The sequence below is a fragment of the Mya arenaria genome, chromosome 5, assembly GCF_026914265.1.
Source record: "Mya arenaria isolate MELC-2E11 chromosome 5, ASM2691426v1".
NCBI lineage: Eukaryota > Metazoa > Mollusca > Bivalvia > Myida > Myidae > Mya > Mya arenaria.
In genome coordinates this window covers 13940704-14009961 of record NC_069126.1, presented here as the reverse complement: position 1 = coordinate 14009961, position 69258 = coordinate 13940704, and the positions used below count along the sequence as shown (strand labels likewise).

The window sequence follows — 69258 nt, the reverse complement described above, 5'->3', positions numbered from 1 at the left end:
AAAACAATGAACTGCTTTCGTTTTTCGATTTTTAGGAGCGGCAAATCCGAAGAACAAATGATCAATTTGTTGTGGCCTAAGATATTATTTCGGAAATCTCATAGAAAAACTCTTAAGGCAACCAATAACAATAAACAACATGACATTGCAACATGAGCTAACACAGATAAATTCATATGATTCATATTTATGTGCAATATCGAGGTGGACATGTATACTTAGTATATTTTTCCGTTATCCTCATTGTGGACAAATGAAAACATTTTTAAAGTGCATAATTAAGAAATATTACACACCACTGAGGGTCATATGACATTATTAGGACCGGCAAGTCAGCCCCCCGAAGGTGTATATGGATCGAAGCGGTAGACGAAGTGGTGTATAATATTTCTTATATTATATTGAACACTTTTTACCATTTAATAATTTTAAAGCGCCTTTGATATGTTTTATTGAACACATCATACTTGCGAAAAAATGTCGTTGTGAAAATTGCAAGCAATACTCACCTGTTTTACGATTTCGGCGTTTCATATTATATGACGTCTGCGGTCCATATTATATTTTTGGCGAGGTCCGGACCGGCCAAAAAACACAATACGAATCGCTGACGTCATAAAAACTGTTGGGTTTTTTATAAAAATACATTATAAAACAGTTAGTTCAAAATAACCTCTATAACGGGTGCTTGTATGACGTTATGAGTGATGTCATTGAAAAAGTTTTACATTAAGCTCGATTCGGGCCGCAACTTTACTCGGCAGCTGCATTTTGTTTCGACGCCATTTTTTGCAGTGTTCATTCGTTTTGAAAGTGTTGTTTTTTCGAAAATTGACTTGTTTACTCGGATTATTTACACACAATACCTATTGGGTAATCAATTAATTACCTATTCAGCCCTACTTTAACCATTATTTGTTTTGATAACTAATTTAAGCCTGAAAATTTTGTAAACATGTTCTTGATAAAAAAATGTACAGCATCTTCAGCATCAGAGAAAAAATTATTTGAAATTTCTTTCTTCATTGCATACGACGTAATGGAATCATGTCCATATAAGTCGTATGTTCTGAATAAAATCGACAGATATAACTAAAGTTCGGAGGAATTAGTCGTTTTAGACATAATTTAGTGCTTTTAATAGTCAAAACAACTGCAGAAAAAAACTATTTAGTAAACACATCAGCTTGCCAGGAAAAGACAACCCAGCAGAAAATATATAAGTTATATGTGGTTTATTTCATGTTTTGGTATTTGTATGCAGCTACATTATATATTCTAAAGTTATGTTTTTGTGCAAAAGTTTGCATCGTTGACCAACTTTCGGTCAGAAACCAGGTCGCTCAGGCTTCATTGTTATGATGCGGGCCCTGAAAGCGCATATGTAAAACAAAAACCGGGCATTAACGGCACGTGAATTTACTTAATAATGCACGTTTTCTACCGATAACGCACGGGTTTTTGCGTTTTAATACACCACGATAACGGACTGAAAACACACATTTTATTCAATAATACGTATTTATAATATTCTTGACCTTGAAAGGATAGAAAATAAACATATAAATAAGGAACTATTTTATCTGTGCATTCATTGTCGTATAAAATTAGGTTACGATAGCTGTTCTAATTTACCCACCGTTGAGAACGACGAGAGAAAGAAAAAAGAGAAAATGCTCTTGAATAATCAATTTAGCAGAAATGTAGATTTAAAAAATGTAAATATAAGTATTGAAATTCGACATGTTGCATTTTATTGGGGTATGAAATGCAATGGCGCAGTTCAAAATGTTGGTGGGGCCCTTTGGACTCCACCCATTTTGAACAGCCCCATTGCATACCATACCCCAATAAATGACGTCAGCGGTCCATATTATATTTTTGGCGACGTCATAAAATCTTTTTTTTAATAAAAAAAACATTGATAAACGGATCGATGAACTTTATTTATATACACAAAGAAGGGACACATTTATGTAAGTTATAATATTATAATATACATGATATAACATTTGTTCCCATTTTTTTGGTAAAATTTGAACAATCAATTGAATCGATGTAAACGTATCGGTTCAACAAAGCTAAATGTGTTTTAAATCTGATAGGCATGGTTCATTCATAATAAAACGCAAGCTGGCGATTTTTACATTATAAACAAGGTAAAGACATTTTCTGCTAATTCGTTGTACTTGCCTGTGCAATGATACATTGTTATTGTAATTTATTAAACAAAAGTGTGAACTTGTAACCATTTTACCCGTGAGTTACACTGATCGATTCAATGCCTTGTATTGGTTATAAAACAGACTTGCCGAAAGCCGTCGGTCCGACGGACATGACCGGCAAATTTTGATCCGTTCCAACGATTTCTGAACAAAAATCGGTCCGACTGTCCGGCTACTTTTTATTCCCGGCGAACGGGTTTTCGCATTAAATCCCGGTTACCGGGTTTTTGCATGAGGGCCTTAGAAAAACGTTACACGTGTTTTCATAAGTCGCTTTCGGCACAGTGCCCGAAGAATAACCAATCGGTACGTATGTTACATACTGTCAGTCATGTTTACTGTGATAATTAACAGTTTACGAATGCTAGTTAAAAAAGAGAATATTATCAATAGATGAATGCTCTGAAAGGAAAATGAATATGAAACGAAATGTCTTTAAAAAAATTGTTTGTGAAATTGCAAAGAAATAGGAAATTACTCGTTATTGACAAAGAAAAGCAAGCAATAACCTGCGATGATGATCGAGAAACTCAAACCTCCAGAAATATTAACATTCCATCCACAGAAAGCTATGGACACTTTGCTGGTAGGCAAGTATTACTCTTTAAAAAAATAGCTCTACTTTTATAAATTTAGAAAATAATTTATTCTGTACAAAAAACTTAATCCATAATAAGCTATCGAAGTGTATTCTAAATTCACCACTGTTGCATGTTGTGAAGGGCATTTTATTTGTGAATAAAAAAATGTTGATAAAAGTTTACTTGTACATCCACTATCCATGATAAATGTTGTACTTTTAGGCAGAGACTAGATGTGCCTGCGCATAAAATCGAACAGACTACACCAGAATCATTGGCACCACAGGAGGTTGTCACCATGTCCAACACTGAAAAAGTCTCCAGCGTGAGCAGGGATTCAAGCAGGATATAATCGACCTCACCTCAGAATTTTACCTGTCTGTCTGATACTGAGATAATACAGGATCCTATAAACCATGTGATTAAAAGTCCTTACATCAGGCACCGGAAATGGAGATTGAACACTCTTCGTGACAAACAGGACTTTAACCCCGATATTGATGAGGAGTGTTGGAATATCAAGATGAACTTTTGAATTTTGCCAGACTGATTATTTTCATAAGAGACAAACTATAAAGCCTTTATTTAAAAATAAGCTGCTATTGATGAATAAAGCAATTGTTATTACTTCGTTTTTGACAAAATTTGTTCATTTTGTTTCGGTCTGACAGATTTTCTTTCGGTCTGACAGATTTTTATGTCTTGTCAGACCGAATGTTTGCCACTTTTTTCAACTTTCGGGAAGTCTGATAAAATGTTCGTTTTGGATGCGGAAGGTTCCGGGTTCGATTCCCGTTCTCTTCATACTAAGTTCTATGCCTAGCGCTAGGTGTTTAGGCGGAAGTAACCTATATGTTTACATGCACGAGTGGACACATTGTGCAGCCAAATAACTATTCACTTATTTTAAGGCGCACAGATCACGCCATAACGAGCGACACACTGCCAGAGGACTTCGCAAAATATTTATAAACTGCAACTCCATTTCTACGTCCAGGCACAATATCTCTTAATTCAGGGTTGCCTTTTTGACAATAAATAGGATAATGTGTCAGTTGAGCACCGTACAACACGCCATTACATTTCTTACTTCCCGTATCTATATGCATATGTTGTGTTGGTTATTTATCTTTTTACAGATTTTGCTACTAGCTTTCTCCCCAAGGTCTGACACCTTGTTACATTTTTAATAAAGTCATTAAATAAATCAATCCAATAACCAAAAACAATGGTGTTGTTAATTGTCATTTTTTTGTTATTAGTTCGTTCATTGTTGTTTGAATAATAATTATATCGATGTTTGATGTGATTGCTATTTTCTGTAAACAATACACCAGTGATGGCACTTAGAATAATGGTCTAAGTTCCGTAAAGCTATCTTGCCAGGACGTTTAGCCTTGTTTAATATTGCGGAATATCTTAGTTCCATAAAAGTGTGAAAATGTTTTGCCTGAAAATTTAGCCTTGGTAGAATACTAGAGTGATAATTATGTTTTATAACGAGTCTTGTTATATTGCGAAATACTTCACGTTTACAAGAATTTGAAACAATGTGGATCATCAGCCATCGCAAATCAGCTGGTGAATCTGTGATTGCAGCGTAGAAAGGTCTTGGAAACTGTTCACAGTGAACATGTGATTTTTGTCTGTAGCGATCCTTTGCAACTCTTGCGTGTCAGCTCCTGAATATTGAAATATGCACTTAGATAGCCTCATATGGAATAAATCCATTTATTTCATAACTATTACATTTCCGTCTGATATATTGCATGATTTAAACATCTCATATGAAAATCTAAAAAAGTATTACACACTCTTTTCAGATGTGCAAGCGCAATACTACTTCAGCATCACTACGACTAACATGTGAAGTCAAATGTAAATGCTATTGTGAAAAAAATATTTGTATGAAAACAATCTATAAATATTTGAAATGCTTTAGTGGAAATAAACATTAGTTACTGTATCAAGACATTTACAAATTACTTGAACAATATGCAACAAAAGACATACTATGTAAGTCGGTTGATCTGTGATATTGTATCACTTTTCGTAGCTTGCGTGTATGCAAACAGGACTCGAAGCGATTATCGACAACTATAATATTTCTTACTGGTTATGTTTTAAAACTTTTAAAACTAATATAAAGTGGCACTCGTATTTAAAATCAATACATACACATGTATATCAAACGTTAATTTTGAGTGATAAAACTTGCTTACTAAATAATGCATTTAAGGAAAATATTAGTTACTGATAACAAGATTGAAGCCGTGTATTTAATAGCTGAAAACGCACAAATATTAAATAATCGGTAGGTCCCAAAATATTAACAGTGATCAACTTTCGTCTCATAAGGTAGAAATACCGTGTTTTCTGCACCTTTCTTTCAAATTAATCACGGTTATATTTATAAGAAACATTGATTTCTACTTTAAGCCATCATTTTCGGTAAATAAAAGCAATTTCGTTAACTGTGATAAATCTTATTTGGGAATAAGAGTGCATGCTTAAGTAGCTTGATCAAATTTACAGAATTTATTAAATACATTGTGCTTAAATTTGAACTCTTTAAAAGTGTAAAGCTATATTTGTCTAAATGTTAACCATTCGATATAAGTTTTTGTTTGCACTGCGTCGTGTCCTTACGTTCATCATTCTATATATGATGATTGTGCTAAGCGAGGAGGTTAACGTTCATCATTCTATATATGAGAAGAGGTTAACGTTCATCATTCTATATATGACGATTGTGCTAAGCGAGGAGGTTAACGTTCATCATTCTATATATGGGAGGAGGTTAACGTTCATCATTCTATATATGACGAGTGTGCTAAGCGAGGAGGTTAACGTTCATCATTCTATATATGAGAGGAGGTTAACGTTCATCATTCTATATATGACGAGTGTGCTAAGCGAGGAGGTTAACGTTCATCATTCTATATATGACGATTGTGCTAAGCGAGGAGGTTAACGTTCATCATTCTATATATGAGAGGAGGTTAACGTTCATCATTCTATATATGACGAGTGTGCTAAGCGAGGAGGTTAACGTTCATCATTCTATATATGACGAGTGTGCTAAGCGAGGAGGTTAACGTTCATCATTCTATATATGAGAGGAGGTTAACGTTCATCATTCTATATATGACGAGTGTGCTAAGCGAGGAGGTTAGCGTTCATCATTCTATATATGACGATGGTGCTAAGCGAGGAGGTTAACGTTCATCATTCTATACATGAGAGGAGGTTAACGATTTACATTTTATACAAAACGACTTTGCTTTGCCTCTGCTTCCTGTCAGAACGTTCAACAATGTATATATGACGATTTCTTTTTGACATTCATCGGGTAGTTAAGGGAAGCAACATAAAGTAAACAACAATGGTTTTACAAAATGAAATAAAACAACAAAAGGCAATAAAATAATACAAAACACAGTTAAAAGGAACAGAAGTTGTGTATTGAATGAGGCAAACACTGGTAATTGAAACAGGAAAACGTAAATCCTACCTTGACCAATAAAAACGGTGATGACATCATGAATTATTGTTTTTAATTCATTGGCTTGTTTTGCTGTTTCGGCTGAATTGATCGACTTGCCATCAGTTAGGACAATGACGACATCAGTTGCATTCTTTCTGTCGCCGTTTGAAGGTGTAAATACCTGGGTCTTGGCACTGTGTAGAGCCAAATCAGTGTGAGTGTTACCTGCTTCATAGGGAATGCTCGCCAGTTTGTCGGTTGTTGACTGTTTTGTTTCCGACTGGTCGAAGTACCATTGTATCTATTTAGATACATTTATATACATGTAAACAATCCGTCATATTATCCTTTTACAAGTTATTTTTTCACGGACGGTTTCGTTTACTTTTATAATGTGTGATGACTTTTATTTCACGTATTGTTCCTTCGTAAGGGTGACACAAAATAAGCGTGTTTGTTTTAACTAGAACCACTCTGAAGTCAATAAAATCGAGTGATATTTATTTATTAATTTGCATTCTGTATATTAAAATCAATATAATTGCAATTAACAAATAGTCATAATTCAAATCAAACAAAAGGTCAATTTACTAAATAAGTAATTGTTCCATAGTGGAGTGGGTTCTTGTTGTTTGTTTGTACTTTAATTCTTATATCAGAACGATCACAAGTAGTACCGTGCAATAAGTATCGTGCGGGTAAATTTTAACAAAAAATTCAATATACGCCCTCTACAAATTCAACGGAAATGTTTACAATATGCAAGTACATTATAAAGCAAGTATAACACTCAAACCTCGCTGCGTGCTCGATGTACCCGGTTAGTGGGTAAAGTAATGATTAAATATTAATATCCATCATATATATAGAGATATGTCCAGCAAAACTTCATTAACCTCTTTTAACACCATGTACAAACTATTTTCCTTTTAAAGAAATTACGTGTGCTTACATTTGAGGTCGTACTGAAGGTCATCAATGATGTTAACGTTCCCATGGGTCCAATAGGCAAGCCCGCAAGGACGTCTTTTATAAATCCTAACGACGTATTGAAATTTGAACGTCCAACGCTCCCAGAAGAATCCAGTAGAAAAGCAACATCTCGGTAGCAGGCTATGAATAAAATGTTACATTACTAGTTTGTCGTCTACATTAACGTTCAAACATAAAATGGCATGATTTTATATTCCAAACTGATCAGTACTAGACACATAAAAAAGAGACACGTACCGCTATACGACCACACACACATAACGTAACTATGAAAACAAATGTAGGGACGCTTAACCTCACACGTTATGCCGCAAAATTCATCAATACGTGCATAATTAAACATATCAACCTAATCGAAGCGAGCTGTATAGGCCATAAAATATCAAACAAAAATAATATACAATCAAAATAAGTTAAACCACTAAGCTATATATTGCATCATATGTTCTTTGATGAACCAAATACCAAACGGGATACACAGACAATACACAGTCTAACTGGGAGAGCTCAGAGATGCTTACGTATGCGGATACTTATGATATATGATGGAATATTTTGAAAATACTGGTAATTACTGGAATGAGGTGTAGTGGTTGGACTGGGGCCGTTTGTAGAATGAGTGGATGACCGCGTGTTTATAAAGGTTGTCTGGAGTATTGGTGTTGAAGTTGGTTTCGCCGACGTCGATGTAGATGTGGTAGTCGTCTTGGTCGTCGTAGTTGTCGTGGCAACGGGCATATTACAGAGATCTATACCACAACAGTCTATAGTGACGCTCCGGTCTTGTCTGCCATGAATCTCCAAGTCTTTTTCTGTCTCCTCGTCAAACATTGCTCGTCGCTTTCCAATTACGGATGGGTCGAATCCGGAGTTTGTCTCATCGCAAGTCTGTGCCATTCATGTTCAGAAAGATAGTAGTGTTTTCAATATTTGGTTTCAACCCTGTTAACATAATCGAGGGTTAATCTATAAGTTATAAACTTTGGCCCAATCGAGCTAAAATGAATAATTGTTTACTAACTTGCTGTTTGTTTTTCATAACTAAACGCGTTGTGAAAATATTTACTAAACTTAGATAGTTGAACATTATTTCGAACTTTTCATCACACATTTTTTAAATGTTCAGTCATAGTTTTAACAACACGTGTAACTTTTATTAATTCTACAGAAAGAGAGAGAGAAAAAAGCATTTTGTATTTGTCTTTACGTTTTAATGGACAATTTGTCTTTATGGATTTTAAATCAGTTTCCATTTAACATGCATACATATAAACAACATTTAACCAAATGTCAAATGAATTCATTCTTACCGATCTGTGACCACACTGCATGATGTACTCATTGTGTCCATCGCTCGCCTTATGTTGTTTAGTCATGCAGACCTTAGTATAAAACTTTAAACTTAAGCGTTATCAGTGTATACAAGCTCAAAAACTTCGATATGAATAAAGAACAGAAAAAACTCATTGGTAAATTGTCCTAAGGACTTTCATATACGCCCAACTTTATGGGAATTTTACCTATTACATATCCTATATTGTAATCATTTAATAAGTTATGACTGGGGTGCAAATGCAGCAGTCCTTTTCAAATACAATTTTGCAGGTGCTGTATGCACCAGTCCTTTTCAAAATACATTTTGGCAGGTGCTGTATGCACCAGTCCTTTGCAAAATACATTTGGCAGGTGCTGTATGCACCAGTCCTTTGCAAAATACATTTTGGCAGGTGCTGTATGCACCAGTCCTTTTAAAAATACATTTTGGCAGGTGCTGTATACACCAGTCCTTTTTCAATCCAATGCGCTGTTAGTCTTTTGTCCCATTGGACTCTTGTTGTGAGGCGCAAATATAAAAGTCATTGCATTTCATTTATAGTTATTGTTCGATACACGAAGACATTTTATAGAGACTGAACGCCCCGAACTCGTTTGGTATGCAATATTCAGGCGCGGACTGTTAGACTGTTAGGGCAATATTTGGTATACAGTTTCGCAAAACAGCTTGGTAGTGTATATGGGATTTTAGAAGAACAAAGTATTCTGTATGCAAGGGAGGATAACACCCCTTATTTTACCTCTCCCAATGCGCATGTCAAAGTCGTACTGCAATTATCCGGACTCCTAACCGGGGTAAGGCACGAATAACAATCTAGAGGCTCTAGTAGAGCTAGAAAATACAAATGGCACAATAGTGCATCAAATTCAGCAAACTGTAATACAATGAAATACGTGTGTGTTTGCAAACGTGCAGATAATGATCAATACGATACAAAATTGGAATCGTAATAACATTTAGTGTACACATGTATCAAAATGTGAATAGTTTTGTCTATTGAATACGATCTATGTGATGATTAAATGTTCTTGGCTAAACATCAATGCATGTGTGTGCACTCAAAGTGGTACATCACATAAAGGTTTTAGTGTTCTGGGTTTATAATAGCAAGAAATGAAACTGTGTTCTTTGGAAATAAATGTTTAAGCTGTGTCAGGGTGTATCATCAGGAAGAATTGAATAAAATTTGTGACTTTTAGGGCAGTTTATAATGACCTTATACCGAAGTTGTGATTTTGACAGCTGGATCCCTTGTCTATATATATTTCAATATCCCCATACCACCAAAAACCTTTGTCATGTACCCCTTATGTGTACACTTCTAGTATATTTAATGCACAGAGTGCGTAGAAAGGCTTGTTTACAATTCCTTTCACATGCATTATTGCATAAAATGTGTGTTTTCGGTCCGTTATGGTGGTGGGTTAAACCGTAAAAACCCGGGCATTATCGGTAGAAAACGTGCATTATTCAGTAAATTCACGTGCCGCTAATGACTGGTTTTTTATATGCGCTATCAGGGTGTGCATTATAACAATGGACGCTGAGCAACCTGGTTTCTGACCGAAAGTGCGTCAACGATGCCAACATATTTCAGCATATATAGCTGTATACAAATATTAAAGAAATGAAATAAACCACATTTAACTTATATATTTTCTTCGAAGTTGTTTTTTCTTGGCAAGCTGAGTTGTGTTTACTAGATAGTACTTTCTGCAGTTGTTTTGATTATTTATTTGCTTTAAAAGCACTTAATTAAGAGTAAAACGTTCAACTCCTCCCAGCTTTAGTTATATCTGTCGATTTTATTCAGAACAAACAACTTCTATGGACATGATTCAATTATGTCGTATGCATTGAACAAAGATATTTCAAATATTTTTTCTCTGATGCTGAAGATGCTGTACAGTTTACCCAGAACATATCAACATTTTTTCCGGTTGCCAAAAACATTTAAATGTAAAAATAGGAATATATCGGTAATTAATAGGTAGTGCGTAAATAATCCAAGTAATCTAGTAAATTAAAAAAAAAAATTCCAATCGACTGAATACTGAAAAAATCGAAACAAAAATGCACCTGTTATGGAGGTTATTTTGAACTAACTGATTTTGCATTTTTTGTGGCATTTTACAGCTTTTTTAAACATACAACTTAATCATGGTGTGTAGTTTATGCACTCGAGCTGTAAACCATTTTGCGGGCCTTTGCAGATGGTAACGTCCGAAAAATAGGTGTATTAACCCTACAGTAAAATATATTTTAAGTGTCTCCAAACTGTTACTGTGCCTGTCATTTCCTAAGAATAAATAATGTAAAGTAACGATTTTCTAATACGTTTAGTTACTTCCATAACAGTGACTGGCAAACATATATGTACTAGGATATAGGAACATTGCCTTCATCTTGCAATATATATTGCTAGTGTTAAGTTAATTGTATGAAACCCGATATTGGCTGAAGACGTTTTGACTATTTGTGGTAGGTAAAGCAAGACAGGGTTTATAAGACCACGCATTTCTATTTTGTGCGTAATTATCTATAATTATATATTCCCCTCGGCTTCTTTTCAGTACTTGTTTTAAGATTATTCGGCTTGCTTTCAAATTCTTATTAACGTTGCAATCTTATGAACGTTTTTTAAATAAAGTGGGTTTTTATTTCGCTTTATTTTAAACCGCATGGCACCAAAGGTCCTATTTGAAAAACCCGGGGCATTGAAAATTTTAGCAGATCTGACGATACCTGATTTCGATTGACGATAAAATGACTGTGTGAAGAACTTTGACACGGTTTACAAAATAGCCGAATGTCGGATCTAGTAGTGAAATAAGAAAACAAAGTTCAAAATAGAATTCACTTACGGCAATTCCCACAAAAGCGTTTGCACGTGGTGTTTGCAAAGGTTGGGTCATTACATAGATATCTGTGAGACTGAGCCAGAAGGGTACAAAATGCAGGGTCCCAGTCTTGACAACATCCGACCAGGGCAATGGTGCCAAAGAAGGTCACGACTAAGAGGGTTATGAATGTAAGTACATTGTAAGAAAGCCTTTATCAATTGAAATTCGTCGAACAGTTGTTAAATATTTAATTTCAAGACCAATAGTTGGTTCATCCGAAGGCCTAGATAGAGCATTTTACAAACGTCAAGCCACGACTAGGGATGGAAATAATGACAAATTATATCTAAAATACACTGATAACGCACTTTAACCAATGCTTTTACTTGTTTCTAGTTTAATATAATCATCATTTAAACCAAAGGCTAGCTTCCTTACACATTTCTTCAACTTGCTGAATAACATTTTGTATTATATAACGACTCGTGACAAATCATATATTTGAAGAACTTTATTTATACCAATATGTCAACATCAGTCATTCAATGATGTCAATTTAATAACATCTACTTGTTTACTAACTATACATTTATCACTCATTTAGGATTATTTACAATAAAATAATTAAAAGCTGAACATTTATATTTTCAATGTGGAGAGAATGTTTAAAATGTTTAAAATGGACAAGTGTCTGAATTCTTTTTTTTTTTATTTGAAAGAAAATATCTACATACAGAATAGTATCCTGTGCGACATGTTTACATATCCTTTACGCCTTGTATGTAATTTGGAACTAGAAGACCGCATTATATCTATTATCAGCCAAAGGTCATGATAAGCAAGCAATTTAGACTTTCAGTTCACGATTTACATTGAACTGAAGTGGCAGCCTAGGAAGTAGAACATATCTAGTGTACTTTTATACTTGAAATGATTTTAAATTATCGCCGGGAAACAAATACATATTCATTAATTTATGAAATACTTTTTTATCAGCACCTTGGCTTGTGGTTCTTTTTGTCATCCAAAGTGACTTACGTGTATAGACTTGAACACATTGCTCCGAGTACACTTGTTTATTCTTTTAGACGCGCTATAAAGTTATAGAGAATAATTGTTTGTTTCAGTGTAAGATTGTAAATCGTAACATGTTTCACCGAATGAGCACCAACAGCTATCTTTAACTAGTGGCATAGTTCACTTATAAGTGTATAGGTATCAGTAATATCCGTAATATTCACTTAAGTGTTAACTAGTTAAAATAAATTGCTCATCTTTTCACTGAAACCAAAACAATATTTTTTTATTATATGTCTGAACATGGTGTTAAAATGCATTGGATTACATTTTATGAGACAAAACCCCCACAAGGTATAAACCCGCGGTTAGGTCATTTCGGAAACGACGTCGTTGAAATTGTGACCCAGCCTTGTGTGCGCTGAAGTTTGATTTGAATAGCAGAACGGTCTTAAATGTATCACAGTGAAAAATGTCAATTTGATATTTTCACTGTTTGAATCAGTGCATTACCATTTTATTTCACCGAGAAATTTCTATGAACCACCGGAAAGCATTTACAGTGTGCGTATACCACGTGACGAATTACGTCATATATGCTACGTCAGAAGGCAAGAATTTGCTTAAAATAAAGACTTAAATCAAAGATAACTTTTCTTTTACTACACCATTTTAAATAAAACAAAGGGCAGTCTATGCCGCTTAAAGAGCCCCGCCTTCATGTTATTACAGAAGTTTGATATGGTGATTGGTTTCATCAAACACTTCGACAAACATGTTTCCAAAATAATGTTTTGACAGTGCTCCTCAGACGGCCGTATTGTGAAAAGGTTTGTCGAAGTGTTTTAAGAAACTAAACTCTCAATCAAACTCTGGTAAAAGACCGAAGGCGGGGCGTAGACTGCGCTAAGTTTCATCTAAAATGGTAAAGAAATAGTGAAGTTATCTTTGTTTAAAGTCTTCATCCGAAGAAAAATATTGCCTTCCGACGTGATTTACTAAACTGAAATAAATGCAGAGCACTGATTGCCAGTTACTAGTATTAGAATAAAATCAATTATGAAATAGTAGTTTAATCCTTATGACTTTCATCATTGAAGCCTTGGCAAAATAAGTAACATATGACATACTGTTTACATTTATACATCAAAGTAAGAAGAATTGGTGGCTATATAAATACAAGATATGTATATGAAATACAAATAAATGAAAGTAAAATGTAATAACATTTCATATTGACTTATCTTTTACATTAAAACATGGAAACAATGCCTAATGAATGTTCATAAACAATGACACAGTGCAGTGATTGCCCACTCCGCAATGGCAAACTTAGTCAGAGTAAGCGCTCTTTGACTTTCTGGGCTAGCGCGCCTTGACTGTCTGTACGTAGCTTGGTCATATTGTTAACCTGCAATCAAGCAATCCTGGTTCGATCCCCGGCTACGGCGACTAATTTTTCAATGCGAGTTTTCTATGTGTTCTTCAAGGGGCGCGCCTCCTTCTCATGCGTCTATATATAAACGTACTGAAAATATGACGTTGTATTCGGGATTCGAATCCGTGTTGCTTGTCAATCACTAGACCAATGCAGCAGTGTCATTTTCACTTCTAAACTGGACTTATACAGTATAGGACAGAATACTTTTAGGAAGTCTATGGCACTGGCACCGGATTTTCAAACTCAATCATTTTTTAAAAAATCAAAAAAAATCTTTAGGAGTCCAAAACATTGATAATGAGTTACTTATGTATTTTGTAGTAAATGAGTTTTCATATTTATTCTAGAACTAGAAACGAAGAGTTTTGTCTGTTTATATTCCGCATAGTAAAAAATAAAAAAGAAGTGTGTCGATTAAGTGTAAATGTTAAGTCTTAGATATGAAAGTTGGCATTCCGGTGATGTGAACACTTCGGGTAAATTTACATTTTTGTGTTGCTTTAATTAAAACATTTCAATGAATCCTTATTAATCTTATAATTAATTGCATTTATAATATTGTATCATTTCTGTTTGTTTTGTTATGTTTTGGGCCATTTTTTTATTTCTAAAATGCATATTTATCTATGTTATACATAATAACCATAATACACTCAATTGTTAAATTCAAACAACTTACTACGAACACGTCATATCCTTTTCTGGTTATGTATATATATATAAGAGAACATAAACGAACATTTACATAAAATAAATGAGTGCTGTGTAAACCGTACCCTCAAACACAGTGGTTTCACCCTATATATTATCTATTGACAAGGAATAGAATACGGTTTGCACAATTCTGACACGGGTTCACAAAGCAAAAATACGAATGTAAAAGTAACTCTATCAACCAAAATGCAAATATAACACGATGTAATTCATTGAAATAACATAAAACATTCACTTTGCATGTGCATTTCTAATCATTGAACTTTACACAAAAGATTATACACCGAATTTTCACAAAGCACTTTTAATTTGTCATAATCGCCATTTTACGTGGCGGCAGTCATCAGCCAATGAAAGTGCTTGATGTGCTCAGAAATCAAAATGGCCAAAAAGTCCCGAAACAAATCTTGGTGGGTGACTTTCGCCAATTGAAGTGGTGAATTTCATTCATAAACAAAGTTTAAAGTGGTTGGAGTTAAACTTATAAATCTTCATTGAACTGGATATGTATTTGCGTACAACCTTGCACACAACATGATTTTTGTAAGGTAAATTCCGATTTTGGAGTTTGCGAACGCGTGTCCAAATGCAACAATATTTATTTTGTTGATGGATAACTCAATACTGTGTTGATTTTGGTTTTTCAAAAGTCTTTGTTTTATATATTTGTCATTTTATTTATAAAAACAACTTCACTTTAAATGTTATACATTGTTTTTTCTTTTTTTTTTTGGAACACAAAATGTGTGTTCAACCCCTTGTCAACAGAATATTTATAGGGTAAAAATATCGAGGGAAACCGCTGTGCCCTTTACCACAACACGAGCAATGGCTTATGAAAGATAAACAGATATTAATAACTTAGTCCTTTTTTGCGTTTCTCTGCTTTACCTCTACCGACCACCTTATGTTAACAGCGATTATCATAGACCGTTTGAAGAAAATGAAGTTTTAAATTTGATAAAATGTCTTTAATAGCATTTAATAGGAATGATAATAAAGTAAAATGAATCATATAAAACAAATATAGCAATTTTCAGCATCGATGCTAATTTTTGGAAAATCAAGATTAATAGTTTTGAGTCTTGAGTCTCCAAATCAGTCTCAAACCTATTGAATATGAAGCCAGTTGAGTATGCATTAGGCCAAAAAAAAATGTTTGTTTAGGGTAACATTCCCGAAATTTCTAGGTAGGGTAGGTAGGGATATTTTTTTTTTCAAAATCTGTCGTAAGTTCAGAGTGTTTTCTTGCACATGGCAGTCTTTTCTACATTACTGTCATTGCCTGACTTTGTTTTATCATATAAACAATAATTCCGCCCTTCGTAACTCTCTATTCGCTAACGAATATTTTTTTTGCTCAGAAACTGAAAAAAAATAGTTAAGGTCTGCGCATTTTTATAGGTAGGGTCGGGTTACCCGAAACAGACATATCTTTTTTTTAGGCCTTAACTGTTTTTGTCAGTGAAACATGTTTTACTATATAGTGACGAAAGTATAAGTTATGTGTAACCCCTGTGTTGCATTGCTTCCCTTTGTTTTGATAAAGCCGATACGTTTTACACGCAGATATACTTCAAAATGACTAGTGGATAATACAGATGTTTCTTTAATCTCTTTGGTTAAAAATAAATAGCAGACTAGCAATAATACGGTGTTTCGGTCAAATCAAACGTCTCATTGATTGATTCCGTCATTATTCGAGGCGCTTATAAAAAAAATTCAAATCTAGTGGAATACAATAAGGAATGCAAATTGGTAAAATGGAAAATTCTGTACATTTTGTAGTGTTGTTTGTCAGTCGGGATATGTTTAGTGTCTAATGACTTTTTTCAATCAGAGTTTTTGTTAAGAAATTAGTCAGTTTGTAAACCGAAGTTACCTTATTTAACACATTTAGAAGAAGAAACCCTGCATATTTTGGTGAAACCGCTAGGAGAAAGAAACAATATAATACAATAGACACTATTATGATCAGCCTAGTATCAAAACTTGTTCAAAATGACCACATTTAGAGGCATATTTTTTACATGATTATGTAATGGAAACTAGAAGGACAAAGACAAAAAACAAATAAGTCATGGGTCATTTTTGTTTCAATTTAAATATGTCTTCCGCACTGATTTACGTATTCGACCACTTCTTCGTCTTCCTCTTGGCGTTTCTGATAGTCGTGTTCAGTTTGTTGGTCCACATCGCCAACTTTCGTAGTTTTCCTTCCAGTTGAAGCTTCGAGTGCGTGTTTGTCCAGTTCAACGTGCACCAACTCATTCTCCGTCTACGAAACAAAGAAATTATATCTCAGGGTAAGTTTCACTAATAAATATTTTTCAGGTTTCAATTATGTAAATGAACCTAAAGTTTCTAACAAAACTGCCCAAACCAACTCATTCATGATCATTGGAACACCGTTGAAGGGTGATAAAACAAATTAATAAACACATAAAAACAAGCACCACTCTGTTAATACTAAGTTGACACTAGCTTATATAAACTGTATTGTGACGTTCTATTTTTACTTCATTATACTTCAATTCTCATTTTCACTAACCGTTCCAATGCGATTACCAAAAAATGGACTGATACTGTAGTGTAAATAAAAATGTGTGTGTTTGGTCTTGCGACCTTGTGTGTGTCTCGTTTATTGTCTGTTGGACTATTATCTGATCTCTAAATATGACCATACAGTCAAACCCTGTTGGCTCGAACTCCCAGGGACCGGCAAAATTACCTCGAGCCTCGAAAAGTTCGAGCCAAGCGGCATTGTTGACCATCCGTATAAAGAAATCGGTCCTTTACAACTAGTTCGAGCCAACGAGGAATTCGAGCCAAGCGAGTTCGAACCAACTTGGTTCGACTGTAGTTAAATCTGTAATGATTGGCAACTTGGCCTCTCTCTCTCTCTCTCTCTCTCTCTCTCTCTCTCTCTCTCTAGTTTCCAGGTACATTAACTAATCAAACCAGATTCAAATCATTGTTAAACGTCCTACACAAGACCCTTACCTCAAATACATGTTAAAGCCTTATAAGGTAGGCCAATATCAAATATATCACATGGACACATTTTTTAAATCAAATGATTTTGCTACATAATTCATATGCAAAGATATGATATCTGGTTCTAAAATGAAGGTCTGAGGTCAATGCAATTATAAAAAAAAAAAACATATTAGTGACATATTTTTTGTTGTTTTTATGCCCCCACAAAGTGGCGGCATATAGGGTTGCCCTTGTCCGTACGTACGTCTGTCTGTCTGTACGTACGTACGTCCCGAAGATTGTTTCCGATCTAATTCTTGAAAACCGTTTGTCCAATCCTCACCAAACTTTAAACACATGTTTGTGACCATAATATCTTGATCAAGTTCGATATTCATGGAAATCGCTTTAGTCATTTAGGAGTTACGGCCCTTTTTTGCCAAAAATACTTCAAAAATATATGTTTCCAATCTAATTCTTGAAAAGTATGTGTCCAATCCTCACCAAACTTTACATACATGATTGTGACCATAATATCTTGATCAAGTTCGATAGCCATGGAAATCGCTTTTGTCATTTAGGAGTTACGGCCCTTTATTTGCAAAAAAAGACTTGAAAAATGTGACAAAAAATCGAAGTGGGGGCATCCGTGTCCTATGGACACATTTCTAGTTTATTAATAAAACACTTAAATCTGCAGTGATAAGTCCGGTTGCCTAATATACAGCCAAGATCCTGCGTAAAGGGACCAGAGTCAAAGCCGAGCAAATAACATAAAACGACACATAATGCTACAACATAACAAACATTACAGACCTATTAACACAAAGGCGAACCCCGTTGGCTCGAACTCCCAGGGACCGACAAAATACCTCTGAGCCTCGGAAAACTCGAGCCAAGCGGGAATGTTCTCATTCAGTATAAAGAAAGCGGTCCTTTACATCTAGCTCAAGCAAACGTGGAATTCGAGCAAAGAGAGTTGGAGGCAACGTGGTTGGACTGTTTATGCTTTGGTAAATGTTAGGGTTAGCGCCTTGGCAAGGTCAGGGAAAAGTAAGAGCTTACTGAGGGTTTTAACTAGTTCGTGAGCGCTCAACTTAACACTTGATTAATGTACACGCATGAATACATATTTACCTTGTAGTCAACTGTTTTCGATCTGTTTTTCTTCACATTGGCGTATTCAACTACAATGTCTTCGTGTGCTGAAACAACAAATTAAGTTTAATTGCATCAACTAATATTTTCAGTTTAAATACACCAATTAATAAACAAGTTTAAATACATTAACTAACGAACATGTTTAAAGACGTCAACAAATAAGTCAAGTTTAGATACATTAACTAAATAATTAAGTTTTAAATACATCAACTAAATAATTAAGTCTAAATACATCATCTAATTAAAGTAGTTTAAAACTTACTTACAATCTTATTTACGTATTACCATACTCTAAGAACTATGGATTGTTATATCAGATATATTTAATCGCTTTAGAAAGCTTTGTTTGTGTACTTCCTATATTCATTGTACATTGTATGTTATATGTCATGAATATTTTATGATGTTGTTTGCAATAAACGTATCGTATCGTATCGTATCGTAAATGCATCAACTAAGTTAATCAACTTTAGATGCAACAACTAACAATTTATGTAAAAATGCATCAACGAATGAGTAAATTTTCAGTTAAGTTTAAATGCAACAACTAACAAGTTAAGTTTAAAAGCAACCACTAACAAGTTAAGTTTAAATGCAACCACTAACAAGTTAAGTTTAAATGCAACAACTAACAAGTTAAGTTTAAATGCAACCACTAACAAGTTAAGTTGAAATGCAACCACTAACAAGTTAAGTTTAAAAGCAACCACTAACAAGTTAAGTTTAAATGCAACCACTAACAAGTTAAGTTTAAATGCAACCACTAACAAGTTAAGTTTAAAAGCAACAACTAACAAGTTAAGTTTAAATGCAACAACAAACAAGTTAAGTTTAAATGCAACAACGAACAAGTTAAGTTTAAATGCAACAACTAACAAAGTAAGTTTAAATGCACAACAAACAAGTTAAGTTTAAATGCAACAAATAACAAGTTAAGTTTAAATGCAACAACTAACAAAGTAAGTTTAAATGCAACAACAAACAAGTTAAGTTTAAATTCAACAACAAACAAGTTAAGTTTAAATGCAACCACTAACAAGTTAAGTTTAAATGCAACAACTAACAAGTTAAGTTTAAATGCAACAACTAACAAAGTAAGTTTAAATGCAACAACAAACAAGTTAAGTTTAAATGCATCAACTAACAAGTTAAGTTTAAATGCAACAACTAACAAGTTAAGTTTAAATGCAACAACTAACAAGTTAAGTTTATATGCAACAACTAACAAAGTAAGTTTAAATGCAACAACAAACAAGTTAAGTTTAAAAGCAACAACTAACAAGTTAAGTTTAGATGCAACAACTAACAAAGTAAGTTTAGATGCAACAACCAATTAGTTGAGTTTAAATACTTCAACAGGATGTTCCAAGTGTTTATATCAAACGTTAAATCAGCGAAATTATAGCATTATAACTTTCAATTGTTTGGTTTGTATAAAATTTCAATTATTAAAGGCATTTGCCATAGGGTGGATGAGTGTATCTTATGAATGCATCTTGTATTTTATCTCAAGAATGCAGATCAAACTCAACTTTTTAAGATCTCAGTTTTGAATTAATTTCGATACAAATAGTATTTTAAAGGTTTAAACTTCAAATTCAATTTTAAAATCATTTGCATAATTAAAGAAAGCTCTTACCGTTTTCTGGTGGACAGCTGTTAAAACAGAAGAATGAAATAAATGTGTGCCCATGTTTGTCAACATGGGTGATACTGTGTGTCATTGCTTTACGTGTAATAACAGTACTATAGATAAATTTTATGTATTTCAAAAGAGAACACTATTCAGAAGATATATGTAATATTATATTAAGTACAATACCAAACCTATTATTTGCCAGTTCATTACTCAATGTATAAATTGTAACTTACTCTTCTCGTGCTACAATCTGCCTCTGTCCTACAAAATAACCATTTTAACCATTACTGGTATAATGTCATGATTATTTCTCTTTAAAGCTGCACTCTCACAGATTGAAGGTTTTGACATTTTTTTTATGTTTTGTCTTGAAAAGAGCAAATTTTTGGGTAATTATCTGCAAACCAGTGATATAATACTGCTGACAAAAGATCAGATCGCTGATTTTCATAGTTCCGTTCGAAAAATAATGTATTATGAACGGTTTAAGAGAAATGCATAAAACATCAAATTTTAAACTTAAATATATAAATCTGCGATCTAAATTTTTGTCAGCAGTCTTATATAACTGGTTTTCATGCATTTTCGCAAAAAAAATGGCTCGTTCCAAAACAAAATTTAAAAAAGTTGTCAAAACGTTCAATTTGTGAAAGTGCAGCTTTAAATACATGCTTGAAATACACTTCTACACAACAGTCTAAGTGAACCTCGGAGCAATGCTTAATATTAAAGGATCATATTCGTGCATAGTTGGTGCTGAATAGATTTGGTTTGAAAGAGAAATGAAGCGATCCTCCTGCTATATCCTCGGGTCGAAACTGTTTACACATAATGTTTCTTTTTTTATTGTTGTTGCAAATGTAAAATACCGACAATTATGCAATGCGACTGTAAATTTGCATCTATAGTTTTATCTAAGGTATACATAAATCTATAAATCTGTCGCGTAGACAAAGAAATATGATAAAGACCGAGGAATCTGGAACTTCAAGCAAAAACCGTTACATGTTTATTGGCCACTTACGTTTATGTTGTCGATACAAAATAACAAGTACAACTACTACAGCAACACAAGCTACAACTATCATAATGATAAGAGCACTGCGATAAACTGCCTCCTCTGGACTCTTGTTCTGATCAGTGGCATCGGTTTGAGCATCTGAATCATCTGAAGCACCTGAAATATATGTATCAGTTATTATTTAAATTGTCAAATATATTCTGGAAGAGAAATCCGTCGGGAGCAAAAAAAGTGTATCAAAATATGAAAACAGCCATTCACGGTTTCATTTTAACTGTATTCTGGTAATACTGAGTGCGACCCTAGTTGAAGTAATGATAAGTGCGACCCTAGCGGTAGTAATGATAAGTGCGACCCTAGCGGTAGTAATGATAAGTGCGACCATATCAATAGCAATGATAAGTGCGACCAAGTGGTAGTAATGATAAGAGCGACCCTAGTGGAAATTATGATATGTGCGACCCTAGTGGTAATGATGGTAATTACGACCCTAGTGGTAATGATGGTAAGTGCGACGCTAGTGGAAGTGATGATTTTTGCGTCCCTAGTGGTTATGATGATAAGTGCGACCCTAGTGGAAGTAATGATAAGTGCGACCCTACCGGAAATAATAACAAGTGCGATCCTAGTGGTAGTAATAACAAGTGCAACCCTAGTGGTATTAATGATAAGTGTGACCCTATCGATAGGAATTAAAAGTGCGCCCCTATCGGTAGTAATGATAAGAGCGACCCTAGTGGTAATGGTGATAAATGTGACCCTATCGTTAGTAATGATAAGTGCGATCCTAGTGGTAGTAATGATAAGTTCGACATTAGAAGTAGTAATGATAAGTGCGGCCCTAGTGGTAGTAATGATAAGTGCGACCCTAGTGGTAGTAATGATAAGAGCGACCATAGTGGTAGTAATGCTAAGAGCGACCCTAGTGGTAATGGTGATAAATGCGACCCTATCGTTAGCAATGATAAGAGCGACCCTAGTGGTAGTAATGATAAGTTTGACTTTAGAGGTAGTAATGATAAGTGCGGCCCTAGTGGTAGTAGAGATAAGAGCGACCATAGTGGTAGTAATGATAAGTTCGACCTTAGTGGTAGTAATGATAAGTGCGACCCTAGCGGTAGTAATGATAAGAGCGACCCTAGTGGTAGTAATGATAACTTAAACCTTAGTGGTAGTAATGATAAGTGCGACCCTAGTGGTAGTAATGTTAAGTTCGGCCTTAGTGGTAGAAATGGTAAAAGCGACCCTAGTATTAAGAATAATCAATGCGACCCTAGTTACAGAAATGATAAGTGCGACCCTATCGAAAATAATGTTAAGTGCGACCCTAATGGTAGTAATGAAAACTGCTACCCTAGGGGAAGTAATGATAAATAAGAAACTATCGATAGTAATGATAAGTGCGACTCTAGTGGTAGTAATTACAAGTGCGACCCTAGTGGCAGTAATGACAAGTGCAGCCCTAGCGGTAGTAATGATAAGTGCGACCTTACTGGTAGAAATGATAAAAGCGAACCTAGTGGTAGTAATGATAAGTGCGACCCTATCAATAGTTATGTTAAGTGCGACCCTAGTGGAAGTAATGAAAAGTGCTACCCTAGGGGAAGTAAATATAAATGCAAAACTATCGGTAGTAATGATAAGTGCGACCATAGCGGTAGCAATGATAAGTGCGACCCTAGTGGTAGTAATGAAAAGTGCGACACTAGCGTTAGAAATGATAAGTGCGACCCTATCGGTAGTAATGATAAGAGCGACCCTAGTGGTAATGGTGATAAATGCGACCCTATCGTTAGTAATGATAAATGCGATCCTAGTGGTTATAATGATAAGTTCGACCTTAGAGGTAGTAATGATAAGTGCGACCCTAGTGAAAGTAATGATAAGAGCGACCCTAGTGGCAGAAATGATAAGTGCGATCCAAGCGGTATTAATGGTAAGTGCGACCCTAGTGCTAGTATTGGTAAGTGTGACTCTAGCGGTTGTAATGATAAATGCGGCCCTACAGGTAGTAATGATAAGTGCACTCCTAGCGGTAGTAATGGCAAATGCGACCCTAATGGTAGCAATGACAAATGTGACCATAACGGTAGTAATGATAAGCGGTAGTAATTATAAGCGTCACCCTAGTGGTAGTAATGACAAGTGCGACCCTAGTGGTAGTAATGATAAGAGCGACCCTGGTGGTAGTAATGACAAGTGCGACCCTAGTGGTAGTAATGATAAGTTCGACCCTAGTGGTAGTAATGATAAGTGCGACCCTAGTGAAAGTAGTGATGAGGTCGACCTTAGTGGTAGTAATGATAAGTGTGACCCTAGTGGTAGTAATGATAAGTGCGACCCTCTTGAAAGTAGTGATAAGGTCGACCTTAGTGGTAGTAATGATAAGTGCGACCCTAGTGGTAGTAATGATAAGTGCGACCCTAGTGGTAGTAATGATAAGTGCGACCCTATTGGTAATAATGATAAGTGCGACCCTTGTGGTAGTAATGATAAGTGTCACCCTAGTGGTATTAATGATAAGTGCGGCCCTAGTGGTAATAATGACAAGTGCAGCCCTAGTGGTAGTAATGATAAGTGTGACCCTAGTGGTAGCAATGATAAGTGCGGCCCTAGTGAAAGTAGTGATAAGGTCGACCTTAGTGGTAGTAATGATATGTGCGACCCTAGTGGTAGTAATGATAAGTGTCACCCTAGTGGTATTAATGATAAGTACGGCCCTAGTGGTAATAATGACAAGTGCAGCCCTAGTGGTAGTAATGATAAGTGTGACCCTAGTGGTAGTAATGATAAGAGCGACCCTAGTGAAAGTAGTGATAAGGTCGACCTTAGTGGTAGTGATGATAAGTGCGACCCTAGTGGTAGTAATAATAAGTGTCACCCTAGTGGTATTAATGATAAGTGCGGCCCTAGTGGTAATAATGACAAGTGCAGCCCTAGTGGTAGTAATGATAATTGTGACCCTAGTGGTAGTTATGATAAGTGCGGCCCTAGCGGTAGTAATGATAAGTGCGGCCCTAGCGGTGTTAATGATTAGTGCGACCCTAGCGGTAGTAATGACAAGTGCTACTCTAACGATATAAATGATAAGTGCGACTCTAGCGGTATTAATAATTATTGAGACCCTAGTGGTAGTAATGATAAATAAGACCCTAGCACCGGCTGTATTGCCGGTATAAGAAATGTCCTTCTCCAAATACTTTTGAAATAACAGTTGTTTTTGCCACAAAAATCCAGTCAGCAGTTTTCTGAAAGAAGACCTACTCAACTAAAAATCCGGTTGTCCGGTTAGCGCAGTGGTTAGGGCACTCGCTTCTCACCGAGGCGACCCGGGTTTGATTCCCGGCCTGGGCGCATGTGAGTTTGGTCAGTGGTCACCAAGCCGGACAAGTGGGTTTTCGCCGGGTACTCCGGTTTCCCCCACAAAACAAGACCGCACTCTCGCGCAACATCGTGCCAAAGAGAGTGACCTAGTATAAACTACCATAGCTTTCTTCACAATCGTTGTAAAATGTTTAATGTTTAAACTAACTAAAATTTTCAAAAAATACTATTATAGAAAATACAATATCAAAGCAGTTATAAATGAAATGCAATTTACAAGGACAAGTCCTGTAACCTAACATGAAGTAGCATCCTTTGTGAAGGCATACGGACCAGATGCTGGCATACAACAACGGGAAACAAACTATTTTCTTTGATTCTGCTTGCAGTTTTTCTCGTTTAAAGCTGCACTCTCACAGATTGGAACCAGCCAATTTATGCGAAAATACATGAAAACCACTGATTTATGACTGTTAAAAAAATCAGATCGCAGATTTTCATATGCATATTCAAAAAAAATTGTTTTATGCATTTTTTCTTAAACCGTCTGTAACGATTTCAGCCACAAAACATTAATTTTCGAACTGAATCATAAAAGTTTGTGCTACAAACCTTACATCATCACACGAAATACGCGGACTAAACACGGAAATGCAAATTAAGTAGTAATAATAAAGAAGTTAAAAAACAACGTCGCCAAACATAAATAATGTTTTGTGGTATTAAAATTATACATACAATAGATATTAAGCAATCGCTCGGGTGATCTGCCTGTGAAGAAAGAATTGTTGTATTGACATCTAATGTATTTGCCATTCCATTCTCTCTTCACAAAATGCAGCGTTGCCTTTCGGCCGTCATGGGAATGCGTTAGACCTTGGTCTACAGTAACGTTGTTCACCGTGAATGCAATCTCTGGTGCCGGCCTGCCTCCAGTCACCTTGCAAGTTATGTTGACAGGTGAGCCTTCGCGTAAATCTTGTGTATGGTAAATTTCTATAGCACTTGCCTTATCTACAATGGTTTGTTAATACTGCACATGAATCAACACAGACAGTAACAGGACAGACGAATCAATAAACGTTATGTATTCATAAACTGTAAAACCATTAAACTTTGCTTTTTAATAAAAATATATATCTTATTTAAAAATAAATCATTGTTAAATCCAGAAAAATCTTGCAACGCTAGCTTTTGATGGTATGAACAGTTTGTTAAGAATTGTACAAATAATAATAATGTTGCATTACCAACAACGTAAAGTTGATATTCTTCACTAAATAACGGATCTTTCACCGCTGCAGTCAACACAGAACATCTGACGCTTGTCAAGTGATCACCGTCATAAGCAATGCAGTCAATGGCTGAAAACATTCCTGTTTCTGATTCTTCTGTTTTGCATGTTCGTCCATTAACCAAAACTTCCACGGTCAGGTCAGTTCCAGTCATGTTACAATAAACGGGGATGGTGTGGCCACTCTTAACCACAATGTACAAACCTCCAACCTGTAGAGTTGTAACGGGTCCTATTGCAGGTTTTGTTTGGGCTGCTGAATAAAAAAACAAAAACAAGAAGCTTGAAAAAGTATTTATATTTGAGATCAGATATGAACATTATATATGCGTTTTTATTGAAAAACATTAAAGGAGCCGACACGGTTTTGATATAAGTGATATACAACCGAACGAAGTTTTATAAGTTTTGTAGGTTTTGTATGGAAAGCCAGGTCCCGCAGGACGCCGTCCGCATTTCCGCACTTCCGCACTTCCGCGTTTCCGCGTTTCCGCATTTCCGCAGTTCCGCAAGTCCGCACTTAGCTAGCCCGAAGTTACTAAACTCTAAAACAGTTAACCGTGCCGCAGTTACAAGATCCGCACATATCAAACTCGCTAGTTGCGCCGCACTTATGAATCCCGCAGTTAGCAATACCGCTGTTCGCTAACTGCGGACTTGCGGCATTGCAACGCCATAGGTCGCGCAAGTCCGAACTTAGCAAATCGCGCAGTTACAGTGTATTTGTTTCCGCAAGTCCGCAGTTAGCAAACGCCATATACCATCGCGCAACTAGAGCTACAATTTTCCGATATTCATAAGCAGTTTAACATCAGCGGTACTTGGTTCCCGCAGTTACTAAAAATAATAACGGAAACATAACCAGTGATTGATTTGAGCATGCGCAAAAAGTTCTTTTGTTTCAATCCTATGGCAGACCGGTAATTGAACTAATTGTTTAATTAATATTATATGGCCTATACTATTGGTCCATGATAATGTAAATATTGTCCGGGTGGTATAAATCCAGGATATAAATTGCTTCTCAGGAAATGTTTACTCCGGCGATGATGTTTAATTTGATTTATTAATTTTCAGACAGTTTTGCACAGGATGTGGGAAGATCGTTGACAAAGAATGGTCATTTTGTGGGTTTTGTGGTTGCCGGAAAGCTGACCAGGTCCAGGAGGCGAAGAAGCCCGGTAAGGCAGACATATGATTATAACGTTTCAGTGTATAGTTAAAACGTATGAACTGAGAATTTTTTAACAGGTCCTTGTTATAAACATTTATAAACTAGCCGCTAGAGGGCCTAAACTAGACAAAATAATGCACCATTCATTTGTAACTACGCCCCCCCCACCAGGGGGGAATAGCTGGGACTTTGACTTTCGGTCCAGCCAAGCCCGGGCAAAATCTTCGCCCTGCAGGGACGATCAGCTGGTAAAACCCCCGCCAAATGCCCCAGCACCAAAGGAACCCTAGATAATGCCAATTTCCGACTATATTTGGCGTGAAGACAAAACCACCACAGTCACCCGGCACTGCGGGGCCACCTGGAAGGTAAAAACATGGCCCATTTCCCCGGCTATCCCCGGTACCCCCGGACCTGGGGGAGGTCGGCCATGGTTACAATTGGCGGTGCTGTTACAAATTAATTCTTTGTTAAAAATTATAATTTTTATAGATCCAAGGGTATAGTTGCCTCTTTTAGAACTTTGATAAAAATCAACTATTAGTGGAAAAACTTCCTCTTTGGAATCATTATAAGTATTTTGTTAAAATCACACCTGGGGATGTGAAAGGATTAAGCTATAATGGAGCCACTATAGGGCGCGGGTAGACCTTGAGGAAACTTAAACAACTACAACCACAATGTTTTGCTACAAATACTTGCTTTTCTGAAAAGTATACTAGAAATCAAACACACACATGCACATGGTTAAAAGCTGCATTCTCACGGATTGAAAGTTTTGACACCTTTTTTTATTTTTTGTCTTGGAAGGAGCCAATTTAGGCAAAAATTCATGTTAATCAGTTGAAGACTTTCCACAAAAATCAGATTGCAGATGTACATATTTTAGTTTAAAAAAAAGATGTTTTATGCATTTGTCTTTAACAGTTATAACCGTTATTAATGCTTTTAGCCAAAAAACATTAGTTTTTGTACATAAAAATGAAAATTTGTGATCTGATCTTTTGTCAGCAGTCTTATACAAAAGGTTTGCTAATATTGATGCAAAAATGGCTCATTCCAAGACAATGAAGAAATGTCAAAAAGCTAAATCTGTGCGAGTTCAGCTTTATTAATGATTATTATTGCAATCACTGATCCTGCATGCATTTTGATGAATCAGCTTAATAATAAGCTTGCTTATATTGACACAGCACTGCGCTCTTAAAACCTTAAATGATTATTAATCTTTTTATCATAGCAAAGTATGAATGCCAGTTATGGAATGCATTATGACTAAGTCAAACACCTTGCAGCATTGGTCTCCAATTGCATACATAAGCAATATTAAATAAAAAAATATGTGTATTTTTCATGCAATGTTTTTTTAAATACTGATATGATAAAACTTTTGGTGTGAACATTGGAAAAGTTTGAAGCATAGTTAAAAATGTTTCAAACAAAAATCTAATCCTTTGGAACATGGAATTTGTTTCTGAAATCTATACCGGTACAGTCCGAAAGATACACATTGTAAACAAATGGACCAATCAAAACTTTCCTTGTTATAAGAGAGAGAGTGTCAAAAGATGTCGTCCTTGAGTTTTATTGAAGAGCATAACCTGGCAAAAATGGTGCTGGTAAATATCTTAATATTTTTTGTTCCTGTTTGATGTATGATAATCAAGAATGGCTTTGAAAGAGCAAGGTTTGAATTTTTAAGCCAAAAAGTTTTGACAGGCAAATTTTTATTATGACTGACCAAAAATATGAGGCTGTCTGAATGATTGACACTTTTTCTTCACTTTCATCATGTCTGTGTTATATTGTTATTATCTGCTTATTTTCAGATGCTTCCACTGTAGAGCAAAGCCTGGAAAGATTAAAGGACAGATTTGGGAAAAGGAAAGCAGCCATGAAGGTGGTAAGTAAGGATATTGTTTTGTTTCATTGTTCAATAAATATTTAACTTATTAGCTGGATAATAGGATCATGCATTAGTATTCTATATAGTAGACTAGTTCTTGTAGATCTATGGAAATGAGCATTAGAAGTAGCTTGAAGATCTGCAAAGTCATTTATGATTAGTACTGTACTGTACAAGATCATGGTTAGGCCTAAAAAAAATGTTTGGTTAGGGTTACATCCTTTTAAAAAGGTAGGGTAGGTAGGCATTTTTTAATTAGGCTTAATATGAGAATGTCATTTTCATCATTGGAGAATGGTGTTAAAATTATCATCTGTATAAGCAATTAAGGTTTTCAACTACAAAGTGAAGGCAATTTTTTTTTTAGTTTTTCATTTTTTTTCAAACTGACTATAAAAAAAGGTAGGGTCGCGGCCTATTCCGTAGGTAGTTTCGGGTAATCCGAAACAAATGGGTTTTTTTAACCTTGCAGGAAATTCCTTCTTGAAAATGTTTTTCCTAACATCTGTTAACAATCCTAAAAGTTTACAGACAGACAGACAGACAGACAGACAGACAACAGCTTTAATACCTGGGTATGCCAGTGATTCATAAATGCAGAAGTTTGCATGTTGAAATACTGAAATAGCATATAGTAATAATACAGGTTTGGTCCCAAATATGGAAATGAATGATAAAACTTATGACTGTAGTCAGATTTTACTGTTTTGAGATTGTAATTTTTAGCTCTACTGGCCAAAGGCCAGAAGAGCTTATGCGATGGTAATGTGTACTTAGTATGTGCGTGCATGCGTCTGTAAACAATTGCTTGTGAACACGATACAGTCTTCAGTTTTGATTGTATCTCGATGAAACTTGTACAGTATCTACATATCTATTAGAGCTCGGTCCCTTTCGAAAACCATCCAGATCCGCCCATGCATGCCTAGATTATGGCCCTTGATAATATAAAAAAATGCTAATATGTAAACACTAGCTTGTGAACACGATACAGTCTTCATTTTTGATTGTATCTCGATGAAACTTGTACAGTATCTACATATCCATTAGAGCTCAGTTCCTTTCGAAATCCAGCCATATCCGACCATGCATGCCTAGATTATGGGCCTTGAAAGTATTTAAAAATCAGTTTGTCTGTAAACAATTGCTTGTGAACATGATAGAGTCTTCAGTTTTGATTGTATCTCGATGAAACTTGTACAGTATTTAGATATCCATTAGATTCCTTTTGAAAACCAGCCAGATCTTCCCATGCATGCCTGGATTATGGGTCTTGAAAGTATAAAAAATGCTATTTTAAGCTAAGTCTATTTTTAGCCAAGTCTACATGAGTGAAGTCTATTTTTAGCCAAGTTTACATGTAAAGTCACAATTGCTTGTGAAGGTTTGTTCAAAGTATGCCCCTGGGGTCATTACTGCCCCCCACACCCACGGAGATTGTCCTGCAAGGGATAAGTGCGGCAAATGCAAATGCTTTATTAAGTGGACCACTACCATGGTTGTTCAAATTATGCCCCTTGGGTCAAAACTGGCACTGCCCCGGGGGTCACAAGTTTTCTAGAGACTTATTTAAGAGATATTTTAAAAATCTTCTTGTTTCAAATCACAAGGCCCATTCCTTTGATATTTGTTGTGGAGCATCATATGATGCAATTGAAAACATTTGAAATAATGCCCCTTGGGCAAAAGCTGGCCCCGCCCCTTTTGACTTACTTATTAATTTTTAAAGCTACAGTTATGACATTTTGACCATGTGAACAGTTTTGCAAACAAGCATTAATGTTGTCCTCGGATGTCCTTGACTTTGACCTTTGACCGACTTTTTATTTTTAAAGCTACAGAAATGAAATTTTGACGATGAGTACAGTTTTGAAAGCAAATATTTTTTACCCTCAGATTACCTTTACTTGGCACATATTAAAATAGTTCATGCAACTAATCTGCTTACAACACTTCCTGTCCTCAGATGTTGAACGTGCAGCGTTTTCAGCTAACCCAAACACTAAAAGTGAACTATATATTTGTTGCCTATTACTCAAACGTACATGCTCTGGATTGAAAATGACCACAAGAGCCATGCAAGTAGAGCAAAGGCCCTTTTGGGCCTGTTGTTGTACTTTAAATTCTTAAGGCTTATAGCAAAGAAGAGTACTTCATGATATTTTGTATCTGTCTCTCCATTGGCCGGAAATGAATGTTTGATTTTTGTCTAGGTTATTGTGTGAAATAAGGCCATACTGAATTATTTGTATTGAGTATTTACAGATAAATTATCGTTGAGTTTTAAATGTGACTTAAAAAAATAGATACACAGCAGCTTGAAGTTGATATAGAAAACATAATCCTAAACTGCATGATTATTAAGTTTTCTCCCTTAACCTGATATATTTCCATTATGGGTTTTTGCTTGCACCATATCAGATAGATGGTAATGGTAAGAATTGTAGTATCTACGGGCCTAACATTAATATACAGAAATTTTATTTTTCTTCCAAAATTAAGGCAACATTCTGGATAGTTGGACATGGATTCAGACTAAATTAATGTATAAATAGATGGAAATGGTGGAAAGCTAAGTGCCCAATGCCCATCAACCATTCACTTTCACTGCATATTTATGTAGTTATCCCCTGAACTGGATATCATGTATCATTTACTTTCCACAAGCACATGATTGTGTTTTCTCTTTTTATCTAGATCATGATTGTTTTTAAGCATTCTTCATTTGAAGTGATGCTCTTGTTTGGTAAGAAATAGATAAAAAAAAAAAGGAATATCCATTATACTATTTGGGGAACATACCCTTAATAAATTTATATGTGAAACACATGGCTTTTTTCTGGCCTTTTGTGGAAAAAGACCCTTGAAATTTTGGAAATTTTGGAAATTTTGCATCGTGAAAATGCTGAAATTGGGAAATTTTACAATAAAAAGAAAAAGCTGTCTAGTCTCCTGCGAATTAGGAAATGATTTAATATTAGTTTATTTTCCCTTTCCTTTAAAAGACCCCAAAAAATATCAATCCTTGGGTTGTAAATATCTATTGTAATAAATCATTACAGATATTTCATACTGATAATATTTCATACTGATCTCTGAATGTGATGATTTAATGATTTCCGAGTTTAATCATAAATTATTTTTTTACATCACACAATTTATTAGGATGTTGAAAATGAACCAGTGCAGGAAAAAAAAAATATATATTTTTTTTAATTTTTGATTGGGATTTTAATCTGAACATTGGGAAAAATATCTTATATTTTGCCTTGGGAATGGGTCCGATAGTCGGAACCGTGGTTACTTAAGAAAAAGCCATGAAACATTTTTTTTTTCTTTTTTGTATTTATCACATCATTAAGTACAAATCAACCACCATTTGAATTGAAAACTTATAGATGCAGAATGTGCAGTTCGTGTTTGGGGATAAAAACAGGGTGACCAGAAACTCTTTCAACAAACAATTGGCTGAAGGTGAGTCTTGAATTGGATCCAAAATCCCTCACAATTTGTAATTGTAATTGTAAGTTGTTGTTGTGGTCCAAGAGGTAATGTATAGTTGCGTATTCATAACCATTCCAGAAATAATTTTTAATGGCATCCTCAATTCCTGAAAATATAAAAAAAAAATCATAATAAATCTCTGAGTTTGTACATTCGGTACATAGAAAGTTTGAAAGTGTATCCCGAAAAGGCGAAATCCTTTTTTTTTTAAATGATGTTTTTTGTGTAGTTTACACAGTTACCAAGGGTAGATGCAGAATTTGAAGTTAGAGGCGGGATGCCTTAGGGGCATTATCTTGACTTCTGCCCTTCCTCACAATCAAACTTTATTTGGTTGACAGTATTGGCAGGGGTACTCCCCCCCCCCCTACACACAACAAAAAATGAACTCTTGGACAGATGAAAGATAAACATGAAGCAAACAAATCAGAGAGAATTGAAAAGGATTTTGGAAATAAATAATTATTTTTGTCTATTAAGTCAATGGAATAAATGCACCAGTCAATTGTAACCACAGCCCCCCAGCGGGGACTTTGACTTTCGGTCCAGCCAACCCCGGCTAAAATCCGAACAGATGGTAAAATCCCCGCCATATGCCCCAGCACTCCAGGTAAGGTCCATTCCCCGCTATATTTCAAGCAAAGACAAAACCACTGCATTTACCAGGCACTGCGGGGCCACCTGAAAGGTAAATACACGGACTATTTCCCCGGCTATCCCCGGACCTGGGGGGGGGGGCGTGGTTACAATTGACTGGTGCATAATGTTTACAAATTTCAAATAAATGGATGCTTTGTGCAAATAATGTCAACTTGATAACTAGTGCTGGCTTCCATATTAAACTTTAAAAGTCGCTATTTTATTTTTTTGACATTTACTTTTTGATGAAGTTCTTTAGCTATATACCTGGTAGGCAAATTTTATATGATTGGGAACTTTAATATTCACAAAATAACACTTTGTAAAGTTATTTATTTATAATGTTTACCTGGTGGCGGCATACTTATTCCTTCTTGTGACAACCTGGGACGATAAACAAATCTACAGTGATCTTATCCTCACACGATGCTTCTGCTAATATCTCTTTTGTTTATGTTCAAAATGCGCATGCGCAGTGAGACACATCCGTTAGATTGCCGCCAAAGCAACAACTTCGAGTTTTGTTCAACGCGCCGCATCTCGTTACTGCGGGTTTACAACAATGATGACAAATGCAGTGTTTTAAGCGCGGAGACTCTGTTTTCATAATTGTGAGTAAGTCTGCTAAGTGCGGACTTGCGGGATTGTTTCATCCAGATCCGTTACACTCTGTAACTGCGAGTTTTGCTAAGTGCGGACTTGCGGGACCTATGGCGTTGCAATCCCGCAAGTCCGCACTTAGCAAACAGCGGTATTGCTAACTGCGGGATTCGTAAGTGCGGTGCAACTAGCAAGTTTGCTATGTGCGGGATTGCGGAACTTGTAACTGCGGCACGGTAAACTGTTTTAGTAACTGCGGGCTTGCTAAGTGCGGACTTGCGGAACTGCGGAAACGCGGAGGTGCGAACCTGCGGGAAATTGCTATGAAAATACCATCGGGACTTATGGCTTTCCATAGTTTTGAGTTTAAAAGTCGTTTGCCATTTTTTTTTCTTTTTAACACCTTTTATCGAATAAATCTCTTTCATTGTACTTTCATACATGTAATTCTAATCTTGTACAATGTATACATACCTGGATGACGTAGTTCACAAAAACAATTCCTACTTCGAAACAGTACAATATTTTACTGATTTCAAGTAGTGCGTCTTTATCATTCAAGATACAGGAACATATATGACAATTTGTTTATGCATTTTTGTGTGAACGGTTGTTAACGGTGATCATATATAAAACATGTTAGGTGGGTTAACATTAAAAGTCGCCAGGAATAACGGAATTGATAGCAACCGGAAAGAATGATGTTGAATATTAAAAATAAACCGAACTGATCACAATTTTATAAGCATTCAGTCCACTTTCAGTGCGAAATCACTGTATGATGTCGTGCATGTAATTTGTTTAAGAAAGGCTCATTTTTTAATAATCTAAGAACGAACAAAAATAAAATACCTTTCAAATGAAGAATGATTGGTGGAGTGGAGTAATAAATACTAACACGAACACGAAACTGCGTTCCGTTCCAACTTCTTTCCAAGGCATAAAGTGTAATTTCATAACACCCTCCGCTGTTTGTCGTCTCGTATCTATCAGTTTGCATATTGATCCAAGATTTGTTGGTCATATATTGTAAAATTGGACTATAATTGCTCCAGCGATAATGAAAAAATCTCAATATAATATCTCTTCCAGCAATGGCAGGTTGAACTATTTCCAAGTTTCCCGCATATCGATGACCAGATGGCTGACCTTAACATATACGTACAAATATATTTAAGATGACCATATTGCTGACCGAAACATACATATACAGGTATATCATTAGATTACCACATTGCTGGCCGAAACATGCATGTACAGATATATCATTAGATTACCACATTGCTGGCCGAAACATATATGTACAGGTATATCATTGGATTACCACATTGCTGGCCGAAACATGCATGTGCAGGTATATCATTAGATTACCACATTGCTGGCCGAAACATGCATGTACAGGTATATCATTAGATTACCACATTGCTGGCCGAAACATGCATGTACAGGTATATCATTAGATTACCACATTGCTGGCCGAAACATGCATGTACAGGTATATTATTAGATGACCATATTGCTGGCCGAAACATACCTATACAGGTATTTCATAAGATGACCATATTGCTGACCCAAACATACATGTACAGGTATATCATTAGATTACCATATTGCTGACCCAAACATACATGTACAGGTATATCATTAGATTACCATATTGCTGACCGAAACATGCCTGTACAGGTATATCATAAGATGACCATATTGCTGACCCAAACATGCCTGTACAGGTATATCATAAGATGACCATATTGCTGACCCAAACATACATGTACAGGTATATCATAAGATGACCATATTGCTGACTCAAACATACATGTACAGGTATATCATTAGATTACCATATTGCTGACCCAAACATACATGTACAGGTATATCATTAGATTACCATATTGCTGACTCAAACATACATGTACAGGTATATCATTAGATTACCATATTGCTGACCCAAACATACATGTACAGGTATATCATTAGATTACCATATTGCTGACTCAAACATACATGTACAGGTATATCATAAGATGACCATATTGCTGACCCAAACATGCATGTACAGGTATATCATAAGATGACCATATTGCTGACCCAAACATGCCTGTACAGGTATATCATAAGATGACCATATTGCTGACCCAAACATACATGTACAGGTATATCATAAGATGACCATATTGCTGACTCAAACATACATGTACAGGTATATCATTAGATGACCATATTGCTGACCCAAACATACATGTACAGGTATATCATTAGATTACCATATTGCTGACTCAAACATACATGTACAGGTATATCATTAGATTACCATATTGCTGACCCAAACATACATGTACAGGTATATCATTAGATTACCATATTGCTGACCCAAACATACATGTACAGGTATATCATTAGATTACCATATTGCTGACCCAAACATACATGTACAGGTATATCATTAGATTACCATATTGCTGACCGAAACATGCATGTACAGGTATATCATTAGATTACCATATTGCTGACTCAAACATACATGTACAGGTATATCATTAGATTACCATATTGCTGACCCAAACATACATGTACAGGTATATCATTAGATTACCATATTGCTGACTCAAACATACATGTACAGGTATATCATTAGATTACCATATTGCTGACCCAAACATACATGTACAGGTATATCATTAGATTACCATATTGCTGACCCAAACATACATGTACAGGTATATCATTAGATTACCATATTGCTGACCCAAACATACATGTACAGGTATATCATTAGATTACCATATTGCTGACCCAAACATACATGTACAGGTATATCATTAGATTACCATATTGCTGACCCAAACATACATGTACAGGTATATCATTAGATTACCATATTGCTGACCGAAACATGCATGTGAGGGTATATCATTAGATGACCATATTGCTGACCCAAACATGCATGTAAAGGTTTATCATTAGATGACCACATTGCTGACCGAAACATGCATGTATAGGTTAAGCATTAACTGAGCATATTGCTTACTTAAACAAGCACGTACAAATATATCTTTCGCTGAAAATATGACTGACCCAAACATAGTTGTACAGGCATATCATAATTACCTTTAAATAACAAGAAAACTTAAAATCAGGCAAAACTTTCGCATTAATTATAACCTGATACTTCAAACTATGGCGTTCTAATTTTTGATATGATATAACAAATGTTGTAACCTTATATTTGTGTCATATTTACAATAACAACATCTACCTACGTACATTTCACAGCCACACAAATACACCATATCACACAAATAAGCGAAACACTTTTACTTCCATCCATTAATATTGTTTTTGGATTAGTATACTTGCTCACTCTAACAATAATCTTTGAATATGTTAGTTACTATTAAATAGGATGTAACTTAATGGATCCGTCATTAACATTGCGATTTTGATATTATATGAAGTGCTTTTATTTCCGTTTTCTGTTGGAAAGAAAGATTAAAAAAAATCTAGCATCCGATTATTAAACGGAAATTTAAGTTTGTTTCAAAACAATTCACGTCATACATATAAGTGTTTATGCAATCATTTAGATTTGACTAATACGAAATTTATAATTCATACAGTTCAAGGTTTGTGTGACTATAATATGAAGCCAACGTAAGAAAACACTTAGCAATCAAATCTAAGAACTTTAATGTGAAGTGCTGGAAATTTTCCAATCGGTGCACCTCGGTCAATGTCTCCCGAGGCTCGTCGTTTGGTGGAAATGACCGAGGTGTTCCGATCTGAAAGGTAAGCCACTGATCAGTTGGAAACGGGACGTGGTGTAGTGCTATATAGGTGTTAACTAAATTTATAAGATAATTATAATATATTTTCAGTAAAAGGTTATTTTTATTCCTAAGAAATAATAAACCTTCTCTAAATGGTTTAGAACAATTTGTCTACATGAATCACATTAACACACTTTGCAGCTGTATTAAGACACTTATTTTGATTGATTTTGGATATAAAAAATAATGAAAGGTAAACATTTTTAAAGGAGGCAGAGTCAAAAAATAGGGGACTGATACACTTCCACTTCTTGATTTTGTTTCGTTTTGAAAGTTCAAAGTCATCGAAAAGGCAGCGTTATTTTATGCTAGATCGTTGGGAGGAGTGACCCCATGGATGAATCTGAAGAAAAAAATAATTAGGTTAAGGGTCACTAAATGTATTTCAGGCCATATGACAACAAAGCTGGAGGTCATTCCTTTCAAATGACTGTGAATGTAATTGTTGACCACTTTCCCTGTTCACAATGATTTGAGTTTTCCACAATTGGATAAAGCCGTTGTACAATACATAAGGGTTGAATTGTGGCAAACACGGTATTTCATTGTTTTAATCCTTTATTAATTTAATCAAGGGGACATAAACGGATGATTGTATATAACTTTTTATATAGTATATAAGACACGGTATTTCATTGTTTTAATCCTTTATTAATTTAATCAAAGGGACATAAACGGATGATTGAGTATAAGTTTCTATATAGTATATATGACACGGTATTTCATTGTTTTAATCCTTTATTAATTTAATCAAGGGGACCATGATAAACGAACGATTGAGTATAAGTTTTTATATAGTATATGGTTACGATGAATTTCATAACTAAAGTATCAGGTATGATATATCTTCTGAATGCTTGTCTCTGACCTATGATGGCGCATGATGATTGTAAAATATTGGTTTTGTGTACGCAAATGCCTGTTTAATACTGTTTGATGGCTGGAGCGAGAAAGAGGAACATGCAAAAATGAAACAAAGTTGTAACGCACTATAAAACTGGATAGTTGTTAGTAAGAATTTGCCTGCATAGACCTCATATCGGCACAGTCACCAAGCATTTAATTTTGTCGCATTGCACGGTTTTTCAAAACAGAAAATAGGGATAAAACGATGATCGAGTATTGTCGAAAATCGATTATTTGTGTCCGAGGTCGGCGATAATCGATTTTATCATTCCATAATCGATTATCGCTAATGTACGGCAAAGGGAAGTAACCGTGTTGTGTATGTACTGATTTTCTTTAAAACGGGAAACGGTACGGACTTATACGGGGTTATACGGCAATTTATTCTCAATTGTTTTAGCATTAAGTTATCTCCTAAAAACATTTAACTAAATTAAATTGTAACCTGGAATGTATAACAAAACAGCATATTAAACATAACTGATTGTAATATGTTTATTCATTTAAAGACATGTATGTACAAACCAATATAGTTTTGAATATATTTGTAATATATTCACTTGTTCCGTTTCGATTATATAATCGATGATTGATCGAAATGGCTCGTCCGATTATTTTCGATGATCGATTATGACTTTGGTCCGATTTTCAATCCATAGAAATTAGTGCAGTTTGATATTGTCCGATTTAAAAATGTCCGAAATACTCATCAAGATTATGTAAACATATCACCACGTGGTATTTACACCGTGTCCATGTACAAGGACAAGTACACGTAGTGTCTTACAACCACTCTTTTAATACCGTTCACCTTGCACAAGCCTTTCTTTACCTGTATTAAGGGAGGTTGCAGGAAATGACGTTATGTGGGGTGCAACTACAGTCCAAATAATTGTACGTTGACGGATTTTTTTTAGATTTTTGATATGGCAAATCCTTCACGTACAAATTGTTTAGTATCAAAAGTGGGTAGTTGTTCCGATCAGGATTCCGGGTTAAAGCATATAGCGTCTATAAAATATCATAAAAACAAGAAATATTACCAGATAATGTTATTTTATATTAGTTTCGTACACAAAAAAATAAATATCCAACTTATAATAATGAGTTTGACGGCTTTTTTTTCATTTCATTCTGTCAAAACATAACGATATATACATGAAGGGCACCTGCAAGGCTTTAGGGCACAGTTTTAAATCGCTCGGAACATTTCGGCCATGGCCGAGTTGTTACGATTGTATAACGAGGTCTATCTCGAAGCTTTGTCGGAGGAGGCCGAGCTATTACGATTGTATCGAGTTGTTCCCCTTCGCATAATTGTTGTCTGTGTCAGTCAACTTTCGTTTCATTGGAAAGGTAAACAACTTGTTTTAATGCACTAAATGCTTGTTTAGTGCAAAATAACATTTCACTTACATGGTAAAATATGAATATAGCTCTTTATGATCAATTTCAACCATAAAATACTTCACTTAAAACAATTTCAATATTTTTAAAACACCCCCGTTTTTTGCACATTCCCGTTTAGACGTTAGGGATTGGAAGAATCCCGTATAACACGTCTATTATTTTAGACTAGGTGCAACTAGTGGACACAAATTAAGATGAGAGTCCAATTTCTGTAAAATAAAAATAAAACGAACAAGTTGTGGTTTGAATGTGAAAGGGGATAGCTGGTGTCCTCCCACAATAAAGGTTCGGCTGTAGTGCCTGTTTTACGTGCATCACATGTTTCATGTGTGCTGGATACTCAATATTTTAAAATATTACCAATAGTGACCAGTAAACGAAACTGCGATTTGTTATAATTCTATGAAAAATTGACAACTTCAAGAAAAAATAGACAGGCATATACATATTGAGGATAACAAAACAAACAATAACCGCCGCAATGCGACGAAACCAGGTTTTCAATGATTAACAGAAAAATTTCAGCCATCATTGTGAGATTAGTTTCAACTGTATTTATTTTTCTAATTTTAGTAACTCTTATCTTGACCTTGACCCCAGAGGTCCCAAATACAATACAATGAAAGGTCTCCATAAACTCTTCCTAAATACCAAGTTTAGTCACAATATGTCAACCCTAACTGAAGTAATTCAGTTTCAACCGTTTTTACATTCATAGTAACAGTGACCTTGACCTTGACCCCAGGGTTTAAAACGCAATTAGATGAAAGTTATCGATTAATTATTCCTAAATACCAAGTTTAGTCACGATATGTCAACCCTAACTGAATTAATTCAGTTCAACCTTTTTTACATTCATAGTAACAGTGACCTTGACCTTGACCCCAGGGTTTAAAACGCAATCCTATGAAAGGTGTCGATTAATTATTCCTAAATACTAAGTTTAGTCACGATATGTTAACCCTAACTGAAGTAATTCGGTTTCAGCCGTTTTTACATTCATAGTATAAACAGTGACCTTGACCTTGACCCCAGGGTTAAAAACGCAATCCCATAAAAGATATCGATAAATTATTCCTAAACACTAAATTAAGTCAAGATATGTCAACCCTAACTAAATGATTTAGTTTCAACTGTTGTTTTTTTCTCTATTTTAGTAACAGTGACCTTGACCTTGACGCCCAGAGGCCCCATACGCAATCCCATTCTAGAATTATTGAACAAACTAGCCTAGTTAATTACAACTAAACAAACAAACTTAAACTAAAAATAGCTGTACAATAGTTCAAGTTTGAAGGGCTTGCTGAATTGAGATTTTTTGTGATAAAAAAATTTACCAAAAATTACAATGTTTAGGTTAAACCCCTCAAATGTAACTACAACCCTCATGGTTGTAATTTTTGTCGAACATATCGTATGGTAGCAGCTCCTTATGAAGCCTACATAAATACTCATCTAACTACGCGTCAGGCGACACATTAGATAAGGGGTTACTTTTGTCGGCGTCGACGTTTAAAAGTCGAAAGTATGTTTATATACGTTTTAAATAATATCTTTTAAAAGAAAGGTACTTTTAACAACATTTTGTCATAATTATATTTTGGCCATTGATAACTTTTATAATGTATTTCTAATATTTATTTGTCATAAAAACAAAGTATTATTATTTCCCTTTATACAAAAATAGCTTTACCTCTCCATAGCATGTGTGAAGATTTATTAAAAACTGCACAACTGTTTCGACAACTTTTTTTAGTTTTTGTCTTGGAACGAGCCAATTTTGAAAAAAGAAATCCATTGAAACCAGTTATATAAGACTGCTGACATAAATAGATCGCAGATTTTTATATTTAAGTTCAAATCTTGATGTTTTATGCTTTTTTCTTAAACCGTTAGCCATAAAACATTAATTTTCGAACGGAAATATGAAAATCTGCGATCTGATCTTTTGTCAGCAATCTTATATCATTGGTTTGCAGATATTAAATCAAAATTTTGCTCTTTCCAAAACAAAAAATAAAAAAGTTGTAAAAATGGTAAATCTGTGAGAATGCAGCTAATAGTAGAATCTAGAAGCGTACTGTAGATGATTCGTTCAGTAAAATGATGACGTTTAATTCAGAAACAGGCTAATGTTAACTATTGTTCACAGGGGCAGATCCAGGAATTGAAGTTATTTTTACTTAGAGGGGGCCGTTCGAAGAGGGGTTTGGGGGCACTTCCCAAATAAGAAAGTTGTAACCGTTTCTAGTCCGAAATGGTGCAATTTAAGAGTATTTGATTACTGATTTGCTCCGATATTGATATGTAGTGTACATGTATGATTTGAGGGTGAGCTCGGAGGTGGAGGCTTATTAGCAGACTTCGTAGTGCTTTACGGAATTCATTCGTATATGTTCGGCCTTATCCATGCGTCTTGTTTGTCCATCTAGTTGTGTTTCACTGGCACCGGATTTTTAAACTCAGTCATTTTTTTTTAAATTTAGAAAATCTTATAACGCTAAACTAAACAATATCGAAAATGTGATACAATATGATGAAAAATATTTATTTTAAATAAACATGCACTTTGTACTGTATAGTACAAAGTGCATATTTAGAAATAAAACATTTTTCAATATTTTTTTCACATTTTCGGTATTATAATAGTTAGTTTAGAATTATAATTAAAAAAAAATGACTGAGTTTGAAAATCCGGTGCCAGTGTTGTGTTTCACTTAAGTATTCCTTCAGCAAGCGTCTTGCGGAAAAGTCTCCAGCCAATACAAATGCTTGTTTACTCCTCAAAATAATTTAAGGAACACAAAATAAAATATCAATTATAATTTCATCAATTTAACTGTTACAAACAAAACAATCATTATATGAACTACATGATACTATTATCTGTAGTTAACAATTGTAAAAGTACGTAATAGCAAAAAACAATGGTAAACACATGTGAGATCAAAAGGTGTGGTCACTACTGAAATTTGAATGTTTGCATATCGGTTGGTGGGGCATAAAATTTTACAACCAGCAATGTTACATGTCGAAAGTCAACCCACCAAGTAAATTTAATATCGCGTGTGACCACCTCTAGGGTCAATCACAGCCCTATACATGGAATTGAAGCTGCGAATCAGTTTCCTGATTACAGGATAGATGAGGAATTCTTGCCAACTCCTCAATGAGCGCTTGTTCTTGGTCCTCCCGGGTCTGTGGTTGAGCTGGACGCACACTGATCCGTCGTTGGAGTATGTCCCATACATGCTCTATTGGATTAAGATCAGGAGAGCGGGCAGGCCAGTCTATACGCTCTATTCCTTCGCGTTCAATGTAGTCATTGACAACACGATCCCGGTGCTGACGGGCGTTATCGTCCATAAGTCCTGACCCACAGCACAAGCATATGGTCGCACCAATACATCAAGGATCTCATCTCAATAGCGAACACCGGTCAAAGAACCGTTTTGGATGACGTACTAGTCAGTAGAACCATCATAGGAGACCCCACCCCAAACAAGAACTGACGGGCCACCGAACCTATCGTGTTCCTGGATGCAACAGTCCTTGAATCGCACATTTTTCTGCCGCCACACACGTCTCCTGCCGTCATTGAAGGCAACACAAAATTTTGACTCATCAGTAAACAGGACTGACCGGAGTCTAGCTAGTGGAATGTTATGGTGGTCTTGAGAAAAAGCCAACCTTAACCTCCTGTGACCTTGTTTCAATGGAGGGTGGACAGCTGGCCTCCGAGCACAAATATTGGCAGCGTGAAGTCTGTTTCTTACAGTTTGTTCACCAATTCGAATCCCACACGGAAGTTTGCATTCAACGTTTAAGCGGATTCGAACCTCCTACGTTTAGCCATATTAGCCATATCAACAATATCACGGTCACAACGGTCCGTTGTTTTCCTCGGACGAACTCTTCCTGCTCGTTCAACAACAGAGCCAGTATCCAGGTTCCTCTGCCACACACGATCGACCACAGTATGGCTAACGTTAAACTGACGTCCAACGTGACGTTGAGTCTGACAGCATTCCAACCATTCGTTCCATATCACCAAGCGGTAAATTTCTCCTTAAATAGAGGCATAATTGCCGTATAATAACTGTTCAAGTCTAAAACTATCCAAACTTTACACAAAAATGTGTCTAATCAGTAACACTACAAAACCGACTGTTTGAAAGAATGGTAAGAAACACTCAATATCGCAGGGTGACCCAAACAGAATAAAAATCCTCAATTTACCCGTGCAGTTACGCACGATTAACTGTGTCCTACATGTATCCAATACGCCCATGTATACTTGTACTTAAGTGGATAAATTATCAATACGTGTACTGTTTCAAAACATTATCCCCCGCCGTTGTTTTTAGTATATTTTGTTTTTCTCGCAACCTGACTGGTACGTCGAATCTGACCAAAATTGTACACAACCACTGGTCATGAGTAGGAATATTGGAAATACAAGTTGTTTGATCGGTATTCTAAATATTCTTGGATATTTGAACATATTATAAAAGGATATTTGTCAAAGTAATTCATATTGAGTGTAGTGTAGGTAATATATATATATTGTGGTGACGTCATAACATTGTTTTACTGCTTTTGAAAAGAAAACACATCCTATAAATATATTATCACATTTGTGTCCATTGTTTGTTTTTTAAAATTATTAAAACTGTTGCACATAATGATAATGCTTGGTAGAGTGCGCTAAGTATCAATCTGTGCAACTTGTTTAACACTTGCATTTAACATTTATATCTTATCCTCTATTTAGCATTGTCATAATATGAACCCGAAACTTCATGATGGAATACTAGCACAAATTGCAATTGGTTCGAGTTCTTGGATCAAATTCAGTTATTTGTACCAAGTAATAAGGTAATCCAGCAATGCAAAAGAAAGTTATAGCGCGGACGTGAGCATGTGTACTCTGACCTTTAAATGTCTCATGTGACCTTCAGCTTTGAGGTATGGAACCAGATCAAGGTCACTGCAAATCGTCTCAATGAGGACAACATTTGTACCAAGAAATATGGCAATCCATCAATGCATAAGTAAGTTATAGCGAGGACACAAGCATGTGTACTATGATCTTTAAATGTCTCGTGTGACCTTGACCTTTGAGGTATGGACCCGGATCAAAGTCACTGCACATCGTCTCAATGAGGAAAACATTTGTACCAAGTAATATTGTTATCCAGCAATGCATAAGTAAGTTATAGCGCGGACACGAGCAAATGTACTATGACCTTTAAATGTCTCGTGTGACCTTGACCTTTGAGATATGGAACCGGGTCAAGGTCACTGCACATCGTCTCAATACGGACAACATTTGTACCAAGTAATATGTTAATCCATCAATGCATACGTAATTTATAGCGCAGACACGAGTATGTGCACTCTGACCTTTAAATGTCATATGTGATCTTGACCTTTGAGGTATGGACCCGGGTCAAGGTCACTGCACATCTTCTCAATAAGGACATACATTTGTACCAAGTAATATGGTAATCCATTAACGCATAAGTAAGTTATATCGCGGACACAAGCATGTGTACTCTGACCTTTAAATGTCAGATGTGATCTTGACCTTTGAGGTATGGACCCGGGTCAAGGTCACTGAACATCATCTCAATAAGGACAACATTTGTACCAAGTAATATGGTAATCCATCAATGCATAAGTAAGTTATAGCCCGGACACGAAATGTTAAAGACAGATGAACAGGCGGACAGACAGACAGACTGACAGACGGACGAAGTGCATTCCTATAATCCCCTTCCCACTCCGTGGCGGGGATTAATTATGTATAAAATAGTGGTCCTTAAATAATTTTGAGGGGCATATTATCAATAGCGGATCAATGTCTTAGCGGCGCTCTGAATGGTGTGACCTTCTGTCTACCTGTCCTTTTAGAAAACTTATTAAAATTATAGAATCAAGCGGCATATTGAACATGTTTCATTTTATGAGTTTACATACCCTGACTGGTTGAGAATTGGTTGTAGCTTCGACAGAAGCCTTCAAAGACTCTTTTCTAACTACCGCGACAGGCGACACATTAGATAAGGGATTACTTTGTCGTCGTCAACTGTAATATAAACATTTACAATTATAAACTATTTAGTCATATCCTTAATTTAAGTTAAATCCTTAACGCACTTACTTACATAGTTATATTTTGGGTAATGTAAACTGTTTGATGCAGTTCTATTTTTAAATGTACACAAAAATCTTTAAAAAAATGGGTCGGAGACCTGGTTCGAACACGTGTCGCGAAAATTGCAATCTCGTGTTGTATCCAATGTGCTACGAACGCTTACTTCAATCGAGTGGTATATTTAAGCTATACACCTAACTTGGTAATATCACGTGATAACATCGACTAGCCAATCACGCATAACAATGGTATATGATTATATCTATATAAACAACAACATGACTTTACTTATGTAATACGCAAACATATTTCAAAGGTTTTGTTATTGCATCCATTACATCCATAACTTAAAAGGGTTGATTTTTTACATAATGAGTGCACCGTTTTGAATCATTTCACTCATCAAAGAGTTTTTCTTATATCATGAAAAAAGAAATAAGTAGTTAATAATGACGTCATATACAAATACAATGGATCCAACCAGCAAAACATGCAATCACTATTTCTTTTATTCAATATTTTAATGATTTATCGTACATTAAAACGTAGTTTTGGCTACAGTATATCTTGTCTTCCATTTAAATGTACTTATCACTGCATCAATTAAATTGATCCATCTTTTGTCAACATTTGGTGAAACATATAAGGGTTGACTTCGTCTCTTACAGAAGGACAATGGACAATTTGGACGTACCACCATGACGGCCAACCTAAAACATAAATTTAACATCTTAAATCGAACAGATGGATGGATAGATATTCATTGCATAAAAGAAATATTATTTGGAATAAAAGTTCAGTGTTAAATGCATTATCGTCAACGTTGAGAGAGTAATTCAAACTACTTATTAAATCAATTAAGCATGTTATGAGAATAATTCACGTTAACAACAGCAAATATAAAATTCACGTTAACAACAGCCTCTCTTGAAATATCGATTATCATTAAAAGAACTAAAATAAATTTTACAAACAATTCGTTTAATGAATGAAATAAGTAAAATCAACATTTAACACATGTTTAAGTTCTGAAATGTTTCTAATTACTAAGGAATGCATACAAAACAAAGACTCACGGCGCACACAGCGTTGCATCGTTCTACAAAATCCTGTAGATTCGAAATTTTGGCCAAGGATTCCATCGTTGAAATACAAGTAAATCTAATATAGTTCACACTTTTAGAAGCAGAAAATAGTATAGTCTTTTATAGGCTAAGAAATATTTTCCCATCTTTTCTCTCAAAAAGGTTATTTAGAAATAACTGTCACTTTCTTGCTTGTTTACATCGGTTTTGAACCGTGGTGACACATGTGAGAACCCCGTTGAAGTCACGTGATTCCTCACCCTGTAAGTGTTCGCCTCTCCCCGAGAGGTTGTAGGTCCGGATATCAACACTGGAACGTTTCTGTGACCTCTCAAAAGGTTTCAACTAAAAACAACGGTCTCGAGTGAAATACTAAAACATATAGTTGTCTTCAAAATAAAACTTCGATAATTTTAAATTGGACAATAATAAACTACATTTTTTATATTTCTCTGATAACCTTTAAGGCCACACTTAATTATGTTTGGGGCCACGGATCTTTGAAAAAAACGAAGATAGCGAGCGAAAATATGAAGAAACTTTTTCATAAAAACCGAAGGGAGAGAAGAGCGGAAAAAAAAATCATCATTGATATAAAAAAGAAATTGTTTTCAACATATTTCCCTTTAATCCGTTTGAACACAATCTTGAACTAAATCTCTACTGGACAATGGATTTATTTTCTAATTACTCAATCATTTTGAGTGAGCACAGAAATAGATTAACTAAATTTATAAGAAAATTATGATATATTTTCAGTAAAACGTTATTTTTATTCATAAGAAATAATAATCCTTCTCTTTGGAAATGGTTTAGAACAATGTGTCTACCTGAATCACATTAACACACTTTTCCGCTGTATTTAGACACTTATTTTGATTGATTTTGGATATTTCAAAAAAAAAATGAAAGGTAAACATTTTTAAATTAGGCAGAGTAAAAAATAGGGGTTGATATACATTTCCACTTCTTGATTAAGTTTCGTTATGAAACCAAGTGCGTAGCTTCCTATACGCGAGTACGCGGCTAAATCAACATTATTCTGACAAAATAATCAGCCAAAGTTGCAGTATGCTACAACTGTCCATTTTCCAGTACTAAATAAAGCACCTCAGAACGTCAAGAATGCACCAGATTGCACTATGGTTTTCAAAATTTTCAGGGTGGCATGCACAATTATGAATACACATGAATGGAGGGCTAGCTACACCGCCAGTGTCTCGCCGTAATGGCAAGGGAAATATTTTTCGGTCTATCCATAGCAGTGTTCCTTTTAAAACTGATCGCTATTTGATTGCTAATTCATCGCTATTTCATCGATATTTGATCGCATTCAAGGTTTATAGGTATATGGACAAACTTGAACGTTACGATTGGGAGATTACGATACGTCAACCTTTCGAAGGTTTACGTTTAAACTTTTTGCTACTGAGCATGTTTCTGTAGCTTTTTGCATATATATTACTATAAACTTACGTGTTATATACACTTTAATCGAGTTGCTCCTCTTTAAATCATCCATTATAACATTACCATAAGATGCATAAGTGATAAACGAATTTAACTTGTATGAATTTACTGATGTAAATCATATTTGTTTAGAAAATGCATTCACAATTTTTGACCAATTTACCTGTCCAATATTGATCAGTAAACGAAGCTGCGATTTGTTAGAATTTTATGAAAAAATGACAACTTCAAAAACAAATAGACAGGCATATATATTTTAATGATAACAATACAAACAAGAAACGCCGCAATGCAACGAAACCAGGTTTTCAATGATTGACAGAAAAACTTCAGCCATCATTGTGAGATAAGTTTCAACTGTATGTGTTTCTAATTTTAGTAACTCTTATTTTGACCTTGACCCCAGAGGTCCCAAATACAATTCAAAGGTATCCATAAACTCTTCCTAAATACCAAGTTTAGTCACGATATGTAAACCCTTACTGAAGTTATTCGGTTTCAACCGTTTTTATATTCATAGTAACAGTGACCTTGACCTTGACCCCAGGGTTATATACGCAATCCCATGAATGGTATCGATTAATTATTCCTGAACACTAAGTTAAGTCAAGATATGTCAACCCTTACTAAAATGATTTAGTTTTTTTTTATATTTTACGTAACAATGACCATGACCTTGACGCCCAGATGACCCAAACGCAATCCCATTCTAATATAATTGAACTAGCCTAGTTAATTACACCTTAACAAACACACTTAAACTAAAAATAGCTGTACAATACTTGACATTAAAGTCTGAAGGGCTTGCTGAATTGAGATTCTTTGGGATAAAAAGTTTTACCAAAAATTACAAAATATAGGTTAAACCCCTCAAATGTAACTACAACCCTCATGGTTGTATTTTTTTGTCGATCATATCGTATGGTAGCAGCTCCTTATGAAGCCTACATAAATACTCATCTAACTACGCGTCAGGCGACACATTACATAAGGGGTTACTTTTGTCGTCGTCGACAGTTCAAAGGCGAAAGTATGTATATATACGTTTTAATTATATCTTTTAAAAGAAAATATCTTGTAACAAACATTTTGTCATAATTATATTTTGGCCTTGATAACTTTTATAATGTATTTCTAATATTTATTTGTCATAAAAACAAACTTTTATTATTTCCCTTTATAAAAAATAGCTCTAGCTCTCGATAGCATGTGTAAAGATTTATTTAAAGCTGCATTCTCACAGACTTTTTGACAACTTTTTTATTTCTTGTCTTGGAACGAGCCAATTTTTGAAAAAAAAAATCCATGGAAACCAGTTATATAAGACTGCTGACAAAAAAATAGATCGCAGATTTTTATATTTAAGTTAATTTTTTTATGTTTTATGCATTTTTCTTAAACGGTAAGTAACGGTTTAAGCTATAAAACATTAATTATCCATGCGTCTTGTTTGTCCATCTAGTTGTGTTTCACTGGCACCGGATTTTTCACTCAATCCTTTTTTTAAAAATTAGGAAAAAACTCTAAACTAAACAATATAATACCGAAAATGTGATAAAATATTGAAAAATATGTTTTTAATAAATATGCACTTTGTATATACAGTACAAAGGGCATATTTATGATTAAAATGGTTTTCAATATGTTTTCACATTTTCGGTATTATAATTTTGAGTTTAGAATAATAAGATTTTTTTTTAAATGGCTGAGTTTGAAAATCCGGTGCCAGTGTTGTGTTTCACTTAATAATTCCTTCAGCAAGCGTCTTGCGGAAAAGTCTCCAGCCAATACTTGTATACTCCTCAAAATAATTTAAGGACCACAAAATTAAAGCGGGCTTTAATTTCACCAATTTAATTAATACAAACAGAACAATTTATTATATGAACTACCTGATATCTGTAGTTAACAATTGTAAAAGTACGTAATAGCGAAAAACAATAGTAAACACATGTGAGATCAAAAGGTGTGGTCACTACTGTAATTTGAAGGTTTGAATATCGGTGGGTGGGGCATAAAATTTTACAAACAGCAATGTTACATGTTGAAAGTCACACCCCAAGTAAAGTTAATATCAAGTGTGAACACCTCTAGCGACAATCACACCCCTACACCTGGAATTTGAATCAGTTTCCTGATTGCAAGATGAGGAATTCTTGCCCACTCCTCAATGAGCGCTTGTGCTAGGTCCTCCCTGGTCTGTGGATGAGCTGGCCGCGCACTGATCCGTCGTTGGAGTATGTCCCATAAATGCCCTATTGGATTAAGATCAGGAGAGCGGGCAGGCCAGTCCATACGTTCAATTCCCTCGCGTTCAATGTAGTCATTGACAACACGAGCCCGGTTCGGACGGGCGTTATCGTCCATAAGCACAAAGTCCTGGCCCACAGCACCAGCACAAGGTCGCACAAATACATCAAGGATCTCATCTCGATAGCGAACACCGGTCAAAAACCGTTTTGGATGACGTACAAGTCAGTAGAACCATCATAGGAGACCCCACCCCAAACCGTTGAAGTACTGACGGGCCACCGAACCTATCGTGTTCCTGGATGCAACAGTCCTTGAATCTTTCTGCCGCCACACACGTCTCCTGCCGTTATTGAAAGCAACATAAAACTTCAACTCATCAGTAAATAGGACTGACCGGAGTCTAGCTAGTGGAATGTTATGGTGGTCTTGAGAAAAAGCCCACCTTAACCTCCTTTGGCCTGCTTTCAATGGAGGACGGACAGTTGGTCTCCGAGCACGAATATTGGAAGCATGAAGTCTGTTTCTTACAGTTTGTTCACAGATTCGAATCCCAGATGCCACACGGAAGTTTGCATTCAACGTTTTAGCGGATTCGAACCTCCCATGTTTAGCCATATTAACAATACATCGGTCATCACGGTCCGTTGTTTTCCTCGGACGACCTCTTTCTGCTCGTTCAACAACAGAGCCAGTATCCAGGTTCCTCTGCCTCACACGACCGACCACAGTATGGCTAACGTTAAGCTGACGTCCAACGTGACGTTGAGTCTAACCGGCCAACAGCATTCCAACCATTCGTTCCATATCACCAAGCGGTAAATGTCTCCTTAGAGGCATAATTGCAGTATAATAACTGTTGAAGTCTAAAACTATCCAAACTTTACACAAAAATGTGTTTAATCAGTAACACTACAAAACCGACTGTTTTAAAGAATGGTAAGAAACACTCAATATCGCAGGGTGACCTAAACAAAATAAAAATCCTCAATTTACCCGTGCAGTTACGCACAATTAACTGTGTCCTACATGTATCCAACACACCCATGTATACTTGTACGTAAGTGGATAAATTATTAATACGTGTACTGTTTCAAAACAAGGCAGTCCAAAGGACGGCTATATCCCCCGCCGTTGTTTTTAGTATATTTTGTTTTTCTCGAAACCTGACTGGTAGGTCGCATCTGACCAAAATTGTACACAACCATTGGTCAAGAATGGGATTATAGGAAATACAAGTTGTTTGATCGGTAACCTAAATATTCTTGGATATTTGAACATATTATAAAAGGACATTTGTTAAAGTTATTGATATTGTGTGTAGTGTAGGTACGATCAATGTCAAGGTTATTTTGGCTAAAAAAAGAATGAAAATGAGTCCTTGATTTATAACATCGATGAAATAGCAAGCCTTAAGTATTTTCGATAAAGTGATACATATATATATATATATATATATATATATATATATATATATATATATATATATATATATATATATATATATATTGTGGTGACGTCATAACCTTGTTTTACTGCTTTTGAAGAAAAAACACATATCATAAATATATTATCACATTCGTGTCCATTGCTTTCTTAATATCAAACTTGTTGCACATAATGATAATGATTGGTAGAGTGCGCTAAGTATCATTCTGTGCAACTTGTTTAGCACTTTCATTTAACATTTATATCTTATCCTCTATTTAGCATTGTCATAATATGGACCCGAAACTTCATGATGGATTACTGGCACAAATTGCAATTGGTTATAGTTCTTTGATCAAATTCAATTATTGTTGCTAAATGTACATGAAATGTATAAGGTCAATAAATCCAGTAAGAATTGACATATCTACACTGCTAAATATAAAAAGCCCGGACACAAGCATGTGTACTACGACCTTTAAATGTCAGATGTGACCTTGACCTTTGAGGTATGGACCCGGCATCAAGGCAAAAGTAAGTTCTAGTGCGGACATGAGCATGTGTACTCTAACCTTTAAATGTCTCATGTGACCTTGACATTTGAGGTATGGAACCAGGTCAAGGTCACTGCACATCGTCTCAATGAGGACAACACTATTGTAATCCATCAATGCATAAGTAAGTTATAGCGCGGACACGAGCATGAGTATTATGACCTTTAAATGTCTCGTATGACCTTGACCTTTTAGGTATGGACCCGGGTCAAGGTCACTGCATATCGTCACAATAAGGAAAACATTTGTACCAAGTAATATGGTAATCCCTCAATGCATAAATAAGTTATAGTGCGGACACGATCATGTGTACTCTGACCTTTAAATGTCGCGTCTGACCTTGACCTTTGAGGTATGGACCCGGGTCAAAGTCACTGCACATCGTCTAAATGAGGACAGCATTTGTACGAAGTAATATGGTAATCCATCAATGCATAAGTAAGTTTTAGCCCGGACACGAAATGTTACAGCCAGACGGACGGACGGACAGACGGACGGACGGACGAAGTGCATTCCTATAATCCCCTTCCCACTCCGTGGCGGGGGATTAATAATGGTATAAAATAGTGGTCCTTAAACTATTTTGAGTGGTATATTATCGGATCAATGTCTTAGAGGCGCTCTGAATGGTATGACATTCTGTCTACCAGTCCTTTTAGAAAACTAGTTAAAATTATAGAATCAAGCGTCATATTGACCATGTTTCATTTAGTGAATGAAAATACCCTGGCTGAATGCGAATTGGTTGTAGCTTCAAGAGAAGCCTTCAAAGACTCTTTTCTAACTACCGCGACAGGCGACACATTAGATAAGGGATTACTTTGTCGTCGTCAACTGCATCGTAAACATTTACATTTATAAACTATTTAGTCATATCCTTAATTTAAAATAAATCCTTAACACACTTACTTACATAGTTATATTTTGGGTAATGTAAACTGTTTGAGGCAGTTCTTATTTTAAATGTACACAAAAATCTTATTATAATTACTTCCCTTTTTATAAGTACAGCATTACTTCCCTTAACAAAATTTAAAGTCATTCAGTGAAATGTTATCAATTCGTTTAGAGACAGGCAAAGGATTCGTTCTCGATCTATTTATTACGCGCAAATTTTTGGATCTACTTATTTGAGGTGGAAGAAAAAAAATTCCAGCATGGCCAAATAGTTGGTTTATTTCATGCTTTTCGATGAAATATAGGGTACGTTTAATCACCACTCATTTTTCTATGACACTCGTGAAATAAAATACGATCTTACTCTGAAATAAACAAATATCCTCTATTCACTTATCTGGGTTGGGAGAAATATTGGATCTGTCACTAATTCGTCATATAAAACTGAACGAGGATATTTCAGGAAACCTTTTCTCCAGTAAGCGAGCATGCGAGCCATCCAAATTCTTTTATCATTTTCAGGGTTTTTGGCCATGGGATGGAAACGGTCTTTTATATTCCACAATCATTTATTTAACCATCTTTGATCCAACAGGCTTCAACACTTAACAATCTTTTATAACACCCCTAGTTTAATATTTAAGATATGTTGTGTTCATAGTGTTGTTTGTGGAGTTTTGTTTTGTTGTTTCTGGTTATTTGTCTTCTGTTATGTGCTGTTGACCCTGTGCCATTGAACGGGGTTTATGTTTAGAATATCGACTACTGGGCGTGTTTCAGTTGCTTCTCTTGACCAAAACATGTATCAGCTTACAGTAAAGCCTTCAAAAACACTTATCTAACTAGCGCTTTCAAGCAGGCGACACATTAGATAAGGGATCATGTTGTCGTCGTCATCCGGTCAAAATAACTGTCGATTTATAAACAAATTAAAGATATCTTACAAAATGGTAAAAATCATTTGAACACTTTAAGAAGGATTGTTATTCTGCATAAACTTTACTAATTGATTTAATTTACATTTCTAAATTTCAAAATATCCAATTATTATTACGTCCCTTTGATATTTCTTATTTCTTCCTTTGCAGTCTTCATCGTCTTATACAAACATGTAGTCGATGTGTATAATGTCAAATTTATTAAAAACTCATCAGTACACTACATTTGTAATTTCGAGATAAAATAGCCATTATATGTATTACTTCAAACGCGCCAACATGTATCATATTTAGTCAAGGAAGTAGTCTCATTTCCCATGGTTTCAAGCAGAATTAAATGCAATTTTCCCGTTAAGACGGGTTTCTACTTCTGTATATCTAGCTGTTACCTGTTTTCGCGTCATCTTGGAAGCGACACTATCACTATCAATATTTTGACATCCTCATTCATAGCAATCTTCACAGAATTTAGGTTTCGAAATCTCATCATTGGCCTCTTTCCCATTTTACTCTTTGCAAGTCACACCGAAGATGCAACGGAGTCAATAATACAATGTACAGTAAAAATCAGCAAGGACAAGTTTTACAAGGACAAGCGAAGCATTAAATAAAAACATAAACCCGGTTTATGAGCACAGGGTAAGGTTCCAAGCTACCGTCAGCGAAACAAGACTTCACACGGGGTTTAAAGAAGCCATAATGGAGAAATACATGCAGGGGCAGACATTTTGGGCTTGAGCCTTATTTTTTATAAACTCCTAGGTTCTGTGTGGACGAATAGTAATATCAACTGTTGTGTTGACGTTTTTGTTAATTACCTGCTTTATTCTAAGCCTTCAGAGAAACATGTCCGACTACGCTTTAGTCAGGCGACACATCGGATAAGGTATTACTTTTGGCGACGTAAAAGAACAGGATAAAAATTATACACAATCTTTAAAATACTTATATCTAGAATACTTCATCAGGCAATTGATTGAACATATAAAACATTTCAAAGGACAAGTTAAGTGTCTTATTTAGAAGGCAACATGAATATGTTAATTCCCTTCAGTTCTATAAAACTGTCTCTATTCCCGCCTTAGTCTTTTTTGACTGAACTTCTTGTATATAATGATCAAGCATTAAAGCCCATTAAAAGTTATGGAGTTTGAAATTATGTTATTTATTACAAGTTTACAAATAAACTCGGCCATGAAAAGGTCTGTTTTGCAATGTTCCAAAAAAGCATTTTTCAATTGTTTGTTTCTCTTTAGTTTTTACTTTTTCTACACTCAAATCCCTGCCAAATGATATTAAACAAGAGATGTTTGTCAAACATTATGCCCCCCCCCCCCCCCACCTGAGCGCCATGTTGTCAGGATTATATGGACAATTGAATGAAATATGCATGGACCGAAATGACAGCTGATTGGTTGCTGTTTTAAGATTATGACCATTAAAGTGTGAGGATAAAGTGTGTGATGACCGTCATGACCTTTGACTCTATGAGCTCAAAATCCAGAGTCATCAGCTGGTCACCAGAAACCTAAATGTCAAATTTGAGGGCCATGGGTGCAGGCATTGTCAAGTTATCACAAGACAAGTTTTTTTCGTTCAAGGTCACTTTGACCTTGACCTTTGACCCGATGACCCCTTTAATCATAAGGGGTCATCTACAAGTCAGATGCAACTCCAAGTCAAGTTTGAAGGCCATGGGTTCAGGCATTGTTGAGTTATCACTCGGACAACCTTTTACCATTCAAGATCACTGTGACCTTGACCTTTGGCTCTATGAATCCTAAAATCAATAAGGGTGATCTACTGGTCAGGCTTAACATCCATGTCAAGTTTAATGATCATAGGGTCAGGCATTGTTGAGATATCAGTGGGGAAAGATTTGTTAACTTTTTTGCGTTAAAGGTTACTGTGACATTGACCTTGGCCTGATGACCCCCAAAGTCGATAGGGGTCATCTACTGGGCAGGCCCAACCTTCATGTCAAGTTTGATGACCATAGGTCCAAGAATTGTCGAGTTTGCTTTCAAGGTCACTGTGACCTTGACCTTTGACCCCTAAAATCAATAGGGGTCATCTACTGGTCAGGCCCAACCTCCAAAACAAGTTTGAGGGCAATGGGTGCAGGCATTGTTGAGTTATCACTTGGACAACCTTTTATCATTCAAAGTCACTGTGACCTTGACCTTTGGCCCAATGACCCCTTAAATTAATAGGGATAATCTTCTGGCCAGACTCAACCTCCAAATCAAGTTTGAGGGCCATGGGTGCAGCCATTGTCAAGTTATCACTCGGATAACCTTTTACCATTCCAGGTCACTGTGACCTTGACCTTTGGCCCAATGACCCCTTAAATCAATAGGGACCATCTTCTGGCCAGGCCCAACCTCCCAGTCAAGTTTGAGGGCCATTGGTGCAGGCATTGTCGAGTTATCACTCGGACAACCTTTTACCATTCCAGGTCACTGTGACTTTGACCTTTGGCAAGATGACCCCTAAAAACCATAGGGGTCATCTCCTGGTCAGGCCAATTCTCCAAGTCAAGTTTGAGGGCCATGGGTGCAGGCATTGTTGAGTTATCAATCGGACAACCTTTTACCATTCAACGTCACTGTGACCTTGACCTTTGGCCCAATGACCCCCAAAAACAATAGGGGTCATCTACTGGTCAGGCCCAACCTCCAAGTCAAGTTTGTGGGCCATGGGTGCAGGCATTGTTGAGTTATACTTGAACAACCTTTTACCATTCAAGGTCACTGTGACCTTGACCTTTGACCCATTGAGCCCAAAAAACAATAGGGGTCAGCTACTGGTCAGGCCCAACCTCCAAGTCAAGTTTGAGGGCCATGGGTGCAGGCATTGTCACGTTATCACTCGGACAACCTTTTACCATTCAAGGTCACTGTGACCTTGACCTTTGGCCTGATGACCCCCAAAAACAATAAGGGTCATCTACTGGTCAGGTCCAACCTCCATGTCAAGTTTGAGGACCATGGGTGCAGGCATTGTTGAGTTATCACTCGGACAAGCTTTAAAATTATTTTACCATTAAAGGTCACTGTGACCTTGACCTTTGACCCGATGACCCCAAAAATCAATAGGGGTCATATACTGGTCAGGCCCAACCTTCATGTGAAGTTTGATGACCATACGTCCAGTAATTGTTGAGTTATCACTCGGACAAGCTTTGGTCTACCGACGGACCGACCGACCGACATACCGACATGCCTGTGCAAAACAATATACCCCTCTTCTTCGACGGGGGGGGGGGGGGGGGATAATAATAAATATCAAATTAAACGATAATTGTTAAGAACTTTGTTAAAATTAACAATGTTGTTAACGTCAGCGTTGTTAACGTCAGCGTTGTTAATGTCAGCGTTGTTAACAACAACGTTGTTAACGTCAGCGTTGTTAACGTCAGCATTGTTAACTTTACCATATTAACTGTTTGTTAATCTTTATATATAGTAGCACATTCTATATTTCAAACATCAACTCTGATCTTAACTAATTCAACTTTTAGACATTTGTTTAAAATTATCAATTTAAATGCAACATCACATATTTTAGTGATATATCCTTGAGAAGAAAGGAATATGTAGGCAACACATTCACAACTGTTTGTATTGTTGAATAACAATACATTTTACTCAAGGTTATATTTACTTATGGTGTTCATGCGGTGAAATATATTGCAATCTTACACTCAATGTATATTCTCTTTATTTCACGCCTACATTCATCATTATCTAATTATTTATATTTAATTGGAAAAATATGTCAAATTCTAGCCAAATGACGTCATACCGGAAATGACGTCATTGATATTTATCCAAGTTCTTTGTGCAGTATCATTTTGTTTTACAGTGAAACAGGCTAAAATGAGTAAAAAGGGGAATTACATTTCAATAAATGCAGCATTATTTATCAATAAACCACAGAATATCATGTAATAAAATGTTTTCAACCATTATATTAAGTGTAACAAACTAATTAACATGGATTGTATTGTTATGATAGAGCTACTGGCTCTCCCCTCCATTAACTCTCATCTTTCCAGGACTTGCAGCTTTTCATCTATGGCACTGAAAGTAAGAAATACACAATAAGGTCAATTATATTTGTACTTGTAAATGGCCCATTCTTAAAGTATCATGTACATTCCTGGTTTAGATACAATGAACTTAATGCAGTTGTTGCTAGACATTGTGTGTATGTATTTCTTTAGACCTTGCGATCAAGGATAACCCGTGAAAGTGCAAGCACTTATTTCCAACGGGGTCCTTTGTTTTTGCTGAAGGGACAGCACGCTGAAGAGACAGTGGTGGGATACAAGGAAGTCCGGGTGCGAGACCCTAGCTCTTTTTCGAAGAGACCCCTTGGTTCTTTTACGTGCTCGGTGTAAAGCACCGATACACGGGGTACAACTTTCCTGGGTTAAACCAGTACTGAGTACACCACTTTTCTAAGCACTAACCTTTAAATGCCAAGCACCAGGCAAGGGAGCGACTTGTACCAACTTTTAACGTCTTTTGGTATGACGCGGCCAGGGATCGAACCCACGACCTCCCGCTCCGTAGGCGGACGCTTATCCACTAGGCCACGGAGACGGTACAAGCCCCATTTAAATTACATGAACAATCCTGGTTCAGATACTTACTGGAGTTGTTGCTCATACACTGCCCGCTGTTTACGTAATATGATCAACAGCTGGTCCTCAGAAAACTCCCCATCTGAATCTAAACCTGAAATAAAAAATTGCATTGTAATAATGTTTACTAATACTATTTGCATGAACCATTACAAGATGAATTTGGTTTTATAGTAATTTTGAAGTAATCTGGAAATATCATGCTAAATATTTTTAAGGTCCATGGTACATTCTAGGTTCTAGAAAAGTTATAAGCATTACTAATGCCATTAGCATCACATTTCTCACACTTGAAGTATCTGTCTATATGTATGTATTATATTGTATTGTATGGTACCTTGTTCTTCTTGCAAATTATCATGCGCTGGTTGGTGTGTGTTCCGGGGTTGCTTGGAGACAGTTGGCGGGAGGCTGTCCACGCTTGATAGCACTGTGCTCATCGATGTACTAAACAGGTGCTCCTTCACGACCTTATGGAGGAATAAATTATTATATAATTCACTGTTTTCAAAATAAATGGAACTATTATTCAAATGTTAGAAAAGTGATGAAAGTTACGTATACATCGTGTACCACTACTAGTACTAGTATGCATTATATATATATAATTATATATACATACAAGGTCAGACTGTCAAGTATTATAGAGTTCATATTGAATTCTTAATTTTTTAAGTGCAAGGGTCTAAACTGTTCCTCTTACCATTCCAATGGCTGCGCCAATTTCTTTCTTCTCCCTCACAGGACTGCTGGAATGTTTTGGTTTGATCACGTTCTCATTTTTCTCTTCTCTACTTTGCCTTACAGTTCTTGTTTCCTTCTCTGATCTTTTATCTCCTCCATCCCTTTTATCATCTAAACATTTTTCTTGCTTTCCATGTCTTGTACTACTTGCTTTACCACTATTTTCTACACTTTCTCTTTCCCTATGTTTTCCATGCCTTTGATCACTTTCATGATCTGACCTCTTGGAATGGGAACTTCTATCAGATCGTCTTGAACTAGAGCTTCTAGCACTATCACATTTCTCTATGTCTCTATCTGTATCACCATCTTTATCCATCCTATTCCTTCTTCTCTCAGACCTAACACTCTCTGTATCACTCTCACCTTTCATAATATCTTGAACAATCTTTTCAAGATCACCATGTTTATTCTTTGGTCTGTCACCAGCATTACCACCACTTGTTTCCCCTTCATAACTTCTTGTACCATTTGATTCAACATCTGGTTTTTCAGCCCTTAGATATTGTTTATATTGAGCTTTATCAACATTTTCATCACCTTTATCACATATATTATCTCCCTTTATAAAATCAGCTTCAGAGTGTCCTCCCTTGAATTTCTGACTAGTTTTCTGCTTGCCCTCACTTTCAGACTGGAACATCTTGTTTTCCTCATATTGGCCTCTATGAGGACAGGGTAGGAGGTCACACATGAGGTGAAAGTGGGGGTCCACATCTGATAATGGGTCACTTTGGGGTCGACAGGGTTTCAGGGAGGGGCTAGCTATCTGGGGCTGGACCCTAGATTCTTCATAAGTGTGGGTATCTATATGTAATGGCTGCAAAAATGGACGCAACGGTGTGAATTAATCTCATTTTATCTTACTTTAGCCAAATGTGAAAAAATATTCATAGCTTATGTGACATGCAAATCAAATGCAGATCAAAATGAATTAAATTCCACAAGACTGAACTGATGGTTAAGAAAGTTTCTTTATTAGGCTTATAAATAAAGTACCCTAAGCATTTAAGAAGGAAAAAAATAACTTGGTCATGTCAATTTTCTATAATATCATCTGGCTACATAATATCATTTCCTTCTGACAAGAAATATTGAGGCCATTAGTATAGTCAACCATATTGATCAGAACTAACCTGTGAATTAGTTGGTGCTGGTGTAAACTGAACACTGTTTGATTGACGATGGCTGGAGGGCTTTCCCGCTAGACGATGTTTAAACTCCTCCAGTTTCGCTTCAATATTCCTCTGAAACCGTTGAGTACAGAAAATTAAATGGCATCATTTTCTAGGATTATTATTCCAGGGGGAAGGCTTTTTTAAAAATATACCACACCCCTACATAAGCAAATTTACCTTTTCGGGGTCCAAATTAGCGAAAAAAGAAACCCACCTATATACTATTTAAATAACTGCCTTCCCCCCATGGGTAATATGTTTTACTTGAAAAGCCCTTATCATGAAATCCATGTTTTATTTACAAACAGTTCACTAGTACATATATTTTTGAAAGTAAAAAAACAACACACCTGTTGGTCAGATTTGGGCAGGAAGTCAAACTGCTGCGGGGGGTCAATGGGTGTGGCCTTCTGTGCTGTCTCTATCCGTCGTCTCAATCTCCATTGGTATAGGGGGTCATCCTCTGTCAGGGGGCGCTGACCGGGCATAGTGGGGACAACTCTGGCCTGTGGGGCAGGAAGCTCTGAGTCTGTTGACAGAATGGTGTATAAGTAAATGTTTTTAACATAAAAAGAGGGTTTATCTTTGGGCACTAGCCAAGCATTGTAGAGACTATTCTGGCATGCAAAAGGGACTCACTGTCTCATACATAAATAAACTTGGGTCAAAATAGCCAGAAACCAGTCAACATTAACGTTAACGTTGGTAGTAAAGGTACCGTACATTTTCCATTTGAAAACCAAACTTCAGTTCTGGTTGTACTATAAAATGCAACAAAAACAAAGATTTGTTGGTGCTAAATAGTGAAAATGATGAAAACATTGTGACAAGGTAAAATTTGTTGTGACACATAGAATGTTTACCTACAAAATATCCTTAGAAGAAATATTTGTTTGCGTTGTCGGAGAGAAAAGAAATGTATTTGCAATATTTGACTGCCTTTGGCTTCCGTAACTGACAGAAACCTCATATGACTGAATGCAGACCGAAAGCTAAAATATAACGCCCAGCAGAGAAGGTACATCAATGCTTCCACAAAGAAAAAATGTCAAACAACTGTGGCCTCACCCAGATATCTGGCAAACTTGGGTCTGTATGAATATTCCTCCAGCCCCGATACATCACTGCTAATGTTGCTACCCAGACCTTCTGTGGAGACGGCAGGCTCAGTAGACGCCGTACTACTAAGGCTGTAAATTAAACAAAAATCAAAATAGTAAAAAAAACGTATTATGTTTATGAAACAAGTCCATGTGTGCATTTTAGATTCTGGTGGGGATCATATCTACGACCCTTTGATGGTGCAAGGGGTTAAAGGTTTCCACAAGCAGACATGATTGTTTCGCTATTAAAACTGGCTTTAAAGCATAAGATGGGATATTCCAACAGTATATTGTACCCCAGTAAAATCCTATTCAGCTGATCAGTCTCCTAATACAATTATTACAATGTCTTTACAATGGGTTCATGCAGGAACTGCAACATATCCCAAGTATGAAATTAAGCTGGTAGAATTTTTGATGTAACTGCCCCCTGTGGTTACACTTTATGCCCAGATAATTGACAACATTTGGTCTGTGGGAGTGCTCCTCTAGCCTGTAGAGGCTGTTAGACTAAACAGTGATCTAATTATGCACTAGCCTGAAGGTTTTAACCCAGTATAGAGCTTTCGAGCTTGAAGAAATTTTCAATATTTCTATAATTTATTTTCTGTCTGACTTGTTAAACTTTTTGTGTTTTAAGTAAGAACATTGATATTTAGGCTATTGCATGAAAATAATAATTTCTAATACTGACTTATAAAGGCTGCAACAAATAGTTTGCTCAACATGCACATTGTATGACAAAAGGAAGTTTATAACCATTAATTCCCTTTGTCAGCATGATAATACTGGAGATTAAGCTTGAAATGATGGTTCCTATGTATTAGCCAGGGGTTTTCATGAAGCAGAACAATTGAATCCATGATAAAACTTTCTTGCAAGTGACCCCATTTCAAACTTACTGTACATTCCTGGGACTCAATTTTTTTTTTAATTGAGTGTTATCGTTATATATAGACAGCATAAAAGACAACTATACAGGTCATCTCAAGCTGATAACTCCTCCAGAAAACCCTGCTAACATGTATTCAAAGTTACCCTGACTAGCATACCTTTTCTCCAGCAGCCTGTCAGCCCTGTCCTGCAGCTCCTGGGTTTTCTTCAAGCCCGGGGACTCCATTATGCCAGGAGGCTGTGACAGGCAGAATCAAATCTTAATAATGAAATTTGAAAATAGTGCTTACTGTAGATGTACTTATATATACTAGTATATACATAAAATCATTGCATTAACTTTTCCGACAATTTATACAATAAACTGTTCTAAATAAAATATAAAAGCCTATTCAGTACTTTTATTTTATTGCAGTCCAAATAATTGTACGTTGACAGATTTTTTTTACAATTTTTTATATGGCAAATCGTTCCTTTCGTTAGGGATTGGAAGAATCCCGTATAACACGTCTATTATTTTAGACTAGATTTTAGTGTAGATATAGGATCTTCCTTGAGGTACCACCGCATACAAAACATTATGAAACAAGTTTAGGAAAGCTATAAAGCCAGCCTTTGGCCTTGGTAATGAGCTTCATAAAATGCGAAACTAAATGGCAACTCATGTAAGAATCTTTTTATCGCATGTCACATTTGTTGTCAAAAATGAAGAATTTATTGCTTTTTCTGTGAAAATTGACCCTGAATGAGTAGGGCAAATTGATATCAATGCCAAGTTATATTACACAAGTGAAAAACAACAATATATGTAAAATTGTATATGTATTATACTTGAAACAAGGCCAAAAAAACAAAAATGGTTTGGTTAGGGTTACGTCCTTTTCAAAAACAGATAAGGTAGGTGGACATTTTTTTTTTTAAATATTTTTTTATCAGGCTTTACATAAGAAAGTTATTTCCATAATTGAAGAATGGTGTTGAAGTAATCTTCAGTATAAAGCTTTAAAAAATTTAAACTACATATTAAAACACATATACACCAAATGTATTTTTTGTTTAAGGCCCAACCCACTTCATTAGATAAAGGATTTGATGACCCTATGATAATACACTTGCCTTTCTCACTTTCAAGTACTCATATTTGTTGAGATTTTCCTTAGTCAGCTGTGATGTCCCTGGATTTTCCGATTCTGAGTCACTCTGTTTCCATGGTGACTGCTCGTGGTCATGTGATTCACTGACAGACTGGTCCTCATTTACAGGGGTTTCACCTTGAGATAACCACCAGAAATCTTTTGAACCAGTCTGGGTTTTTTTCTGCCTATCTTCTCTGCTCATTGGGGCACTGTTTCGAAACCGCTCCACATACCTGGATATAGAATAGTTCAGATGATCAATTTTAATAAAAATTTGATCAAAATGATTGTAACGTTTATTGCTATTCAAATGTTTACCAGTCAAGCACATCTTAGCTTTTTTGGCACCACCTCCAGGGATAATCATTGACTTCACTTCTATTCCTGCTAATGGGATCACAGCAAACAAGTAGGTTGGGTGGTTGAATGCCATTGTATAAAGTCTCAATGCAATACATCAAGTAGTTGCTGAGATATTATCCTATGTGTGCTAACATGCAAGACATTAACCAAAATTTGTAAGTTGCATAATAAAGGGGCAAGAATTATTGAAATATGAAAGATATAGTTATCTTACTTGATTTAATAAGAAGGTTAAATGGTTCGGAGCCTTAGTGTAAAGTTTCAATGCAACACATGATGCATTCGCTGAGGTATTGACTTAAACATGCAAAACCTAGCTTTATTGGCACCACCTCCAAAGGTAATAATTGACTTCACTTCAATCCCTGCTAAAAGCATCATAGCAAACATATTATTTTAGAAGTATTAAATTATGAAGTGTTAAAGTTTTATTCCTTAAAACTCTAAGATGTCTCATCATCAATACTTATTCATCGTTATATCTATTATTGAAAAAATCTATCCTAAGAGACATTTCAGACTTATAAACTACAATCAACCCATAAAACAGGAAAATAGTTATGAACAGCATTGCTTTAATTGTGCTATTGGCATATTCAAAGGCAGCTAACACTTACTGCATGTTTTCCATTAAAAAGTGTGGATATAAAATCCATAATATTGCATATAATTAGATACATTGTTTATAACTTAGAAACAAACATGTAAAATTGCAAGCGTACATGTAAAACTGTTCATTACATTTCCATTCCATTTGGCATAAAGCACCTTTAGACTTCAAAATGAAACATGAATTTTTGTGCCTTTTTTCTGAGATGTCGTTGTTTACATGAGATATCTTAATTTGTCTTTTACCTTAAAAATATTTGAACAATATAACTTACTTTTGTAAGATAGATTCTCCACCATCAGCCTTGGTGTTGGCACTTTTCTGTGCAACTCCTGCCTTTTTGTTGTCAGGTAGCTGTGAGGTCTTGAAAGGTCTGGTCGGTTTCTTTGATCCACTGATTGGTATCCTGCTTTTAACTAGAGAAATATTTTGAATAGCAATTATACTATTTTTGCATGTATGACATTTTTGAATAACTAAATAATGACAATTTAATAAATTTCATTAATATTTTTTTTAAATATGATAATGTATATCTATATAAAGAAAACTCTTTGGAAAACTTTCAAAATAATCAAACTTAACAAACTTAACATTTTGTCACTGAAAATGAAACTTTACAAGTAGCTACATTGTGTAGTATTTCTATAAACGATGAAAGGATAACCTGAATTTAAACTTTTCATTTATTAGTCTAGTACCTTGTTCTAACTAATCCTTCATGACTTCTTCATTTTATTATACATCCTAACCTCCTTTTTACACGTAAACATTCAAAATTAATTCAGTACAATAAAATAATTCATCATTTTCACTAATATTACAATTTACTATCAATTCAGTTACACAATGAACCCAGGTATACATTTTTGTGTAATTTCTCCTCATAATATAGTTTTATTAATACGTACAAATCTTAGATGTTCTATGGCCATTCCATGAAAATTTCATGGACTTTCAAGTGCATAAAAACAGTTTAACAACTTTGAATGGTTCAAAACCAGTCACTTAACTTTCAAATCAGAACAAATTAAATTAAACACAAACATGACAATACCTGGCCCTCTTGGTGCACCAGTGACCTGACTACCAGTTCCCGGCATTCTCAGCCTCTCATGACTACTGCTTGCCTGTAACCTCCTTTTCTCCTCACTGGTTCCTGGGTGTGAACTTTGGGGTCTAGTAAACCTCTCAACTATAGACTGGTACCCTTCCAACTCACTCTCATCCAAACCAGTCAAACTGAAATTGTTTATATTTATCATTCAATCTTAGATAATTTATGAGCAGTTAGTATTAGAGATTAAACAATGATCGTTTATAATCAGAGTTAATTATCAGATATTCGGTAATTTGTTTGCTCATGAAATCAATGATTATCAATTAGCATTTACAAAAATCAAATATTACTTATAATACAAAAACAAAACAATTTATTTCACGAAAAATCTATATAATTGCATGTCAAAAAGCAAACTTTAGTATTTCAGTACGGTAAAACAAAAATAAGTAATAATAAAGTCTCCATGTATGACATTTAAAGGAGCTCTCTCACGTATTCTGATATTTAATTTGGCCATAAGCATTAGAAAGTTCTAGGCTTGATATAAACAAACATTTATATTCATATACCAGCGTAAATATATTTTAGTTTTTGATTTGATCACATTTTGAAAAAAAATGTCACCATCTTGAAATTAAGAAATTTCTTTACAGCTAAAATTAACAATTAAACTATTGATGACATGTTATCTATTGACCAAAATTATGAATCAGAACTCATAAGGCCTCAAAAAAGTGAGTCAATAAATTGAATGGAAATTGCAGCTAATCAATGAAGTCATCCTTGTCTCTTGTAACATAAACCGGTTGGGTTTTTGGCCTTGGACTGTCACATGGACCCGCAATGGTTGCAGTCCAGTAGGACAGTCCCCGGGCCATAAATATGTGCACTTTTTTTTTAAATAACACCAAATTAACAACCCTTTAATATTAGAATCAAGATGCAAAATTTCTTGAGACAGTAGTTTTAACCTGATAGAAGATGGTCTTTCACTGGCTGGCCAGGACTCGTCAAAATCATTATCATCCTGAACCGGCTCCCAGTCTAGAACTTCCCTCAGGTTTAAGGTATTTGTACCCCTCAGAAACATTTCATCAACTGGGGAAGGCTTTTTGGCTTTCTCATCTTCAATGCCTTGCTCATATGAACAGTTGAGGTAAACCGATGTCTGAAAAATTAAGTATGTAATAATTGTGTGACTATTGAATAATTAAAAATAGTTAGCAATTTAGTTAATTATAATAATATTATCATAAAAATAGTTTCTAAACTCGTAGTCAAATCTTGAGCATTAAATTGATAAAAAAAGTAAAAAGGAAGTCACTGTATGAACAAAATTGTCTTTGGCACAAATCATCAAGCTTGACAAGGTCAATTTCAGTTTTTAAAACAACCTAAAAGAATCAACCTTAGCACACTACTAAGTACTTTTGTTTTGGGGTAATATATGTACTGGTAATAGTCTCAATCAGGTGGTTTCTTGATATGAGACTTATAAAAGAAATTATCTTTGATAATCAAAGGAGATCACTGGATTTAAAAAAAAAAAATTGGAAATATTTTTTTTTTAATTAACTGTAAGCAAAATGAAATAAGATAATTAACCTTGTTGCTATTACGATTTAAACAAATTGAGCAAGGTAAACATTGGCTTTATAAAGATTGATCGAATCTATGAAATGTTCAAACAGATCTGATGTTTTACCACCACATTAAAATACACCATATTTATAGAGGGCAAAATTTGAGAGGTAGAATATAATTATCTTCCATGGAGAGTGTAAGATAGGTTCATTCCGACCCGAGTGTAGGGTGTTTTGTGTGACTATTATCAAAAATGCGTGAGGGTCAGGATAAACCTATCTTACACGAGCGGCTATGGTAGATGCTTTTTCTCCCATCTCAGTTAAACAAAATTAAGTAAAAATGTATTTTTTTGCTGGAACTCTTTTGTGAGTAGTGAAAATAATTGTGTATGATTATGCGATAAATAATGGTTGTCATGGACATGCGCGCAGTAATTCAGATTATGTTAATAGTCAAATCGGTCTTTAAATAGTTCTAAGGAGAGTGAAGCATTATTTCTTAAAAGGTGCATGAAAAATGTTTGATGGTGACATTTGAAGCGAGAAATAATTCATTAGCGTCCTAAGTATTGTCACAAGACAAGGTCTCAATGATGCTACAGACAACAGTCTGTCAAGTTGGTAGTTGGAGGTAATTACAATGTGGTGACCATTAAAAAAGAGTTCCATACGGGCATTTTATCTTCGCCCGTGGGCCAGATAAGAATTTCTAGCGTGGTTAAAATATTGGATCTACTTTTCTGAGGTGGGAGAAAAAATTATCTTTAAAACTTACTGATTTTTCCCGTCCTGACAGCTGCTTTTCTGGTGATGGGTAGTAATACGCTTTCGGCAGCGGGTCAACAGCAAATGGGTCACTGTAAAACATACAGAAAACATGATTTACCCCCAGGTCAGATTCTCATATTGACATACATAATTTACCTGATTCTTTTTCAGTTTAAATGTGCCAGTAAATTTGGTATGAAGTTGTAAGTATCCCACTTGTTTGCACCGATTAAATTAACAAACTAATGATCATTTATCAATCTCATTTTAGTGCATTTATTAATGAGATTAACAAAAAAAAACATTATCATTGAAGTGCATTTAATTATTATATATATACTGTCATAAATAAATGTCCA

The 69258-nt window shown here is 35.5% G+C and overlaps 2 protein-coding genes and 1 long non-coding RNA gene across 4 annotated transcripts in view; all 3 read right to left on the bottom strand.

The window, feature by feature from the left end:
• Positions 1-8596: 8596 nt before the first annotated feature.
• Positions 8597-11630, bottom strand: LOC128234435 (uncharacterized). Its single transcript, XR_008260942.1, has 3 exons — positions 11487-11630; positions 9362-9453; positions 8597-8668 (listed from the first exon to the last, which is right to left on the bottom strand). It is a non-coding gene; the product is annotated as an uncharacterized LOC128234435 (long non-coding RNA).
• A 1979-nt stretch (positions 11631-13609) lies between these two features.
• LOC128234429 (uncharacterized) lies at positions 13610-37294 on the bottom strand. Of its 2 annotated transcripts, none has more exons than XM_052948667.1 (9): positions 37143-37294; positions 34731-35027; positions 26012-26311; positions 25500-25775; positions 21441-21593; positions 20650-20677; positions 20417-20433; positions 18754-18821; positions 13610-16915 (listed from the first exon to the last, which is right to left on the bottom strand). In XM_052948667.1, exons 1-9 carry the CDS (start codon positions 37204-37206, stop codon positions 16739-16741), a joined length of 1380 nt encoding a protein of 459 aa, XP_052804627.1. In that variant the 5' UTR covers positions 37207-37294; the 3' UTR covers positions 13610-16738. The 2 variants fall into 2 exon arrangements, with proteins under 2 accessions (XP_052804627.1, XP_052804628.1); XM_052948668.1 differs by having other exon boundaries at positions 26012-26308.
• Positions 37295-58165: 20871 nt separating this feature from the next.
• The window catches only part of LOC128234427 (uncharacterized), a 12433-nt gene continuing 1340 nt past the window's right edge, over positions 58166-69258 (bottom strand). The window contains exons 2-14 of the mRNA XM_052948664.1: positions 68907-68988; positions 67517-67713; positions 66540-66724; positions 65757-65898; positions 64490-64742; positions 63532-63611; positions 62445-62566; positions 61727-61905; positions 61335-61445; positions 60158-61018; positions 59792-59924; positions 59464-59548; positions 58166-58888 (exon numbers count right to left, since the gene is read on the bottom strand). Coding sequence (XP_052804624.1) covers positions 58852-58888; positions 59464-59548; positions 59792-59924; positions 60158-61018; positions 61335-61445; positions 61727-61905; positions 62445-62566; positions 63532-63611; positions 64490-64742; positions 65757-65898; positions 66540-66724; positions 67517-67713; positions 68907-68988 — 2467 coding nt within the window. The 3' untranslated portion in view covers positions 58166-58851. The remainder of the gene's footprint in view (positions 58889-59463; positions 59549-59791; positions 59925-60157; positions 61019-61334; positions 61446-61726; positions 61906-62444; positions 62567-63531; positions 63612-64489; positions 64743-65756; positions 65899-66539; positions 66725-67516; positions 67714-68906; positions 68989-69258) is intronic.

Bases quoted from the DNA above. Each gene is read 5' to 3' on its own strand.
- LOC128234429 (XM_052948667.1), bottom strand. From the start codon at position 37,206: ATGGATGGAAGTAAAAGTGTTTCGCTTATTTGTGTGATATGGTGTATT. The intron at 25,776-26,011 runs GTAATGCAACAT...AAACCATTGTAG, and splicing joins ATATCAACTTTACGTTGTTG to ATAAGGCAAGTGCTATAGAA. The intron at 16,916-18,753 runs GTAAATATGTAT...TTTGTTTCGTAG, and splicing joins CGAAAACAGTTGACTACAAG to ACGGAGAATGAGTTGGTGCA.